Below are 65445 nucleotides of genomic sequence, written 5' to 3'. Positions count from 1 at the left end.
AATAGCAAACTAGTCATCCCAAACTATATGTTTCAGACAACAAACACCTATGAAAGGCTAAGAAATCCAGCTCAGAAAGGTCAAAAGTAGCAATCCACCCACCCCAAATCATAGGTTTCAGACACTACACACCTATGAAAGACTAAGAAATCCAACTCAGAAAAGCCTGAAATAGCAATCCCACACATCCCAAATCATAGGTTTTAGACACCACACACCTACGAAAGACTAAGAAATCCTGTTATGAAAAGTCTGAAATATAAAATTAAAAATCCCGAACTATTTGTTTCATAAAAAATTCAAATAATCAATACTATAAAAAATTAGCTCAGAAAATAATGAAATAGCAACATAAATATCAAAAATAATTATGATCTTAAAACAAATACATATTAAATTCTAAGAAACCTACATCAGAAAAGTCGAAAATAGCAAACTACACATCCCAAATCATAGGTTTCAGACACTACACACCTATGAAAGACTAAGAAATCCAACTCAGAAAAGCCCGAAATAGTAATTTACATATCCCAAATCATAAGTTTCAGACAGCATTCACCTACGAAATACTAAGAAACCTTAGCTCAGAAAAGTCTGAAATAGCCAACTACTCATCCCAAACCCGAAGTTTCAGACAACAAACACCTATGAGTGACTAAGAATCCTAGCTCTGAAAAGTCCAAAAGGCAAACTGCACCTCCCAAATCAGGTTTCGTGAAATATACTAATTGCATCCTTTTTTGAATCTGAGAATTACGGCTCACTGAGCCCTTCAAAAGCCTGCCTATATAAATCGGCCTAATTTCTTATTTTTAGGCGTTTCTGTTCTTTTCTGGTTTTAATCTGCAGTGTGCACGCCTTGTTTGATGCATTTAAAGTATTAACGGTATTTTTATCTTTCCATATCCTTTTACGATAGCTGATATTTATCACACACCCAGAAAAACAAACCATGGAAAATAACCCACACGGAAAATATCCCTGAGAAACGACATGGAAAAATATCCCCTCCCTCCACCGAAAGAACTGGTAAAAATGCTATTCAATTTACGCATAATAAAGCAATGTATCTTTTTCTTAAACTCACCCCCTTACTTTCACGCGAAGAAACAGTTTGTTTTCACCTTACAATGATGGCGATAGAATTGAGGCATGGCCCCCTCCCCTTTCGCCAATGTCCTAAATATATTGTTAGATCTTAATTTGAAAATAACGAGATTTCACCGGTTCTCCAAAATAGCACATTGCATCTGCGCCTAATTATTACAATTGCCTCAAAGTGTTTTAATTTTGACGGAGAAACAGTTCCTTTTGACTTTGGCTGCTGCGTTCATAAACACAGAGGGGAAAGGATGACAGCTAATTATAGGCCTCGTACCGGAGAGCCTTGTGTCAAAACCAGGTTCGGTTAATAACAACAGTGACGGAAGTCAATGATCGCTTTTAGCTAGGATATAGACACTTAAAATTGCATAAATTTAACGAAAGAAAATTATTTCTTTTTGCTAGAATTAAAGTCGTAAACAGAGGGGGAAGGAAGGATGGGGTTTACGTAACGAAAAAAGAGCGTATTTTACACTTTTTATCGAGTATAAACATCATATAGGGACGTTTGTATAGGGGGGTTTACCCGAATAGAGTAGAGGGTGACCACGGAAAACAATTTTATTTTGAAAATAAAAAATGAAAACAGAACTTACATTGCTAATTGTGGCTGCCAAGGCTTCAAGTTCATCAATAATTTCATATGTTCTATCCATTGTGTCACAATACTTTCTGATAATTGAATGGGGGCACATGGAGGGCCTTTGGGGCACAGGGAGGGCCTTTGGGGGTCCGGAGGGACATTTGGGGACCGGTGGGCCTTTGGGGCACAGGGGAGGCCTTTGGGGGTCCGGAGGGACATTTGGGGACCGGTGGAGGGCCTTTGGGACCCCGTTGGTCCTTTGGGAGCTCGATGGGTCTTTGGGGGGGGGGGGCCACTGGGAGGGCCTTGGGGGGCCTGGGGGACATTTGGGGACTGGTGGAGGGCCTTTTGGACCCCGTTGGTCCTTTGGGAGCTCGATGGGCCTTTGGGGGGCCCGGGGATGGCCTTTGGGGATCTGGGTGGGCCTTTGGGGGCGCCGGTGGCCCTTTGGGAGCTTGGGGGGCCTTTGAGGGTCCGGGGGGGCAATTGGGGGCCTGGGGGACATTTGGGGACCGGTGGAGGGCCTTTGGGAGCTTGGGGGGCTTTTGAGGACCGGGGGCTTCCTTCGGGGTTGGGGTAGGAGGATTGGAACCCTTTGGGGTTGGGTTAGAGGACCTCACAACACTGTTCAAATGAAACTTGTGTATTATAACGACCACACTCAAATTCTCTTCTAAAATCTCTTCAAAAATCTTCTTTTAAAATGTCTCTATCTGTTTCGCCGAAATAGTTCCATAACCTGTCTAAAACGGTTTCGCCCAAATAATCACTAAACGCAAATTCAGCGTGTTCCTTTGTTATTGGCATCTCTGCGCTAACGCATTTCAAATTAATAGGAAACCTTTTCGCGCGCTAAAACAATTCATCGCTAAGATGTTTATTGCCTAATTGTTTACATGGCCTTTGGTTATTAATATCCTTTGGAGTTCGACCAGTAGAACTGTTCCCGAGGCAAAGACATTAATGATTTGAATCTATTCCTGGAGAAATGTTTCTAGGCGAAAATTTTTAAAGTCTGACAGATGATGTCATTGATTGATTGATCTGTCAAGAAAGGGGAAATTAATTTGTTGTTTCTAAGGGGAATTATTGATTCACGATAGGTGAATTGAGGTCGACAGCACAGGTGTCCTGACTCAAGACAGCACCACGTGGTTTATGGTTTTCTCAGTGAGAAAGTTCCTGTTTTTCAAATTCTCACTGAGAAAACCATAAAACAGACATGAATTGCTGTTGACATCCATAAATGTGACAAAGTTCATGTTTTTCAAATTCTCACTGACAAAAACCATAAATCATCCATATCCATCCATGAAAACAACAATAAGTGTGACAAAATTCATGTTTTTTCAAGTGAGAAAATTCCTGTTTTTCAAATTTTCTCTGACAAAACCATAAACCACGTGGTACTGTTCGGACTCAATAAGGCATCTCTACTATTATGGCAGGTGCTGTGTTAGCAGCAGACTCGATTTTCTTCCTTATATTTGGATCTGGTTCTGAACAATCATGGAATTACAAGGCTGAAGGAGAGAACGATAAAGAAGAAGCTAGGATGAATATTGAAAATAGTCCATCTATAGTAGCACAAGAAAATACTGGACTTCCTTAATTTACCTTTACTTCGTTAAATCTATTTTAGTTATGACCTTTCTTTGAAATATGTTATATAATTTTGTATACAAAATTGAAGCATAATTTTATATTAAAATATGTACTAATATAAAAGTTTAATAAAATCATAAACTTTATGTAATAAACTAAATCAGACTGAAGTAGCAGATTGATTATTGAAATGATTTTGAAGTTATTTTTGAATCTAACGGTGTGATTTTCATTAACATCACATAGCTATTTGAGGATGTATACTCCCCCCTCTTATTTTCAAAAATGTTAAAAGTAGACAAATAGGAAGATAAGTCTGCAAACCAAAATTAAAATATAGGAAGCTACATTGATGACGATTGTCAAATATGGTTATGAAGCATGGATGCTCCGAAGAACGGAAGAAGATTCATCATTTGTTTTCTAGAGAAATTGCCTACTGATTATTTTGGGTACCCGAATGAGTGACCGTATTCCAAATAGTAGGCTGGACGAAAAATGTGGTTCATTTGCGCTTTCTAGGGATATAATAAGAGAAAGGTTGAGATGGCCAGGGCTAACTCTGTGGATAAGGGATGACAGATTGTCAAATATTGTCTTTTTCGGCAAACCATCAATGGCTAACTAAAATAAATAGCGACGAAGACCACACTGCCTTCCTCAGCAAAACAAACGAAAAAAACAACATATACGGCCTTTGGATATAGGGTTGAAATATTCATTTAAAGTTGCGTTCCACTGTCTTGTATAAGAATTTCTCTGTTGTTCTACTTATTGTTTATGCTAACGAAAATACTTTGATAAAAGAGATCAGTTAGTCTTTTTGGTTTTCAAAATTGTTCAAAATGAACTATCATCTCAGCAATAAATGAAACGTTTCACCCTCTCGTATGGTTTTTGGTTCTTCTTTTCCATGGGGATTTTCATAGTTTCTACAAGAATTGGTTTCAATCTTTAACCAAAAAGTCCAGTTAAAAATGAGCTTATAAAATAGGATTAATGAAGTTTTTTTAATTTAAAAAATTATCCTCCTTTTTACATTATTTTTTTCTCATTTCCTTTTTTATGAAAGAAGTTTGTAAGATTTTAAAAGACACGTTACCTTGTTTGACAATTTCTGTTTTCGTATATATTTTCTCCTTTTCACTTATTTTTGGATGTTGTTCAGGATTGTCATTAACTAACAACAGCCAGAATACAGCCCAAATGATACCAAAACAGCCTTCAACATAAAACACGGCCTCCCAACCAATATTCTCAATAATTAAACCGGTTAGCAGAAGACCTGACACCGTACCGAGCTCAGCACTTGACAAAAGGATAATTTCAAAGCCCACAATAAAAAATATACTAAGATCAACTTCCAGAGATGACTTTCAGGATATCACTCGTAATCTTGAAAATTGTATATTTTTCCTCATAAGGAGAATCATTGCGACTCAGGTGTTAAGAGGTTGTGAAAATTGTGGATTCCTACTCTCATCCATTACTTTATTGAAGTTACAAGTCTGTTAATTAGTAGTTAATGTTGAATAGTTAAGAGTAAGCTGTTAGTGTTAATACAAAATTCTGAAAATTGTTTTGGTTAAGAATATTATATGCCCTTAAGATTCACAGCTGACCTTAGCCATTACATTTAGTCAAGCTACAGCAGTAGCCAGGAGATAGTGAGACTTGTCTCCTATACCCTAAAACCTGGATAAACACGCGCAGGGGCGTTGCTTCCGCATTTCTACGGGGGAGGGGGGGGGGAAAGAAGAGTCTATATCCAGAGAGTCAAGGAACACGGGCTATATAATAACTTTTCTTACATTAACGAAATATTACATTAACTGTCGCCAAGGACTGTTAACTCTTTGATTTCAAAAATAAAGAAAAATTCTTCCCTTAGTGTTGATTTTAGTTCAGCAAAGCATGTGCAACTTGCAGGTCCTTTAATCGAGCAACATTTAGCTCTACGGTTTCAGATGACCCTGGTCCGTGGTGTAGTCCCTGTGCAATTTTGTGTCGGACACGTAACTTCCATTCTTCAAAAGGGCAAAAAAGACGCTTCTCTGTTCCGTTTTTACCCCCCCCCCCATTACTGTCTCGTGCACTACTTTCAAGCTCTTCGAGTCATTTTTTTTATACGAAACATTGAAAAAAAAAGTTCGGCCCCTCCTAGGCAGTTCAGTTAGCAGCAAGGCTTAGGTTGAGAGTACACTCTTTTTATACGTGTGAATGTGCTAAAGGATATCGAAAAAAGAGATGGTTTCTTGGTCTTGTGTGCACTCGATGTTGCAAGAACTTTTGACTCGTGTGTATTGTCGAAGGACTTACTTGAGGCCCTTTTGAAAGGTACTGATGCTGCAGTAATTAATTGTTTCAGATATATGTATAGAAATCTGAAAGCTGTTATTAAAGATGGTATTCTGCTATTATTGATCCTGAAAGGTATACGCCAAAAAGCTTTGACCTCTCCAGTTTTGTTTAATAATTGTGTTACTTGTGCTCAGGAGAGGTTGTACTGTGCGTTTATCTTCAAAGCAGTTGATCTCTCGTTAGTTACGTTTGCAAAATGACTTACTGAACCATTCGTGCATTTTCAAACAAGAATATTCTTCGACTTTTGAGCTTCTCCAAGAGCATTATGAGCTCAATGGTTTAAATTCTAATTCTCATAAAACAGTTGCTCTACCATTTAACTATAAAGGAAATAAAAATTCTATAAGTCTATCCATCTCTGAAGTTCTTTTTGCCAGCAGCCTTATATACCTAGGTATGCCTATTGGAGTAAATTCGAAAGAAAACTGCAAACCTGGCTCTGGAAAATTATGTTAATAAAATAGGGGCTGTCTATGCATCCCTGGCTTCTAACTGTGGTAAGAGAAAGCAAGGTTCATCACCTTTACTTCAGATAACAAAGTATTTAATGGAACTGACAACATGGACAAGTGACTCTTTTTTGCAGAGAAACTGTCAATTGGTAAATCCAGCTGGAGTTACTGAGAAGCGTATTCATGATTTCTCTACTGAATACCATAAGTCTCCCTATCTTTCGTCATTTCTGTTTGTCCCTTGTTCGTAGTTGTAAAAATGTGTTTTTATCTCTGTTGCCTCTTTTTGGTTTTACTTGATTTTTACTCTGTCTTTTTCTGGGCTCTCCCCAGTTTTTTTTGGACAGGTTATAAATAAAATGATGATGATGATTTTTAATTCTCTTAATTCTTTTTTTTGTGTGTTTTTTTTTTTTTTTTTTTTTGGGGGGGGAAGGTTGAGTTTTCAAGACAAATAACAAAAAGGCTAAAGAAAATAATTTGAAATATAAAATTAAAGGCTTCTCTGGAACGGGTGCCCCATAATGAAAGTGTACAAAAATACAGGATTTGACTAAAAAGTACGAGTAATTACGTCCCGTGGACTTGCTCTGGCACTGGTATTTATTGTACACCTTGTAATTTCACCCCGCAAGGGGTTCACCCCTTGCGATTTAGAGCGCGTCCACTAGGTGTACATCCAAGGTAGTATTCAGGAGAGAGGTTAGGAGGTTTGACTCCCCCCACTAAACGTTTGTCCGACCCGTACAAAATTAATCAAATGCATAAGTACACATTTCTAATGTTTTTTTGTGCACCCCCCCTCTTTCGAACAAAAATCTTGGATAGGGGAGAGAGGGGTGAAACCATACGGGGGCGACTCCGTACGTTTGAGCTCTTGTCTAAAGTTTTTGAGGTAATCCATTCAAAAACTTCCCACTAGATAACCTTCATGTAACGCACATTTGGCGCAAGTTTTAAATTTTGGATAAAAGATACAACCAAGAAAAGAGATAAGGAACTTTTTATATGCTTGCTGGAAATCATGACACATGTAGTAAGGGGATAATAGATTGAAAACCTACAAGAAAACCCACAGTAAGGGTGTATAAGATTGAAAACCTACATGCACTTTCACAAGCCTGAGGCATGGATATGCGTGTATATTTTCAAGTAATTGGGTTACCAGGGGTTAAATCCGTGTCATTCATCTTTAAATTGATTAGTAGGTTTTTTTTTTTTTTAACTTTGCTAATAGGTTTTTAAACCTATTAATACGAACCTTACATGCTTTCAATTTTTGGAACTAGGAGTGTGTGTGTGTGTGATGATATCAGACTGATTTCGTTTCATGGGTTCATTAATAGAAGGACTAATGTTTTTTGAAAAGGGTAATTACTTCTTTAGTTTACGAGATTTGTGAATTTTTTTTGCGAAAAGATATTTGCGTAAAGGTATTGCGATGGTTAAGAATGCCTCACGGGTAATTAAAGAATAGAATGACATTGTGACTTGACCTAGCTTTACCTCGCCGATGTGGTCTGTATAATACATAAGTAACGTTTGAAAAGTATTGTCAATTTAAAAAGAAATGGCTGAAAAGTGTTTTGAGGGGGATGGGTTGCATGGAGGGTTGAGTTGCTTGAGGGTTCAGTTAAAGGGGATACAGTTGCACGGGGGTTTCGGTTATACAGGGGTTCAGTTACAAGGAGGATTCAGTTGCACAGGGGGTTGAGTTAAATGGGAATTGAGTTCCACGAGAGTAGTGCTTTGTCGTGGTTTAGCCGTGAGGTCCCTTACCACAACCCCAAAGGGCTCCGATCCCCCCACCCCAACCCCGAAGGAACCCCCGGTCCTCAAAGGTTCTCTAGGCTCCCAAAAGGGCCGTGGTTTACCTTGTAACTTTTACATTCTCTTGATTTTCAAAGTTCCGTTTGAAGGACTCTGTTGTTTTACGAGGGTTCAGTTAAAGAGGATACAGTTGCACGGGGGTTTCTGTTATACAGGGGTTCAGTTACAAGGGGGATTCAGTTGCACGGGGGTTGAGTTAAATGGGAATTGAGTTCCACCAGAGTAGTGCATTGTTGTGGTTTAGCCGTGAGGTCCCTTACCACAACCCCACAGGGCTCCGATCCCCCCACCCCAGCCCCGAAGGAACCCCCCGGTCCTCAAAGGTTCTCTAGGCTCCCAAAGGGGCCGTGGTTTACCTTGTAACTTTTACATTCTCTTGATTTTCAAAGTTTCGTTTGAAGGACTCTGTTGTTTTACGAGGGTTCAGTTAAAGGGGATTCAGTTGCACGGGGGTTTCAGTTATACAGGGGTTCAGTTACAAGGGGGATTCAGTTGCACGGGGGTTGAGTTAAATGGGAATTGAGTTCCACGAGAGTATTGCTTTGTCGTGGTTTAGCCGTGAGGTCCCTTACCACAACCCCAAAGGGCTCCGATACCCCCCCCCCAACCCCAAAGGAACCCCCCGGTCCTCAAAGGTTCTCTAGGCTCCCAAAGGGGGCCGTGGTTTACCTTGTAACTTTTACAGTCTCTTGATTTTCAAAGTTCCGTTTGAAGGACTCTGTTGTTTTACGAGGGGTCAGTTAAAGGGGATACAGTTGCACGGGGGTTTCAGTTATACACGGGTTCAGTTACAAGGGGGATTCAGTTGCAGAGGGGTTGATTTAAATGGGAATTGAGTTCCACGAGAGTAGTGCTTTGTCGTGGTTTAGCCGTGAGGTCCCTTACCACAACCCCAAAGGGCTCCGATCCCCCCACCCCAACCCCGAAGGAACTCCCCGGTCCTCAAAGGTTCTCTAGGCTCCCAAAAGGACCATGGTTTACTTTTTCACTTTTACCTTCTCTTGATTTGTAAAGTTCTGTTTGAAGGACTCTGTTGTTTTACGAGGGTTAAGTTAAAGGGGTTACAGTTGCACGGGGGTTTCAGTTATACCCGGGTTCAGTTACAAGGGGGATTCAGTTGCACGGGGGTTGAGTTAAATGGGAATTGAGTTCCACGAGAGTAGTGCTTTGTCGTGGTTTAGCCGTGAGGTCCCTTACCACAACCCAAAAGGGCTCCAATCCCCCCCTCCCCCACCGCAAGGAACTCCCCCGGCCTCAAAGGGTCGATGTGCAACCCAAGGAGGCGGGTGTTTACTTTTTAATTTTAAAATCTATTTTTTTTAAAATTTACGTTTTTATGAATCAGTTTTTTTTATACAGTGTGATTTTTTCTTTAAATGGTGTTCGTTCAAAAAAGCGAGAATTTCTGTTCAATAAATAATTCTTATATTTTTTCCGTTCAATTGAAGGCGAGGATTTCTATTAAATAAATAATTGTTATACCTTTTAAAATGACTTCACGGGGGTTTGAGGGGGCTCTGTTGTTTAGAAGGACTAATGTTTTTGAAAAGGGTAATTACTTCTTTAGTTTACGAGATTTGCGAATTTTTTGCGAAAAGATATTTGCGTAAAGGTATTGCGATGGTTAAGAATGCCTCACGGGTAATTAAAGAATGGGATGCTTGCATCAACAATACAAAGAATATGCTATTATACTTAATAGATTTGACGCTTACAAGAGACATTGCTAGAAGGTATTCAATAGCTTAATTGAAAAGTAACGATAGAATGACATTGTGACTTGACATAGCTTTACCTCGCCAATGTGGTCTGTATAATACATAAGTAACGTTTGAAAAGTTTTGTCAATTTAAAAAGAAATGGCTGAATCGTGTTTTGAGGGGGTTGGTTTGCATGGAGGAGTGAGGGGCATGAGGGTTCAGTTAAAGGGGATCCCGTTGCACGGGGGGTTTTGGTTATACAGGGATTCAGTTACACGGGGGATTCAGTTGCACGGGGGTTGAGTTAAATGGGAATTGAGTTCCACGAGAGTAGTTCTTTGTCGTGGTTTAGCCGTGAGGTCCCTTACCACAACCCCAAAGGGCTCCGATCCCCCCACCCCACACCCCCCCGACCCCCCCCGGCCACAAAGCTTCCGGGTGGTTTGTGTTTACGTGGTGTTCATTAAAAACGAAATTTTTGTTTTAAATAATTAGTTCTTGTATCTTTTAAAATAACTTTACGGGGTTTGAGAGACTCTGTTGCCTGATTCCATGTGGTTTTTCTTCTTTTCAGTAAAGACACTCGATATCCTAAAATTGTTTAATTAAAACTTTTTTAAAACTTCGAAATTTTTCAACTTTATTTATTTTTTTCTTTTTGTACATAACTTAAAATGTCAAAATATGCTTACAGTTCTAACAATTGCGCTCTCTGAATGGTCAGAGACACGATGTGACTTTCCCACTGGTATTTTATGACCGGTTATTGACACTACCTAATCTATTGCATGTATTAAATCAGTATTTTTTACGCAGTGGAACGATAAACACATAAGTCATATCTTTTAAAAAAAAAGTGAAGATGGAGCATTTTAATAAAGTGTGTTTACATAACAAGGTTATTGTAGCATTGAATGCTGACAGAGAGAAGTATTTCAACTTTGAAACAAGTACAGGGGCTAGCACTATTTGAAATGTATGCATGCATTGTCATGACAGTAAGGAATTAAATTTCTTTGGAATACCGAAAAAATTCAACTCTTATGTTGGTGGTTATGCGAGATTGAGATCTCCAGAGATGATTGCACTCAAAGAGAATGCCAACATCAAAATAATCATTGATGATAGAGGACAACTCCTTGCTACTGTTGCAGGTAACACATTACCTACTGATACATCCAATCATCAGCTTTCGGGTATTAGCATTCAACGGAAGATCAAAAAAAGAAAGGCCTACTCTTCTACTAATATCATAAACCATATCTTGTCTACGTGCCGAAACTGTTACCTGTGTAAAAATAATGTGATAATAGACAGTTAAATTGCCAGAAAAATAAAAAGGGCATTGTCAGAAAATATCACGATGGAATATAAAGATGAATCGATGAAAAACAAAGCACCAGCAAACGTTACTGCCATCGATCAAACAGTCATTGAACCAAATAATACCAAAGACGAAAAGCATATTGAGCCTGTTGATGAGACACCAGTAAAAACTGTGTATGACTCAAAATGGAATAATGATTATTCTAATTATTACGAACTAAGAAAAGACAATAGCTACAATATCAAGAGAGAACATGGTGAACTATTTTATGGAACATATTCAAAATGTACAAAGTTAATCATTGATATTAATAATGTATCATAATATATTTTTTGTATTAATATTCTACTTAGTATTATTTCATTAAAAATATAATATACATTACATTGTTATGTGTTCATTATTTTTAGATTAAGCTAGCATATCAAACGTTTAGAATGTCAAATAAAACGTCGGAGATGTAAGAAAAGGAATTTGTATGCATCTTGTGCCAGACACACGAGAACAAGTTCTTTCTTTAATTTACCTCTTGGATAAATAAAAAAAAGACATTTCAGTCAAGAAGTTATGACTAAACTCCAATTGAGCAACAAACTCTTTCCTGAATCTACATCAATGATACATAATGCAGAAATTTCATTTAAGAAATTATAAAAAATTGTAAGTAATTAGCAAATTCTTTCAAAAATATGTTAATACGTTTAATCAATAAATATCTTTAAGCTTAACCCGTCTTTATTCCTTAGAATAGTTTTATTCAATTCATTAAATTATGAAGAAATTGTAAGTAAGTAACAATAGCTTTCTTGAATTCGCTTCCTGGACACAATACCGATATTTAATTCAAGAAATCATAATAAAATCGCAAGTAAGTAATAAAGTCTTTATTGTTTTCACCTATTGGATACACAATACTGAAATTTCATTCAAGAAATTATGAAGGAATTGTAATTAGGTAACACACTCATGTTACCTCATGGATACACAATGCAGAAATTTCATTTAAGAAATTATCAAAAATTTTAAGTAAGTAGCAAATTCTTTCTTGAATTCGCCTCCTGGGTAAATAAAAAAGACAATTCATTAAAGAAATTATGAAAAAATTGTAAGTAAGTTGCAAATTCTTTCTTGAATTCAACTGCTGGATAAACAAAAAAGACATTTCGTTCGAGAAACTATGACAAAATTCAACGTAAGTAACAAACTCTTTATTGTTTTCATGACTTAGATATATGATGTAGAAATTTAATTCAAGAAATTATGAAAAAATTCTCAGTAAGTAACAATTTCTTTCTTTAAGACACCTCAGGGATACAAAATACCTAAATTTCATTATAGAAATTATGAAAAAAAAAACAATTTCTTTCTTGAATTCAACTCTTGGATACCCAATACAGAAATTTAATCAGAGAAATTATGAAAATATTTGTAAGTAAGTAACAAAATCCTTTTGTCTTCACTTCTTGGTTATACAGTACAGATAATTAATTCAATAAAATATGAAAAAACCACAAGTATGTAACTTTTTTTTCTCTTGATCAAAAGCAATTTTCACTTAGCTACACGATGTAGAAATTTAATTCAAGAAATTAGGAAAAAATTCTCAGTAAGTAACAATTTCTTTCTTGAAGTCAACTCATGGATACACAATACGGAAATTTCATTCAAGAATTTAATGACTTAGTTAAACGATGTAGAAATTTGATTCAATAAATTATGAAAAAAGTCTCAGTAAGTAACAATTTCTTTCTTGAACTCATCTCTTGGATACACAATGTGGAAATTTAATTCAATATATTATGAAAATGTTTTAAAACAAATAGAAGACTCTATTGACTTCACCTCCTGGATTTACAGTATAGATACTTCATTCAAGATACTGTGAAAAAATTGCAAGTAAGCAACTTTTTTTTCTCTTTATAACAAACAGTTTTCTCTTAGCTACATGATATAGAAATTTAATTCAAGAAATTATTAAAAAATTCTCAGTAAGTAACATTTTCTTTCCTGAAGTCAACTCTTGGATACGCAATACGGAAATTGCATTCAAGAAATTATGAAAAAATTGTAACTAAGTAGTAAATTCTTTCTTGAATTTAGCTGTTGGACAAACAAAAAAGACATTTCGTTCAAGAAATTATAAAAAAATTCTAAGTAAGTAACAAACTCTTAATTTTTTTTACGAGTTAGATATACGACATAGAAATTAAATTCAAGAGATTATGGAAAAATTTTCAGTCTAAGTAGCAAATTCTTTCTTGAATTCACCTGTTGGATAAACAAAAAAAACATTTCGTTCAAGAAATTATGACATAATTCTAAGTAAGTAACAAACTTTATTGTTTTCACGAGTTAGATATACCACGTAGAAATTAAATTCAAGAAATTATTAAAAAATTCTCAGTATAAGTAACAAATTCTTTCTTGAATTCACCTGTTGTATAAACAAAAAAAAACAAAAAAGATATTTCGTTCTAGAAATTATGAAAAAATTCTAAGTAAGTAACAAACTTTATTGTTTTCACGAGTTAGATATACGATGTAGAAATTAAATTCATGAAATTATGAAAAAATTCTCAGTAAGTAACCATTTCTTTCTTGAAGTCAACTCTTGGATACAAAATACGGGAAATTTCATTCGAGAAATTATTAAAATTTTTTATTTAATTCACGAAATCTTTATTAGATTCACCTCTTTGGATATACGTTACATATACTTAATTGAAAAAACTAATAAAAAAAATTAAGTAAGTAGCTTTTTTTTTTATGTTTAAACATCAAATATAGAGTTTCTAAGCGGTTTATAAATTTAATTAAATAAATTATTAAAAAATTCTCAGTAAGTAACAATCTCTTTCTTAAAGTCAACTCTTGGATACACACAATACGGAAATTTCATTCAAGAAATTATAAAAAATATGTGTAAGTAAGTAACATGCTCTTTATTGATTTCACCTCTTGAATATTCAGTACAGATACTTCATTCAAGAAACGTGATTAAACACGTTTTGAAACTACATGCTATTTATATGCCTTTCCTTGGCACCTTTCCAAACGAGCGGGGATTCCCCACTGGTTCCTACACATTGCAAAAAAGTGAGCAGTACGAAAACTCCACGTTTTTCAACCAGACTGGTTTTTTAGGGACCAATCATGAGAGATATGCAAATTCGACATAGCTTTATTTCATTTTTTTAAGGTTCAGTCAGACGAGGTTACGTGCGCGCACGTAACCTCGTCTAAATGAACCTTAAAAAAAATGAAATAAAGCTATGTCGACTTTGCATATCTCTCATGATTGGTCCCTAAAAAACCAGTCTGGTTGAAAAACGTGGAGTTTTCGTACTGCTCACTTTTTTGCAATGTGTAGGAACCAGTGGGGAATCCCCGCTCGTTTGGAAAGGTGCCAAGGAAAGGCATATAAATAGCATGTAGTTTCAAAACGTGTTTAATCACGTTTCTTGAATGAAGTATCTGTACTGAATATTCAAGAGGTGAAATCAATAAAGAGCTTGTTACTTACTTACAAATATTTTTTATAATTTCTTGAATGAAATTTCCGTATTGTGTGTATCAAAGAGTTGACATCAAGAAAGAAATTGTTACTTACTGAGAATTTTTTCATAATTTCTTGAATTAAATTTCAACATCGTGTAGCTAAGTGAAAATTGTTTGTGATAAAGAGAAAAAAAAGCTACTTACTTGCGATTTTTTCATAATTTATTGAATGAAGTATCTGTACTGTATATCTAAGAGGTGAAATTAATAAAGAGTTTGTTACTTACTTACAAATATTTTCATAATTTCTTGAATGAAATTTCCCGTATTTTGTATCCAAGAGTTGACTTCAAGAAAGAAATGGTTACTTACTGAGAATTTTTTCATAATTTCATGAATTTAATTTCTACATCCTATATCTAACTCGTGAAAACAATAAAGTTTGTTACTTACTTAGAATTTTGTCATAATTTCTTGAACGAAATGTCTTTTTTGTTTTTTTTGTTTATACAAAAGGTGAATTAAATAAAGAATTTGATACTTATAATTAGAATTTTTTAATAATTTCATTAATTTAATTTCTACATCGTATATCTAACTCGGGAAAACAATAAAGTTTGTTACTTACTTAGAATTTTGTCATAATTTCTTGAACGAAATGTTTTTTTGTTTATCCAACAGGTGAATTCAAGAAAGAATTTGCTACTTAGACTGAGAATTTTTTCCTAATTTCTTGAATTTAATTTCTACGTCGTATATCTAACTCGTGAAAACAATAAAGAGTTTGTTACTTACTTAGAATTTTGTCATAATTTCTTGAACGAAATGTCTTTTTGTTTGTCCAACAGCTAAATTCAAGAAAGAATTTACTACTTAGTTACAATTTTTTCATAATTTCTTGAATGAAATTTCCGTATTGCGTATCCAAGAGTTGACTTCAAGAAAGAAATTGTTACTTACTGAGAATTTTTCAATTATTTCTTTAATTAAATTTCTATATCATTTAGGTAAGTGAAAATTGTTTTTGATAAAGACAAAAAAAAGTTACTTACTTGCAATTTTTTCATAATTTCTTGAATGAAGTATCTGTACTGTATATCCAAGAGCTGAAGTCAATTAGGAGTTTGTTACTTACTTAAACATATTTTCATGATTTCTCGAATGAAATTTACGTATTGTGTATCCAAGAGATGAGTTCAAGAAAGAAATTGTTACTTACTGAGAATTTTTTCATAATTTCTTGAATCAAATTTCTACATCGTGTATCTAAGTCATGAAATTCTTGAGTGAAATTTCCGTATTGTGTATCCATGAGTTGACTTCAAGAAAGAAATAGTTACTTACTGAGAATTTTTTCCTAATTTCTTGAATTAAATTTCTACATCGTGTAGCTAAGTGAAAATTGCTTTTGATCAAGAGAAAAAAAGTTACTTACTTGCGATTTTTTCATAATTTCTTGAATGAAGTATCTGTACTGTATATCCAAGAGGTGAAAACAAAAAGAGTTTGTTACTTACTTACAAATATTTTCATAATCTCTTGAATGAAATTTCCGTATTGTGTATCCAAGATTAGACTTCAAGAAAGAATTTTTTTTTTTCATAATTTCCTAAATGAAATTTCCGTATTGTGTATCCAAGAGTTGACTTCAAGAAAGAAATTGTTACTTTCTGAGAATTTTTTCATAATTTCTTGAATTAAATTTCTACATCATATATCTAAGTCATGAAAACAATAAAGAGTTTGTTACTTACTTGGAATTTTGTCATAGTTTCTCGAATGAAATGTCTTTTTTGTTTATCCAGCAGTTGAATTCAAGAAAGAATTTGCAACTTACTTACAATTTTTTTCATAATTTCTTTAATGAATGGTCTTTTTTACTTACCCAGGAGGCGAATTCAAGGAAGAATTTGCTACTTACTTAAAATTTTTGATAATTTCTTAATTGAAATTTCTGCATTTTGTATCCATGAGGTAACATGAGTGTGTTAACTATTTACAATTCATTCATAATTTCTAGAATGAAATATCATTATTGTGCATCCAATAGGTGAAAACAATAAAGACTTTATTACTTACCTGCGATTTTATTATGATTTCTTGAATTAAATATCTGTATTGTGTCCAGGAAGCGAATTCAAGAAAGCTATTGATACTTACTTACAATTTCTTCATAATTTAATGAAATGAATAAAACTATTCTAAAGAATAAAGACGGATTAAGCTTAAAGATATTTATTGCTTAATCCTATTAGCATATTTTTGAAAGAATTTGCTACTTACTTACAATTTTTGATAATTTCTTAAATGAAATTTCTGCATTGAGTATCCATGAGGTAACTTCAAGAAAGTGTTTGTTGCTTACTTAGAGTTTCGTCATAATTTCTTGAATGAAATGTCTTTTTTTTATTTATCCAGGAGGCGAAATCAAGAAAGAATTTGTTCCCATGTGTCTGACAATAGATGTATGCAAATTCCTTTTCTTACATCTCCGACGTTTTATTAGACATTCTAAACGTTTGATATGCTAGCTTACTCTAAAAATAATGAACACATAACAATGTAATGGATAATATATTTTTAATGAAATAATGCTATGTAGAATATTAATAAAAGAAATTTATTACGATACATTATTAATATCAATGATTAACTTTGGACATTTTGAATCTGTTCCATAAAATAGTTCACCATGTTCTCTCTTGATATTATAGCTATTGTCTTCTTTTAGTTCGTAATCAGTAGAATAATCATTATTCAATTTAGAGTCATACACAATTTTTACTGGTGCCTCATCAACAGGCTCAATATGCTTTTCGTCTTTGGTATTATTTGGTTCAATGACTGTTTGATCAATGGCAGTAACGTTTGCTGGTGCTTTGTTTTTTATCGATTCATCTTTATATTCCATAGTAATATTTTCTGAAAATGTCCTTTTTATTTTTCTGGCAATTCCACTGTCTATTATCACATTATTTTTACACAGGTAACAGTTTCGGCACGTAGACAAGATATGGTTTACGATATTAGTAGAAGAGTAGGCCTTTCTTTATTAATCTTCCGTTGAATGCTAATACCCGACTGGTGATGATTGGATGTATCAGTAGGTAATGTGTTACCTGCAACAGTAGCAAGGAGTTGTCCTCTATCATCAATGATTATTTTTATGTTGGCATTCTCTTTGAGTGCAATCATCTCTGGAGATCTCAATCTCATATAACCACCAACATAAGAGTTGAATTTTTTTGGTATTCCAAAGAAATTTAATTCCTTACTGTCATGACAATACATGCATACATTTCCAATAGTGCTAGTGCCTGTACTTGTTTCAAAGTTTAAATACTTCTCTTTGTCAGCATTCAATGCTACAATAACCTTGTTATGTAAACACACTTTATTAAAATGCTCCATCTTCACTTTTTTTTAAAGATATGACTTATGTGTTTATCGTTCCACTGCGTAAAAAATACTGATTTAATACATGCAATAGATTAGGTAGTGTCAATAACCGGTCATAGAATACCGGAGGGAAAGTCACATCGTGTCTCTGACCAATCACAGATCGCAATTGTTAGAACTGTAAGCATATTTTGACATTTTAAGTTATGTACAAAAAGAAAAAAATAAATAAAGTTTAAAAATTTCGAAGTTTTAAAAAATTTTTAATTAAACACTTTTAGGATATCGAGTGTCTTTACTGAAAAGAAGAAAAACCACATGGAATCAGGCAACAGAGTCTCTCAAACCCCGTAAAGTTATTTTAAAAGATACAACAACTAATTATTTAAAAAAAAATTTTGTTTTTTAATTAACACCACTTAAAGAAAAACCACCCGTAATCCTTGAGGACGGGGGGGTTCCTTCGGGGTTGGGGTGGGGGATCGAAGCCCTTTGGGGTTGTGTTAAGGGACCTCATGGCTAAGCCATGACAAAGCACTACTCTCGTGGAACTCAATTCCCATTTAACTCAACCCCCGTGCAACTGAATCCCCCTTGTAACTGAACCCCTGTATAACCGAAACCCCCCGTGCAACTGTATCCCCTTTAACTGAACCCTCGTGCAACTCACCCCTCCAAGCAACCCCTCCCGCTCAAAACACTTTTCAGCCATTTCTTTTTAAATTGACAATACTTTTCAAACGTTACTTATGTATTATACAGACCACATCGGCGAGGTAAAGCTAGGTCAAGTCACAATGTCATTCTATCGTTACTTTTCAATTAAGCTATTGAATACCTTCTAGCAATGTCTCTTGTAAGCGTCAAATCTATTAAGTATAATAGCATATTCTTTGTATTGTTGATGCAAGCATCCCATTCTTTAATTACCCGTGAGGCATTCTTAACCATCGCAATACCTTTACGCAAATATCTTTTCGCAAAAAATTCGCAAATCTCGTAAACTAAAGAAGTAATTACCCTTTACAAAAACATTAGTCCTTCTAAACAACAGAGCCCCTCAAACCCCCGTGAAGTCATTTTAAAAGGTATAACAATTATTTATTTAACAGAAATCCTTGCCTTCAATTGAATGGAAAAAATATAAGAATTATTTATTTAACAGAAATTCTCGCTTTTTTGAACGAACACCATGTAAAGAAAAAATCACACTGGCTTAAAACAACAGAGTCCTTCAAACGGAACTTTGAAAATCAAGAGAAGGCATAAGTTACAAGGTAAACCCTGGCTCCTTGGGGGGCCTAGAGAATCCTTGAGGACCGGGGGGTTCCTTCGGGGTTGGGGTGGGGGGATCAGAGCCCTTTTGGGATGTTGTTAGGGACCTCACGGGTAAACCACGACCCAGCAACCCTCTCGTGGACCGCACTCCCCCTTTAACTCAACCCCCGTGCCACTGAATCCCACTTGTAACTGACCCCCTGTATAACCGAAACCCCCGTGCAACTGTATCCCCTTTAACTGAACCCTCGTAAAACAACAGAGTCCTTCAAACGGAACTTTGAAAATCAAGAGAATGTAAAAGTTACAAGGTAAACCACGGTCCCTTTGGGAGCCTAGAGAACCTTTGAGGACCGGGGGGTTCCTTCGGGGTTGGGGTGGGGGGATCGGAGCCCTTTGGGGTTGTGGTAAGGGACCTCACGGCTCAACCACGACAAAGCACTACTCTCGTGGAACTCAATTCCCATTTAACTCAACCCCCGTGCAACTGAATCCCCCTTGTAACTGAACCCTTGTATAACCGAAACCCCCGTGCAACTGTATCCCCTTTAACTGAACCCTCGTAAAACAACAGAGTCCTTCAAACAGAACTTTGAAAATCAAGAGAATGTAAAAGTTACAAGGTAAACCACGGCCCTTTTGGGGGCCTAGAGACCCGTTGAGGACTGGGGGGTGCCTGCGGTGTTGGGGTGGGGGGATCAGAGCCCTTTGGGGTTGTGGTAAGGGACCTCACGGCTAAACCACGACAAAGCACTACTCTCGTGGAACTCAATTCCCATTTAACACAACCCCTCTGCAACTGAATCCCCCTTGTAACTGAACCCCTGTATAACTGAAACCCCCGTGCAACTGTATCCCCTTTAACTGAACCCTCGTAAAACAACAGAGTCCTTCAAACGGAACTTTGAAAATGAAGATAATGTAAAAGTTACAAGGTAATCCACGGCCCCTTGGGGAGCCTAGAGAACCTTGGAGGACCGGGGGGGTTCCTTCGGGGTTGGGGTGGGGGGATCGGAGCCCTTTGGGGTTGGTATAAGGGACCTCACCGCTAAACCACGACAATGCACTACTCTCGTGGAACTCAATTCCCATTTAACTCAACCCCCGTGCAACTGAATCCCCCTTGTAACTGAACCCCTGTATAACCGAAACCCCCGTGCAACTGTACCCCCTTTAACTGAACCCTCGTAAAACAACAGAGTCCTTCAAACGGAACTTTGAAAATCAAGAGAATGTAAAAGTTACAAGGTAAACCACGGCCCCTTTGGGAGCCTAGAGAACCTTTGAGGACCGGGGGTTCCTTCGGGGTTGGGGTGGGGGGATCGGAGCCCTTTGGGGTTGTGGTAAGGGACCTCACGGCTAAACCACGACAAAGCACTACTCTCGTGGAACTCAATTCCCATTTAACTCAACCCCCCGTGCAACTGAATCCTCCTTGTAACTGAATCCCTGTATAACCGAAACTCCCCGTGCAACTGTATCCCCTTTAACTGAACCCTCGTGCAACTCAACCCTCCGTGCAACCCATCCCCTCAAAACACTTTTCAGCCATTTCTTTTTAAATTGACAATACTTTTCAAACGTTACTTATGTATTATACAGACCACATCGGCGAGGTAAAGCTAGGTCAAGTCACAATGTCATTCTATTCTTTAATTACCCGTGAGGCATTCTTAACCTTCGCAATACCTTTACGCAAATATCTTTTCGCAAAAAAAATTCATAAATCTCGTAAACTAAAGAAGTAATTACCCTTTTCAAAAGACATTAGTCATTATATTAATTAATTCGTTAAACTAAACCAGTCTTATAGCATAACACACAAAATCGCTCCTATTTACAAACATTTAACTCATTTATCGTTCGTATTAATTGTTTTAAAAAACTATTAGCCAAGTTAAAAAAAAAAAAAAACCTACTAAAAAACTTACAGATGAATGACAACGGATTTAACCCCTGGTAACCCAATTACTTGAAAATATACACGCATATCCATGCCTCAGGCTTGTGAAAGTGCATGTAGGTTTTCAATCTTATACACCCTTACTGTGGGTTTTCTTGTAGGTTTTCAATCTATTATCCCCTTACTACTGACACATGTAGTCTTTGTCAAATATTTTTTATGTTATTGTAGCTTTTGGACCTTAAGATAGCAGAATCAGACAAGGTATACCCCTGCTATCTGCATGGCAATTTTCATCAGTAAATATCAGGCTGTTATCAGGGGCGGATCCAGGACTTTTTTTAAGGGGAGGGGGGTCGCAAAATAGGTTGATCCAATAAAAAAAATTAGGGGGGGGGGGGCGCAATTGGGCACAATAGGGCGCAAGAGTGCGCCCCCCTAGTGCGGGCGCAATAGGGGGGCGCAATTGAAACAAAATAGATATTTTGTTCCAACTTTAAGATCCTGTGTTCAAAATTGGACAACACTTTCCATGATTACACCATCAAACTTGCTTATGGCCCAAACTCCTGAAAGCATCAGACCAGATCCAAAAGCAAAACTGAAATTGGGCCCATGCAAAAACTGTAGAAAAGGCAAAACTAGAATTCTGACAGAAACGCAAGAAAAAAGGCACTAGAAGCAGAGACTGAGCTAAGGCTTGCTAAGAAAAAAGAAAAAATCGCTATAAAAAAGTCAAAGCTTTCATTCAATGCTGACGAAACTAGAGACGGCATTTCAGACATAGATTTGCCACTCAACGACGAGTTGGAGGATAAGTCTTTACATCGTGGAAGTATTACTGAGTTTGAGATTGATGAAGAATTATTTTGTAGAAAATTTGTGCTTGTAAGATTTATGGTGGGAAAGAAGCAAAACTCTGCTACAAACAAAAACTAAGATACAAACTCCCAGCAATCAGTTCTGCTGAGCAATGCCGAAGCGTTGGTCGGATATTTTATAACAATATCGACAGTTTTGAACTTGGTTATCAAACAACAAAATATTTAAGGCCTTTAGACTCAATTGCTTATAAAAAGTAACGCATTATCAAAGTAGTTTGTTCAAAATAAAAAATTAAAACTAAAATTAAAGAAATCAAATACAAATTATTTTTATTGAAAGTAACTCTATTTTTATTCCTTATGGCATTTCAGTGATTTGTCCTATTAAATTTTTCGTTGACAACTTTTTTTATATAAAATATTTCCATTCTTCTGTGAAGTGAAACTTTTCAAATTCAAGTTCAGCATTAATAGTTGTTATCTGTTGTTACATATGTTCTAGTCAAACTTTATTTTTTAGAGTTTTGGTCAGAGGCAGTGAGCTAGCGCAGCTTAAGTGAAGACCAATACACCTTACGGTCATATTTGTAGTTTGTTACTAAGAAGTAGTGGATCAGGGGCTCTTTTAAATATGGAGAAGGCTGCCACCCCCACAACATCAGTTTAACACTTCAAGTTTCAATATTCATAATTTACTGTTTTGAACCTTCCTCAACAAAAACCGGGCTTGGAAACCACATTTTGAAATACCTGTTAAAGAAGGGGGGGGGGGAGGAAAGTGACGGATCCAATGGTTTTGAAACATCATTTTAAAAATTTTTGTTCGAAAAATTAAAATTTAAAAGTGGAAATGATGACCTGAAACTTTTTTGCGGTTAAACATTAATAAAATATTTTATGAAGTCTCAGACTTAATCTTAAGTTTGAACAATCGTTATTTCTTAGAATAGTCTGTAAGAATAATCTTAAAGATCGCTTCTGCACAATAAAGGCAGTCTTTATTCAAAGGAACGATTTTGACGTTGAATAAATATATGCACTATTTTGACATAAAACACAAGTGATGTAAGAAGAACATGCATTATTTGACTGTATGACAGTGTTTAAAGCCTCTAAGTTGCAAAAAGAAAACATACTTTAAAAATTAATTAAAAAAATATCACTACTCAAGATTAACATTTAAGGGTGAATCTAAGGGTTTTATCAGTTAAAATAAAATTTACTCCGTTGGAAATAATTATTAAAGTTAAATATACCCTGAGCTATTGTATTGCAGTTTAAGTAGCACTTATCAGAAAATTGTCTTAAATAAACAGTCTTGAGTTTCAAATATCTATCTTTGATATTTCCCTATATTTTTTTTAATTCTCACAAACTAAAGGTTTGAAATTTGAACCAACAATTCAAAAAACAGGATGCTCTCTCAAGAGCCAAAATTCTTATGACAATCCTGCACCGAACTGACAAATTTGAACCAGCCATAAGCTGCCATAATATCTTATTTTGTTTTCAGGTAAAAATGAAGATGGTCCTTTCGTTTGGAGTCAGCCAATTCAAGCATTAATCAGCACCAGCTTTCTCTGGGGCTACATTACAACCAATATTCCTGGCGGTAGACTGGCAGAAGTTGTTGGTACAAAGTACCTTCTTACCGGTGCTATCCTCTTAACATCAGTGCTGACCGTACTTGTGCCACCTGCAGCCTACCTTGGATGGCAATATGTTGTGTTTATTCAAATTATGATGGGGATTGCCCTGGTAGGTGTCATATTCTTAGGATGTATTTTTAACCCTAGCAGACGAAAATGCAGAGGGGGGGGGGGTAAGACATCTTGCTGAATTATTAAATATAAATGGAAATTCAGGGATTTATTTTTAAAAAGAATAAAATAAAATTAAAAAATGATATTCTAATTATTAAAACAGATTGCAATTGATTAAATCAATGCTTATGATGTAACTGTATATGAAAGATAGCTGTGTAAAAATATTTAAGAGTGAGTCCAATAAGCACAAAAATATCTTCAGGTGAAGTTAAAATGTTTATATTTTCATTTAGCTTGAATTCACTATTTTAGATTTAGTGAGGATGTAAGATCACGTTTCAGTATGTCTTGAGAATTTAAAGACTGTAAATTCAGTTGTTTGTAAATTTTCAGAGACATTCAAGAATATTACTCCATTAGTAGAGAATAGCAAAAGAAACTATTTAGCTTATGTTTTTTTGTGAACACTACAAAAAAATTCTGATTAATGTATAAGATAAATATTCCCTGTACCTTTCCTGCCCCCCTTCAAAACAAAAAACGAAACAAAAATCGTTTTCAAAACTTTTATCTTGATCCCCGAGCCGAGAGACATTATTGGGCATTCCTAGGAAAGTATATAAATTTTATTTACACCTTATCAAGGCCGTACCCAGAGGGAGAGCTTGGGGGATTTGAACCCCCCCCCCCCCCCAATGTGTGTCGGACTCATAAAAACGTAACAAAAAATGATATAAAAAAAATTTTTATGAGTTTTTGAGGTTTTTTTGTGTGTAAAACCCCCTTCGAAAATTTTTTTTTCAGTAAAACCCCCTCCGAAAAAAAATCATGGGTACGGCCTTGCACCTTATTATTTTACCCACTATAGTTAGAAATACTTACTTTCCTTCAGGCTTCAGACAATACAAAACAGAAATTCTCGTTGACTCTTTCTCAAATCCTGCTGACTCTAAATGTGCTGAATCAATTGTTTTCTGATTAATGATTTGCTAGGTTTTATGGACACTTACTAATTATATAAGACAAGGTAATGGGCCAAGTTTTGGAGCTTACGTGTATGCTAATTTATTGGAGCAATTTATATCTGAATTGTTTTTTTGATTCGAAGGGGTATAAGAATCCTTCCGTTCAATGCATATTAAATTCCAGTGGCACGCGTAGACAAAAACCTAAATAAAAGAAATCACTCTTCATATTAAATTATACTAAAAAGTGTCTAGTTGAATTATGATTGGATGCTGTATAGGCATTTCGTGTAAACGCGACCAGGGATAATTTTAGGGAGCGACTTTTGGCTCTACCTCTGTCATTATCAATAATTGATCGGATTTTTTTTTTAGTAAGAATTAGATAGGAAAAAATTGACTTGCCTTTGTCTTGAAAAATTTAGTCATATATTGCCGATCAATTATTCGTTGTAAAATATTTTAACAAGAAATTACCAGTATTTATAAATATTTTTATCATTCTCACCATGATCAGTGTTGGCAATTCGGAATTAAGAAATTTGTCTTGATAATTTTATCAGAAGTGAATCCTTTTGCACTTTGAAATGCGCGTTAGGGGAATTAGAACCTGATAGCGCCCCAATATAGGCCAAGTTATATCTTTCATAATCATGAATTCTGAATAAAGAAATACACTTAACGAGCTTAGAAATAAAATGTCTGCTTAGATAGACGCACATCATCGTGTGCTTGCAAATAGTCTCTTCATTTTCTTCCCTAAAAGTACTTATTTGTTTTTACAGGGTCCATCATTCCCGTCTATGCACCCGATGATAGCAAAATGGATTCTACCGAATAAGCGCAGCACCATTTCAGCCCTGGTTTATGGAGGTAATTATATGTTTACATGCTATATAAAATTTTTTTTCACTTAATAGAATTAGAACTTAGAGCTATTTTGAGTCTTCCAAATATATTATTTGTTAATTTTTCCATATGAATGGCCAAAGGAATAAGTATATCTATATGTTTTTACTCTTGTTTTTTTTTTGTCCCAGAAACACCAACAATCTTAACTCAAAATAAAGAATATATACTCACTCCTTAGCTTGTTCATCAAAAGCCTCTTTCATTTATAATGTCTTAAATGAATGTAATTTCTTACATTTATTTCGGCTTTTTGCTGCTCGGCTATATTTTTGCGGTTATGCCTATAATTATACATTTTAGAAAGTAAAAGGAACCTCAAGGATCTATCCTTGGTAGCAAAGACAGGTGAAGTGCTAAACCTTCCCATTTTCTTGTGATTCTACCGGATTATATCAAGACAGGCCGTGAAAATCCTTAAGTTTAAGGGGTAATCAAAACTAAAAACCGGAAATAATTTGATTTTTTTTTACCTTTATGTAAGTTAAAATTAACTTAATTCATCTTTTATTTTCCGAATATATTATAACCTGATGCTTTATAACAGGTTTTGGTGTGACGACGAACAATAAAGATTTAACTGCTACAAAAACAGTAGTTTTTGCAGCATCACAAAGTAAAAAAACGTTACTTCTTAAAAAACAATCATCTCTAAATGGCTTTTTGACACACTTTGGACCAAAAGCGTTGTTTTGTGACATAAATGTTAGAAAACGCCACCAGTAGAGCATTATCTTTACTAATTTTAGTCGGGCCTAGAACTTTTAATTAGAGTTCAAATTAGCCTATCTAAGATCATTGGCTGAATTTGATGATTCTCGAAAAATGATAAATAAACAAACTTTCGATATTTTCAAAAAAAATCCCTAAATTCGACATTTTTGCAGATAGGTGCTTCAAAGCTTCAAAATAAGATCTCCTTTCTAAGGCTCTTTACTTTGGATGGGTGGTTTTGAATCTATTTTGAACTTGTTAATTATCTTTACATATTCAAAATCATGAGGAAAAACCAATTCTTTTATTTCCTGGGGCTTATAATTTCAATTATAGCATAATTACTATTTGCCCCCACTGGTTTATATGCATATTAACCCTTGGAAAAATTGGATTGCAAAAAAAAAAAAAAAAAAAAATGCTTAAAAATTAATACTTTGCGCTTTTTTAAATTTTATTAGGATTTTGGTGGGTAATTCTAGATGTCACGGGGTGGGAGGCAGACTTTCTTGTCTGTATTTTAAGAGACAAACTTTAGGCTTCGTCGAGTACTTGTTTACACTTGGCTTTGAAATTATTCTTTTTTAGGTGCTGAGCTTGGTACGGTGTCAGGTCTTCTGCTAACCGGTTTAATTATTGAGAATATTGGTTGGGAGGCCGTGTTTTATGTTGAAGGCTGTTTCGGTGTCGTTTGGGCCGCCTTCTGGCTGTTGTTAGTTCATGACAATCCTGAAGAACATCCAAGAATAAGTGAAAAAGAAAAATATATATAAAAACAGAAATTACAAAAGATGCACATGTGTCACACAAGGTAAAGCGTCTTTTAAAATCTTACGAACTTTTTTCGGTACTTCTGCGTTATAAACACTCTTTTATATTCTACTAATTTGGTTAATGCTAATTAAATAAAATAAAATAGGACGAATATATAATAGTTTAGAAACAAATTTGGGCTATATTTTTGTACATTACGGGGGTGGTGGTGGTGGGGGGCAAAGCAGAACATATGTTAAATACGTAACCTAACCTAGGTACCTCCCCCCCCCCAAACCCAAAAAACAACACTTTAAATATCGAATACGCAATTAAAACCACGCTATGCATCTACAACAGTGTGTTGAATCATGTTGAATAACGCAGAAGTACCCTTTTTTCATAAGAAAAGAAAATTAAAAAAATAATGTAAAAGGGAGGATCATTTTTTTTTAATATAAATACTTCATTAATCCTAGTTTATTAACTCATTTTTAACTGGACTTTTGGGTTAAAGATTTAAACTTATGGAAATTATGCAAATGACCCATGGAAAAGAAGAACCCAAAACCAGATGAGGGGGTGAAACCTCTCATTTATTACTGAGATGATAGCTCATTTTGAACAATTATGCTTTATTTTGATAATCAAAAAGGACTAACTAAGTTCTTTTTATCAAAGTATTGTTCAACAAAGGTCAAACTATTATTTAAAGACTTGGGTTTGAGCTGAAGGTAGGTTTTTGCCACATTAAGGATACCACAGGGTTTGAAATTAAAAAGAAATAGAAATTGAATTAAAAACAGAACAGAGAACAATTTTTTTTTTTTTACAGAACACAGAACAGGGTCGGTTTTTTTTTTACAGTATATAAATTATTGTAGAGCATATTTTTTTTAACTTCTTTTTTAAAAAAGTTTTAGTTAAAAAGTTTAAAAAGTAAAATACATCTAAACAACGTGTTTAAGCACACGTATGCTCTTACAGGGTTATGCTTAAAGCACAGACCTATGAAACAATAGCGTAAAGAACAGGGGGCCGAGGAGGATGCAGCCCCCTTCCAATATGAAATAACTATGTTTGTTTAAGTTATCATGTCACTCTTACTATCATTTGATTTTTTTAACAGAGGTAGATATAACTTTTATGTTAATTGCAACCTGCATAAATATAAGACCTATGTTGACAATGTATGGGATAGCTAATTGTATTGGAATACCTATGTTACATGACTAATTGATTTTGATTAAAATATGTTTTCAAATCTCTTTTCTTTATGGCTCTTTTTTGTTCAAAATCGCGTATTTCCTCTCATTTCACGTACTGTTTGGGTAAGTAGAAACACTCTGAAATTATTTGCTAATATTCGGCTGAAAAAAATATTTAAATCCACTTTCAAATGTTTTCGATAAAATTATTGGCAATATGGCCTTTAATTGCCAAAATTTTGAGAAAATTATCTTTTTAGGCTTTGCCTATACCGTGGAAGTCTATTCTGACGTCCATGCCATTCTACTCAATTTTGATAGCCAACACTGGTCACGATTGGGGATTCCTCATCCTTCTAGTGGACCTGCCAGTATATCTGAAGACTATCTTTGGCTTTGACATCAGAAGTGTAAGTTTTTTTCTATTTTCGTCTGTGCTGCTCCACATAATACAAAAATGAGTGACAGGTGCTTAATTCACTTTATATTGTTTTTGTGATGTAATGCCTTTACTAGGTCTACTAAAGAGCTTAATACCCCAGAGTAAGTTTAAAGGACAGAAACTTTTTCTAAACTTAATTGTGTTTTTAGTTGTTATAGTTGTTGAACTGTTAGTTATAAAATTTTTTATAATTGGTGCCAAATTAAATGCTCCGTTTCTACTGCAAGTCCATCTGCCTTTCATTGGGGAGAGGCCACTCTTAAAGAATAAAGAAATTTTCAAACAATTCCCAAATTTGAAGATAAAAAGAATATTTCGGTTTTCTTATAAAACCCAGTTTTTATACGAGTTTAATTCAATACTAAACTAAACTATGCCTGGTTTGTCTTATTAAATTCACAGTTCTAAACTATGAATGAGTGCATTACTAATTTGTTTTACTTTGGTTGAAAGTAACCCAACTACTTCATTTAGAATGACTTGTACTAAAGCAGAAACATAATTATAAATATTTTATTGGTTAAACAAACAAAAAACCCATTTATTTAGATTACAAATTGTTCTTCTCTTCATAAAAACTGTTGATAGTAGTTTATTTTAGATTTTGTAGCCAGTTTAATAAATCTGATATTTTTTTGACTTTTTAAACTTCTGAGAAAATAGTAATTTTCTATTTTTTCTTACGTTGGCTTTAGTATTTTCCCTCACTTAAAAGAATAGTTTGAAATTCGAGACCTGACTTAACATTATTTGTGTCATATATTGGATGTGCCAAAAAGTAAATAAAAGATTTAAGAACATAAGGAAAGCAATTAAATGATGAAAATATTTCTATTTTTTGTTATGCTTCAGCTGGGAATTGACGAAGAGTTTTTACTGTGCCCCACAGAAAAGCTTCGAATTCTAAGTTTTTTGAATCAATCTATTTGCAATTAAATTTGTTTAAATTTTCCACATCCAACTTCTACATTTTCAGACTCCAATTTCTAGTTTCACACCCGATTTATCTTTTTATTTTCTATTCAAATGTTAATTCCAAAGTGCCAACTCAGAGTGTCCCATCAGTGTCATTAAAACCTCAAAATAGTTCGTTTTTTCTATATCTCATCATCACCGCAATCATGAATTTTTCTGAGTGCATTCTCACAATAATTGTGTACATATATATCTGTAAATTTCTATCGAAAATGACGCTATAATCTCTTTTGAAAATTACTGTGCTGCATTTTGCAATGTGATAAAACAATCTAGATAGATCAAAACTTTTGGAAAATTCGTTTCACCTCCCAGAACCTATAGCAATTTTCAAAAATCGTCTGCTGCATGGAATTACAGACTCTTGAAGGTTGAAGGCTTTGAGCGCAAGAAGGATGAGTTTCAAAACACCATTTATTTGTTCACAAATTAGTTAATTCCGAGCTTTTATAAAACTTGGGGATTGCTGTAAAATGAGTCAAAGGCTCTTAATAGCTTTGTGTTACATGCTACGCATCGCGAAAGAAAAATTACAATGACAATAATACATAGTACACCAAATGACAATAGTACACCAGGTTTCTCGGATTCTCGGATAATGTGAATCTGATGGTGTGATTCTCATTAAGATTCCTTAATTCTTAGAGGATGTTTCTCCCTTTTTTTGAATATCTAGGCGAACTTTCTCATGCTCGTATCTTTTGATTTGTACAACCAAACTTAATGGATCTTATATATTTTATGTATGTATTGATATCATAAGTTTTTGAGTTCAGTTGCTATTGGGCGGAGTCGCTCTTTACTTACAGGTCGTTAGCACAAACCCTCTGAAAAAAAAGATAAAATTTAAGATGAATTCTACTTGGGGCTGATTGTCCCTTCTCATAAAATGAATTTAATGAAGACATTATATTAAATGATTTAGTAGAACACAATACTTACATCAAACAGTTCGTGGTAACGAACTGTAAGTAAGGAGCGACCCGGATCAATGGTAACCGAAACTCTAGAAAACGGGTTTTTGATACCAATAGATATATCAAAAGAATCAAATTTCAATGCTGATTTCAAATATATAACTTTCATCAAGTTTAGTGCTATCCATCAAAAGTTACGCGCCTGAGAAAATTTGGCTGATTTTCGATAAAAGGGGGAAAGACCCCCTAAAAACTATAGAACCTTAATGAAAATCACACCATCATATTCAGCGCATCAGAGAACCCTACTGTAGAGGTTTCAAGCTCCTATCTACAAAAATGTGGAATTTTCCCTTTTTTGCCAGAAGAAAGATCACGTGTTTATTTGTTTTTTTTTTTTTTTTTTTTTACCAGGGGTAATCGTATCGACCCAGTGGTCCTTGAATATTGTGGGTGGGTTCATGGGAACGGGAATTAAAAGTTATAGTGCCCTTTTTAATTGACCAAAAAAATTGAAGGGCAACTAGGCCCCCTCCCACGCTCATTTGTTTCCCAAAGTCACCCGATCAAAATTTAGAGATAGCCATTTTGTTCAGCATGGTCGAAAATATGGTAAAAATGTCTTTTAGGATGACTTGATCCCCCAAAGTCCCCAGGGGGAGGGCTGAAAGTTATGAACTTTACTCAATGTTAACATATAGTATTGGTTATTGGGAAGTATACTGACTTTTTCAGAGGAGATTTTTCTGGTAGGTAGGGGAAGGAGAGGGTCGGGGGCTATATGGAAGGATCTTTCCATGAAGGAAGTTTTCATGGGGGAAGGGAAATTGCCATGAAGGGGGCGCCGGACTTGCCAGCATTATTTATTGGTTATTGGGAAGTATACAACCATTTTCAGGAAGGATTTTTTCTGGTTGGGGGCGCGCCCCTCGAGGCGGCGATGACACTAAAGAAGATTTTTGTGGAGGATGTTTCTTTGGGGTAAGGGACATTTCTATGAAGGGGGCGCCGGATTTCCAAGCATTATTTAAGAAACGATCAGAAGTTAAATAAAAAAACAAGTTTTTTCAACTGAAATGTAAGAAGGAATATTAGAACTTAAAACGAACAGAAATTATAACGTATGTGAGGGGGTTGTCCCCCAAGTAAAAAACACGCTCTTTAAGCTACACTTTTTTTTTTAGTTCTTTCAAAATAGCTATCTATTCTAATTAAAAAGACATTGTTATTAAGGGGTTTGTTAATCAAATTTTTTTTTAACTTTTAACGTAAAGTGCGTGGTATTGACTAAGGGGAGAACCCCTTCATATACGTAATAACATATACGTAATAAAAAAAAACAATAAAAAAAAACAAGCGATACGGCTCAATAGTAATCGAAACTTTTAAAAACGAAATTTCGATGTCAATAAATGTATCAAAAGAATGTATTTATAATGCTGATCCTAAATATATAAATTTTATCAAGTTTAGTATTACTCATCAAAGGCTACGAGCCTGAGAAAATTTACTCGATTTTTTAAAGAGGGGGGAAACATCCCCTACAAGTGAAAGAATTGTAATGAAAATCACACCGTCAGATTCAGCATATCAGAAAACCCTATTACATAGGTTTCAAGCTCATATATGCAAAAATCTGCAACTTTGTATTTTTGGCCAGAAGAAAAATATATGAATATAGTAGTTAGTTACGTAAGTTAATTTGTAAAGACATCCATTTAGCAAAAGAAAAGTAAAATTTTTATGCAAATAAAAGCTGCATCAACTAAAAAACGATCAGAAATTAAATAAAAAAACAAGTTTTTTAAACTGAAAGTAAGGAGCGACATTAAAACTTAAAACGAACAGAAATTATTCCGTATATGAAAGGGGCTGTCCCCTCCTCAACGCCTTCCTATTTACGCTAAAGTTTGACTCAGTCTCACAACTTTATTTTTTGAAAAAATAAAAAACTTTAACGTAAAGAGCGAGGCGTTGAGGAGGGGACAGCCCCTTTCATATACGGAATAATTTCTGTTCGTTTTAAGTTTTAATGTCGCTCCTTACTTTCAGTTTAAAAAACTTGTTTTTTTTATTTATTATTCTAAAAACTCACACTTGACTCTGCAATAATGGATATACCTTTTGAATTGATTTACAACTTACATCACCCTCCTAACAAAAAAGAACTTAAACAAACATTATTAAAAATCAAATTGTATGGCTAGAGTATATATGATTCTTTTCTCTGCTTGTTTTGGTTATGGTCAGATTGAGAATTTTCCCAGGCCTTCTGACGGAGAAAAAGCTTCAGGTTTGATAGATTGTAAAGTTAGGGGAGACGGATAACCTTTAAATATCCAGACCCATCATTAAGGCATAACCACAACACGGCTTTTGGTAAGCCAATACAGTAAGTATAGGCCCCGCCTTCCCAAAAAATATTGTTCGTGGTAATAACGCTAAACCCTAGCCATTTGATTCGTTCATTGCTTAAAGAATTTCCTATTTTAGAACGCTATTATCCTGGCTCTACCATATTTCTTATCATGGATCTCAACTTTGATACTCTGCCCATTCGCTGATCTATGCAAAAAAAGGAAATGGCTGTCCACCGTTGCAGTACGAAAGATATGGACACTTATTGGTAATTCTGCTGATATTACTTAGTCTAAATTTCGAAGTTATTTATTTCTTATCAAACTTTGGTTGAATATTCATTTTGTTTAGGGTTTTGTTTGAAGGATTGTGAGTGTAATGACTTAGTTTTATATATTGGCTTGTTTCGAGTCTGAAGATTAGAAGGAGGTTGCATGAGGAAGGGAAATTCCTAATCTCAGTAACTAGTCTGTCTATTCTCAGTAAGTCTAGACTGTCCTGCTGCCGCCCCCCCCCCTTCTTTGAAATAAAGAACACCAAGCTAGGAGAACTGTTTTCACAGAGAAAGGAAGAAAGCTTAAGGAATATGTTTTTCTTTTTACATAATACTGTTTATTTTTCCTAAGTATTAAAAGTTTTTTTATTTTCAATGCAATTTTTTTTAATCTTAAATTTTCAGGTTCAGGTTCATACACTTTTATTAACAAAAAAACAACTCATTGTGACAAAACGTCGCACTAAAGCAAAAAGATGCTTGAAAAAACTACCGGTCGTATATCATGCATGCCAATTCAACACACCAAATGAAATGAAAAAAGGGGATAACAATAATAATAACTGAAATTAATGATAAATATATAATGGCACAAAATATAAAAAAATATTTTGAACTTAAATAAAATATTTAAATAATACTTAAATAATACTTTTTATTTTTCCTAAGTATTAAAAGTTTTTTTATTTTCAATGCAATTTTTTTTTTTAATCTTAAATTTTCAGGTTGGATATCATGCATGCCAATTCCACACACCAAATGAAATTAAAAAAGGGGATAACAATAATAATAACTGAAATTAATGATAAATATATAATGGCACAAAATATAAAAAATAAAAATAAAATATATAAAAAAAAAAAAAAGCCTTCTCTCGAACCTATAACACTGCCAAATTCCTCAAAAGAAATGATTTTTAATACGGGTTTTAAGTTGCGGCACACTTTCAGCTTGACGAACAGAATCTGGGAACGAATTCCAAGCTGACGGGCCCATGTGTCTGGTCACTTGACTCGCTCTCGTTGTGTTCCGTGGCTCAGATGCAAGACTATCCGCACTCCTAGGCGAATAATCGTGATAAAACGAATTAGGGTTAAAAATATTCATAAAAAAATCCGGTGCAAGACCATTCAGACACTGAAATACAAATACTCCAATTTGATAATCCCTTATTTCACCAACCTTTAAAATTTTAAACTTTCTAAAAAGTGATTCAGTGCTATCAATACCACGATCATGCCTTCCAATCAACCTTATAGCCTAATTCTGCAGAACTTGAACTCTTCTAAAATTGCAACTAAAATTATTCGCCCAAATCAAACAACCATAATTTATATAAGGCGCTATTAATGAAAAATACAATAAAAGCAGAATTTTCCAAGGTAAAAATTTTGAAAACGGTTCAGAACTCCAAGGCCTCGCGCCAGCTTGCATGCTATGATGTCGAAGTGTTTTCTCCAACTCAAGTTTCGATCCAGGATGAATCCCAGATATCGGATCTCTTCGACTTGTGAGAGCGAAAATGATAGCTATCATTTTTTTTTTTTTGTGGTTTCTAGTAATTTACAAGGCATTCACCAATTGTAGTGAGGCTAGAAATGAATTTAAGGAATCAAGAAATTAGATTTACACTTATGTCAAAACAAACGTAAAAAAAGTATAATTTTTTTTATCTTTTAGGTCATTTAGGACCAGCACTATGCCTCTTTGTTATGGCAGGTGCTGGATGCAATATTCAGTTAATTATTACAATGCTGATGTTATCACAAGTTGTTGAAGCTGGAAATTACGGTGGCTGGCTCATTAACCATATTGATATAGCGCCCAGTTTCTCAGGTAGTTTGGTCCTCTGTTATTTATTTTTTTTTGTTACACCTGCGCTTATGTTTCTTGATCGGAATTTTACAAGTAGGCTACTGTCAAGCCTTAAACGTTATTTATTTAAAGTGCCGTGTACATAAGAAAATCTTTTGGACCTTCTACCCATTTCGAGCTAATACCTAAAGCGAAAAACTACTGTTTTCTGTGAGGGTTTCTTTCAGTTGTTTAAAAATTATGAAACTTTTAGGGCAGTATCATCGTTTCCGTCAGTGTCAACACCCTGCGAAAATAAATACGAGAAATAAGTTAGATAAATTTCACAATGCTGTTTGTCTGTTAATATATATAAAACTATAAAAAACAATTTAAAATTCTTTCTTTCACAACCATTTCTTTCTTTCTTTCTAGTACCCTTTTCAACGCTCTTTGACTGTGAAATAACTTCATTTAATTGCTCTTTCCTCTTGGAATTAATGTTCATTTACAAAGAAAAAAAAGTTGAGAAAATCCTTTTATTGGTATTAGTTCTGTACGGCTAGCTTATTTACATGTCTAAAAGCTCCTAGAAATAATTTTAATGTTCATACGAAACTGAATTACTTTTAAATATCTAATTGATTCATAAAATGAATAGATTTAGTCACCTCTTTAACTTAGTATATTAATTACTGATTGGTTTTAGATGTTTAAAAAATTAAAAATATCATTTTTTCTAAAGTGTTTTTTATCATTTTTATTTTGCTTTTACTCTTTCTAACATGTTTTCACTTATTTATTTTTTTCTTGTTTTTTCTTTATAGATGATTTCTATTTTTATTGTTGTTATCTGGTCTTACGTTAATTCCACTTCCTGTCTTGTCAGAATTTTTAAAATTAGTAAGCATCTATTGGAAATCGAATGTTAGTTTAATTATATACATTTTGTTCCTCTGCAATATACTGTCTATTTTTTACTCTGGAATATCTACATCGCCTTTTCTTCCTTCCCTCGGTTTTTTTTTATTTTTTTGAGAAGTTTGAAAGGATTCCTTTTCGATTGAATAGTCATATAAGGTCGTAGAGAGTGTATATTTTATTTTGTTTTCAATTAGCCTGTTAGGTAGATTGTATATTAACACTAAGAATTGTTTTTGCTTATAGAAATTTTTATACCATCAAATAGAAGTTAAAAGTTTGCACATATCGGACTTTTTTCCATTTCACGTAAGGCCACTAATCTCAATTCCCAAACCAGGACCTTCTTAGGTTCATTGATTATTGACCAGATCATAAAATTTTGAAATTTTGTGTTTGGCTTTTCTCCCATACACAGCTTATTGGCCCCTAAAATTACTCAAAACTAGTGTATAGTACATTTTAATGGCAAACGACACATTTTTCTCCCACCTTATTAGTGGGTGACATCTCACCCCAAGGACATATTTTTAGCTATTTCTATTTGACCCTTTTTATCGAAATATTTTCCCACAGGGCCTCTGTTTGGAATAACAAATGGCGTTTCAATGCTGATCTCCTGGCTAGGCCCAGTCTTAGTAGGATTCATGCCGGATGAAAATGTAAGTATATTTCTATATTTGTCATTTCCAATATTTTTTAAATTTTGACATTTGATTTTTAGTCCGTAGTTAAGAGTGTACGTGTGTGCTTTCAGATATTCAAAGGAGAAGTCAAACTGCAAATTACTTCCCTGCGAAGTACAAATTACTTATAATACCATTTAGAAATAATAATGTAAAAATTTAATTTTTCATGCAATTGCCTAAAAAATTTATCTTTTCAAATTTAAAAAGCATCTTCAAAATTATCAATAGAGATTATTAAAATTTTGTTGCCGAAAGTTTTGAGTAACTTATTGTGTTTTTTTGCTGAAATTGGGTTTGCAGTGAATTTGTACAGTTTGTACTCGCTTATAAAATTGAATTGTGTTACAAAAACATATTATAAATACACAAATGTGTATTTGTGTCACAGCATCACAAATGTGCATTAACGTTACAAATTAACAAATGTCTATTTGTGCTAAAAATTAACAAATGTGTATTTGTGGTACAAATTAACAAATGTGTACTTGTGTTAAAAATTAAAAAATGTGTATTGGTTTAGTATATTGCTACAAAATTTAGAAATGTAAATTTGTGCAAAAAATCCACATAATACATACTGGACATTAAAAAAATAGAGAAATTGACACAAGTGTACATCTAAATAAATCAAGAAAGTTTGATTAAATGTTTCTAGAAAAAAATAAAATGCAGCCAAGGCTTCTTTGACTTCAATCTGTATCACTTCAGTAATTTTCTCTATTGGACAACATATGCGATTTGCCTTATGCGGGTTTTCTCGATTTTACTACTTCTGATTTCTTATCCTGATTTACCTTTTTTTTTTTTTTTTTTTTTAGCAAACTATTGAAGCTTGGTTGGCAGTGTTTATTATGGCAGGTGCTGTGTTAGCAGCAGACTCAATTTTCTTCCTTATATTTGGATCTGGTTCTGAACAATCATGGAATTACAAGAACAGAAAGGCCCTTATTGATCGTGACAGTACATAATTCGGTTATCAAAAGAACGTATCTCCGGTCAGTACACCAAATATTGGCATAGAGTCCCTAGGGAGAACACGTGGTAATGTCAGTCCCACGTGTACACCAAATATGGGCATGGAATCCCCAGGGAGAACACGTTTCCGAGAATGTCTCCGGGCGAAGTTAATTAATGTCTAGCAGATGATATCAAGGATAATTGTTTCCGGACAAAGTTAATTAACGTCTGACAGATGATGTCAAGGAAAAATGTCTCCGGGCGACGTTCATTAACGTCTGATAGATGATGGCAGGAGAATTGACTCCGGGCGAATGTTTTGATCTTAGAGATAAAAAGATTGGCGCGGAAAAGTGTTTCCCAGTAATTTCAAATGTGACAGCGCAGGGATGCCAAAAACAAAAGGAACACGCAGAAATTACGTTTAGGGGTTATTTGGGCGAAACCGTTTTAGACATTTTAGGGAATTATTTCGGCGAAACAGTTAGAGACCTTTTAAAAGATGATTTTAGAAGAGGATTTGAGCGTGAAACTCTGTGGTCGTTATAATACACAAGTTCCATTTGAACAGTGTCGTGAGGTCCCTACCCCAACCCCAAAGGGCTCAGATCCCCCTACCACGACCCCGAAGGAAGCCCCCCGGTCCTCAAAGGGCCCCCGCCGTCCCCAAGGCCCCCGGCGTCCCAAAGCCCCCTGAGCCACCATTTTTTAATACTTTTTTAAGGCTTTATTATATCTTTTCAGAACAAGTTTTTTCTTAATGTCCTTCATAAACGAATTTTACAAGTTGAAGTAGTTATCTTTATCACCACAGCTTTACTTTACGACTTTTTGCACACCTGAAGATCAAGCAATACTTTTCAAAAGACATTTCAGAACAAGTTCCTTTCTTAATGTCATTCCTAAACCCATTTTACAAGTTGAAGTAGCCATCCTTTTCCCCATAACTTTACTTTAAGACTTTTTGCACACCCCCAGCATCAAGCAATACTTTTCAAAGGCATTTCAGGACGAGTTCTTCTCTTAATGTCCTTCCTAAACCCATTTTACAAGTTGAAGTACTTATCTTTGCCCCCACGACTTTACTTTACGACTTTTTGCATACCCCAACATCAAGCAATACTTTCCAATGGCTTTATTATATTTTTTCAGAACAAGTTCTTTACGTAATATCCTTCCTAAACCAATTTTACAAGTTGAAGTACTCATCTTTTCCCCCACAACTTTACTATAAGGCTTTTTGAATACCCCAACATCAAGCAATACTTTTCAAAAGGCCTTATTATATTTTTTCAGAACAAGTTCTTTGCGTAATTTTCTTCCTAAACCCATTTTACAAGTTGAAGTACTTATCTTTTTCACCACGACTTTACTATAAGGCTTTTCGAATACCCCAACATCAAGCAATACTTTTCAAAAGGCTTTATTATATCTTTTCAGAACAAGTTTTTTTCTTAATGTCCTTCATAAACCAATTTTACAAGTTGAAGTAGCCATCCTTTTCCCCATAACTTTACTTTACGACTTTTTGCACACCCCAAGATCAAGCAATACTTTTCAAAAGACATTTCGGAGCAAGTTCCTTTCTTAATGTCCCTCCTAAACCCATTTTACAAGATGAAGCATCCATCATTTTCACCCACAACTTTACTTTACAGCTTTTTGAATGCCCCAACACCAAGCAATACCTTTCAAAAGGCATTTCAGAGCAACTTATTTTCTTTATGTGCCTTCTAAACCCATTTTTCAACTTGAAGTACACATCCTTTTCACCCACAACTTTAAATTAAAGCTTTTTGGATACCTCAACACCAAGAAATACTCTTCAAAAGACATTTCAGAACAAGTTCTTTACGTAATTTTCTTCCTAAACCCATTTTACAAGTTAAAGTACTTATCTTTTTCACCACGACTTTACTATAAGGCTTTTTGGATACCTCAACACCAAGCAATACTTTTCAAAAGGCTTTATTATATCTTTTCAGAACAAGTTTTTTTCTTAATGTCCTTCATAAACCAATTTTACAAGTTAAAGTACTTATCTTTTTCCCCACAACTTTACTTTACGACTTTTTTGCACACCCAAACATCAAGCAATACTTTCCAAAAGACATTTCAGAGCAAGTTCCTTTCTTAATGTCCCTCCTAAACCCATTTTACAAGTTGAAGTATCCATCTTTTTCACCCAAAACTATACTTTACAGCTTTTTGAATGTCACAACACCAAGAAATACTTTTCAAAGGTCTATTCGGAGCAACTTCTTTTCTTTATGTGCCTTCTAAACCCATTTTCGAACTTCAAGTTCCAATCCTTTTCACTCATAACTATACTTTATAGCTTTTTGAATGCCTCAACACCAAGCCATACTCTTAAAAAGGCATTTCAGAGCAAGTTCGTTTGTTAATGTCCCTCCTAAACCCATTTTACAAGTTGAAGCATCCATCCTTTTCACCCACAACCTTACTTTACAGCTTTTTGAATGCCCCAACACCAAGCAATACCTTTCAAAAGGCATTTCAGAGCAACTTCTTTTCTTAATGTCCCTTCTAAACCTATTTCCCAACTTGAAGTACCCATCCTTTTCACCCACAACTTTACATTACAGCTTTTTGGATACCTCAACACCAAGCAAGACTTTTCAAAAGGCATTTCAGAACAAGTTCCTTTCTTAATACCCCTTCTAAACCCATTTTCCGACTTGAAGTACCCATCCTTTTCACCCACAACTTTACATTACAGGTTTTTGGATACCTCAACACCATGAAATACTCTTCAAAAGACATTTCAGAGCAAGTTCCTTTCTTAATGTCCCTCCTAAACCCATTTTCCAACTTGAAGTACCCATCCATTTCACCCACAACTTTACTTTACAGCTTTTTGGATACCACAACACCAAGCAATACCTTTAAATAGACATTTCAGAGCAAGTTCCTTTCTTAATGTCCCTTCTAAACTTATTTTCCAACTTGAAGTACCCATCCTTTTCACCCACAACTTTACTTTACAGCTTTTTGGATAACACAACACCAAGAAATACCTTTCAAAAGTCATTTCGGGTTAAGTTCATTTCTTTATGTGCCTTCTAAACCCATTTTCCAACTTGAAGTACCCATCCTTTTCACCCACAACTTTACATTACAGCTTTTTGGATACCTCAACACCAAGAAATACTCTTAAAAAGACATTTCAGAACAAGTTCTTTACGTTATTTTCTTCCTAAGCCCATTTTACAAGTTAAAGTACTTACCTTTTTCACCACGACTTTACTATAAGGCTTTTTGGATACTTCAACACCAAGCAATACTTTTCAAAAGGCTTTATTATATCTGATCAGAACAAGTTTTTTTCTTAATGTCCTTCATAAACCAATTTTACAAGTTAAAGTAATTATCTTTTTCACCACGACTTTACTTTACGACTTTTTGCACACCCCAAGATCAAGCAATACTTTTTAAAAGACATGTCAGAGCAAGTTCCTTTCTTAATGTCCCTCCTAAACCCTTTTTACAAGTTGAAGCATCCATCCTTTTCACCCACAACTTTACTTTACAGCTTTTTGAATGCCCCAACACCAAGCAATGCTTTTCAAAAGGCATTTCAGAGCAACTTCTTTTCTTTATGTGCCTTCTAAACCCATTTTACAAGTTAAAGTACCCATCCTTTTCACCCACAACTTTACATTAAAGCTTTTTGGATACCTCAACACCAAGCAATACTTTTCAAAAAGCATTTCAGAACAAGTTCCTTTCTTAATGCCCCTTCTAAACCCATTTTCCAACTTGAAGTGCCCATTCTTTTCACCCACAACTTTACATTACAGCTTTTTGGATACCTCAACACCAAGAAATACTCTTCAAAAGACATTTCACAGCAAGTTCCTTTCTTAATGTCCCTCTTAAACCCATTTTACAAGTTGAAGCATCCATCCTTTTCACCCACAACTTTACTTTACAGCTTTTTGAATGCCCCGACACCAAGAAATACCTTTCAAAAGGCATTTCAGAGCAACTTCTTTTCTTAATGTCCCTTCTAAACCTATTTTCCAACTTGAAGTACCCATCCTTTTCACCCACAACTTTACTTTACAGCTTTATGGATACCTCAACACCAAGCAATACTTTTCAAAAGGCATTTCAGAACAAGTTCCTTTCTTAATGCCCCTTCTAAACCCATTTTCCAACTTGAAGTGCCCATCCTTTTAACCCACAACTTTACATTACAGCTTTTTGGATACCTCAACACCAAGAAATACTCTTCAAAAGACATTTCAGAGCAAGTTCCTTTCTTAATGTCCCTCCTAAACCCATTTTCCAACTTGAAGTACCCATCCATTTCACCCACAACTTTACTTTACAGCTTTTTGGATACCACAACACCAAGCAATACCTTTAAATAGACATTTCAGAGCAAGTTCCTTTCTTAATGTCCCTTCTAAACTCATTTTCCAACTTGAAGTACCCATCCTTTTCACCCACAACTTTACTTTACAGCTTTTTGGATACCACAACACCAAGAAATACCTTTCAAAAGGCATTTCAGAGCAACTTCTTTTCTTTATGTGCCTTCTAAACCCATTTTACAAGATGAAGCATCCATCCGTTTCACCCAAAACTTTACTTTACAGCTTTTTGAATGCCCCAACACCAAGCAATACCTTTCAAAAGGCATTTCAGAGCAACTTCTTTTCTTTATGTGCCTTCTAAACCCATTTTCCAACTTGAAGTACCCATTCTTTTCACCCACAACTTTACATTACAGCTTCTTGGATACCTCAACACCAAGAAATACTCTTCAAAAGACATTTCAGAACAAGTTCTTTACGTAATTTTCTTCCTAAACCCATTTTACAAGTTAAAGTACTTATCTTTTTCACCACGACTTTACTATAAGGCTTTTTGGATACCTCAACACCAAGCAATACTTTTCAAAAGGCTTTATTATATCTTTTCAGAACAAGTTTTTTTCTTAATGTCCTTCATAAACCAATTTTACAAGTTAAAGTAATTATCTTTTTCACCACGACTTTACTTTACGACATTTTGCACACCCCAAGATCAAGCAATACTTTTCAAAAGGCATTTCAGAGCAACTTCTTTTCTTTATGTGCCTTCTAAACCCATTTTCCAACTTTAAGTACCCATCCTTTTCACCCACAACTTTACATTACAGCTTTTTGAATACCTCAACACCAAGAAATACTCTTCAAAAGACATTTCAGAGCAAGTTCCTTTCTTAATGTCCCTCTTAAACCCATTTTACAAGTTGAAGCATCCATCCTTTTCACCCACAACTTTAATTTACAGCTTTTTGAATGCCCCGACACCAAGCAATACCTTTCAAAAGACATTTCAGAGCAACTTCTTTTCTTAATGTCCATTCTAAAACTATTTTCCAACTTGAAGTACCCATCCTTTTCACCCACAACTTTACATTACAGCTTTTTGGATACCTCAACACCAAGAAATACTCTTCAAAAAACATTTCAGAGCAAGTTCCTTTTTAATGTCCCTCCTAAACCCATTTTCCAACTTGAAGTACCCATCCATTTCACCCACAACTTTACTTTACAGCTTTTTGGATACCTCAACACCAAGAAATACCTTTCAAAAGGCATTTCAGAGCAAGTTCCTTTCTTAATGTCCCTTCTAAACCCATTTTTCAACTTGAAGTACCCATCCTTTTCAACCACAACTTTACTTTACAGCTTTTTGGATACCACAACACCAAGAAATACATTTCAAAAGGCATTTCGGAGCAACTTCTTTTCTTTATGTGCCTTCTAAACCCATTTTCCAACTTGAAGTACCCATCCTTTTCACCCACAACTTTACTTTACAGCTTTTTGAATGCCCCAACACCAAGCAATACCTTTCAAAAGGCATTTCAGAGCAACTTCTGTTCTTAATGTCCCTTCTAAACATATTTTCCAACTTGAAGTACCCATCCTTTTCACCCACAACTTTACATTACAGCTTTTTGGATACCTCAACACCAAGCAATACTTTTCAAAAGGCATTTCAGAACAAGTTCCTTTCTTAATGCCCCTTCTAAACCCATTTTCCAACTTGAAGTACCCATCCTTTTCACCCACAACTTTACATTACAGCCTTTTGGATACCTCAACACCAAGAAATACTCTTCAAAAGACATTTCAGAACAAATTCCTTTCTTAATATCCCTTCTAAACCCATTTTTCATCTTAAAGTAGCCATCCTTTTCGCTCACAACTATACCTTACAGCTTTTAGGATACCACAACACCAAGAAATACTTTTCAAAAGAAATTTCGGAGCAAGTTCTTTTCTTGATGTCACGTCTAAACCCATTTTCCAACTTGAAGTACCCATCCTTTTCACCTACAACTTTACTTTACAGCCTTTTGAATACCACAAAACCAAGAAATACCTTTCAAAAGTCAATTCAGGGCAACTTCTTTTCTTTATGTGCCTTCTAAACCCATTTTAGAAGTTGAAATACCAATCCTTTTCACCCATAACTTTACTTTACAGCTTTTTGGATACCTCAACACCAAGATATACTTTTCAAAAGGCATTTCAGAGCAAGTTCCTTTCTTAATGTCCCTCCTAAACCCATTTTACAAGTTGAAGCATCCATGCTTTTCAACCACAACTATACTTAATAGCTTTTTGGATACCTCAACACCATGAAAAAGTTTTCAAAAGGCATTTCAGAGCAAGTTCCTTTCTTAATGTCCCTTCTAAAGCCATTTTACAACTTGAATTACTCATCCTTTTCACCCAGAGCTATACTTTTCAGCTTTTTCGGATACCTCAACACCAAGCAATACATTTCAAAGGCATTTCAAAACAAGTTCTTTACGTAATGTCCCTTCTAAACCCATTTTCCAACTTGAAGTACCCACCAATTTCACACACAACTCTACTTTACAGCTTTTTGGATACCTCAACACCAAGCAATACTTTTCAAAAGGCATTTCAAAGCAAGTTCTTTTCTTAATGTCCCTCCTAAACCCATTTTACAAGTTGAAGCATCCATCCTTTTCACACACAACTATACTTTACAGCTTTTTGGATACCTCAACACCAAGAAATACTTTTCAAAAGACATTTCAGAGCAAATTCCTTTCTTAATATCCCTTCTAAACCCATTTTCCAACTTGAAGTACCCATCCTTTTCACCCAAAACTTTACTTTACAGCTTTTTGGATACCTCAACACCAAGCAATACTTTTCAAAAGGCATTTTAGAGCATGTTCCTTTCTTAATGTCCCTCCTAAAACCATTTTACAAGTTGAAGTGTTCCAAATATTTTCCCGGAAGAAGAAAAGTTCAACTTCGATTCTGAATTTTCTCTTTTCTCAAAGAAGTGAAGAAAAGTTCAACTTCGATTCTGAATAAAAACTTACACACACACAAACACTTACAAACACACACACAAACTTACACACACACACACACACACACTTACACACAAAAAAAACTTACACACACACAAAAACTTGCACACACACAAAAACTTACACACACACAACAACTTACACAAAAACAAACAATAAAACAAAAAGAAACATAAACACAAAAAAAAACATACACACACAAAAAAAAACATTCACACACACAAAAACATACACACACACAAAAAAACTTACACAAACACACAAACTAACACACACAAAAAAACTTACACACACACAAAAAAACTTACACACACAAAAAAAATTACAAAAAAATAAAAACTTACACACACACAAAAACTTACACAAACACACAAAATTAAACACACAAAAAAACTTACACATACACAAAAACTTACACAAACATAAAAACTAACACACACACACACACACGCACAAAAACTTACACACACACAAAAACTTACACACAAAAAAAAACTTACACACACACACAAAAACTTAGACACACAAAAAAAAATTAAACAAACACAAAATTCACACACACACATAAACTTACACACACACAAAAAAATTTACACACACACAAAAACTTACACACACAAAAACTTACACACACACACACACAAAACTTACACACACACACAAAAACTTACACACACACAAAAACTTACACACACAAAAAAAAACTTACACACACACAAAAACTTACACACAAACAAAAACTTACACACACACACAAAAACTTACACACACAAAAAAATTTACACACACACACAAAAACTTACACACACACAAAAACTTACACACACATAAAAACTTAAACACAAACAAAAAATTACACACACACAAAAACTTAAACACACAAAAACTTACACACACAAACAAAAACTTACACACACACACACAAACTTACACACACACACACAAAAAACGTACACACACACAAAAACTTACACACACACAAAAAAACTTACACACACACACAAAAAAAAACTTACACACACAAAAAAAACTTACACACACACAAAAAATAACACACACACAGAAACTTACACACACACATAAACTTACACACACACACACAAACACACACAAAAACACACACACACACAAACAAAAACTTACACACACACACAAAAATTTACACACGCACAAAAACTTGTACAAACACACACACTCAAAATCTTACACACACAAAAAAAAAACTTACACACACAAAAAAAACTTACACACACATAAAACTTACACACACACACAAAATCTTACACACACACACACACACACAAACTTACCCACACACAAAAAATTACACACACACACAAAAACATACACACACACAAATTTACAGACACACACAAAAACTTACACACACACAAAAACTTACACACACAAAAAAACTTAAACACACACAAAAACTTAAAAACACACAAAAACTCAAACACACACAAAAAAACAAACACACACAAAAACTTACACACACAAAAACAAATAAAACACAAACACAAAAAAAACGTAGACACACACAAAAACTTACACACACACAAAAAAACTTAAACAAACACACAAAATTACACACACACAAAAAAACTTACACACAAAAAAAAAACTTACACAAACACAAAAACTTACAAACAAAAAAAAAGTTACACAAAAACACACACACACACAAAAACTTACACACACACAAAAACTTACACGTACACAAAAAAAACTTACACACACACAAAAACTTACACACACAAAAAAACTTACACACACACAAAAAAACTTACACACACAAAAAAAACTTACACGCACACAAAACTTACACACACACAAAAACTCTTACACACACACACACACACACAAAAACTTACACACACACAAAAACTTACAAACACGCAAAAACTTACACACACACACACAAAAACACACACACACACACAAAAACTTACACACACACACAAAAACTTACACACACACCAAAACTTATACACACACACAAAAACTTACACATACACACACAAAAACTTACACACACAAGAAAACTTACACACACACACACACACAAAAACTTACACACACACAAAAGATTACACACACACAAAACGTACACACACACACAAACTTAAACAAACACAAAAACATACACACACACAAGATCTTACACACACACAAAAACTTACACACACACAAAAACATACACACACACACACAAAAAATTACCCACACACACAAAAACTTACACCAAAGCACACACACATAAAAAAACAAAAACACAAACACACAAAAAATAAAAAAACTTACACACACACACACGAAAACTTTCACACACACAAAAACTTACACACACAAAAACTTACACACACACAAAAACTTACACACACACACAAAAACATACACACACACACACACAAAAACTTACACACGCACACAAACTAACACACACAGAAAACTCACACACACACAAAAAATTACACAAAAACAAAAACTTACACACACACAAAAACTTACACACACAAAAAAACTTAAACACACACAAAAACTTACACACACAAACAAAAACTTACACACACACAAAAACTTACACACACACATAAAAACTTACACACACACACACAAAAAACTTACACACACACACACGAAAACTTACACACACAAAAACTTACACACACACAAAAACTAACACACACACTAAAACTAACACATACACAAAAACTTACACACACACACAAAAACTTACACACACACAAAAACTTACACACACACACACAAAAAACTTACACACACACACAAAAACTTACACACACAAAAACTTAGACACACACACAAACACAAAAAAACTTACACACACACACACACAGATACGATACACACATAGAGACGACACACACATAGAGACAGCACACACACAGAGACGACACACACACAGAGATGACTTCTAATGTAAGAGCAAGCATAGAGTACGATTACTATAGCCGCAAGCATATTTAATGATGTCATAGATGACAGCTCACCTGCTAAGACTCACACTAATTGTGAGAGATAGGCGAAAAGTTAGGTTATTTTATATTCACTTAGGCTAGGCTAGGTAAGAAACAGGCAAAGCTAGGTGTATGGTTAAACATAAAAACTTACACACACACACACATACACACACAAAAAAACTGACACACAAAAACAAACTAACACAAACACAAAAACTTAAAAACACACAAAAACTTACACACACACAAAAACTAAAACACACATACAAAAACATACACACACACAAAAACTTACACACACGCACACAAAAAAACTTACACACAAACAAAAGTTACACACACACACAAAAACTTATACACACACACACACAAAAACTTATACACACACACAAAAACATACACACACACACACATACACACACAGAGACGACTTCAAATGTAAGAGCAAGCATAGAGTACGATCGCTATAGCCGCAATCATATTTCATGTTGTCATAGATGGCAGCACACCTGCTCAGACAATCGTAGTGAGAGATAAGCAAAAAGTTAGGTTATTTTAGGTTCACTTAGGTTAGGTTAGGTGAGAGACAGGCAAAGTTAGGTGTATGGTTAGATTAAGTTAGGTTAGGCTAGATTAAGTTAGGTTAGGTTAGGTTAAGCTAGGTTAGGTTAGCCTACGTACACGCGCGTACGTAGGCTAACCTAACCTAACTTAACCTAACCTAACCTAACTTAATATAGGCTAACCTAACTTAATCTAACCATACACCTAACTTTGCCTGTCTCTCACCTAACCTAACCTAAGTGAACCTAAAATAACCTAACTTTTTGCCTGTCACTCACTATGAGTGTGTGTCTGAGCAGATGTGCTGCCATCTATAACAACATGAAATATACTTGCGGCTATAACGATCGTACTCTATGCTTGCTCTTACATTGGAAGTCGTCTCTGTGTGTATGTGTGTGTGTGTGTAAGTTTTTGTGTGTGTGTGTAAGTTTTTGTGTGTGTGTGTGTGTAAGTTTGTGTGTGTGTGTGTAAGTTTTTGTGTGTTTTTAAGTTTTTTTGTGTGTGTGAGTGTTAGTTTTTGTGTGTGTGTAAGTGTTTGTGTGTGTGTGTAAGTTTTTGTGTGTGTGTATGTTTGTGTGTGTGTGTAAGTTTTTATGTGTGTGTAAGTTTTTGTGTGTGTAAGTGTGTGTGTGTGTGTGTAAGTTTGTGTGTGTGTGTGTGTGTAAGTTTTTATGTCTAACCATACACCTAACTTTGCCTGTCTCTCACCTAACCTAACCTAAGTGAACCTAAAATAACCTAACTTTTTGCCTATCTCTCATTATGAGTGTGTGTCTGAGCAGGTGTGCTGCCATCTATGACAACATGAAATATGCTTGCGGCTATCGCGATCGTACTCTATGCTTGCTCTTACATTGGAAGTCGTCTCTGTGTGTGTTTCGTCTCTGTGTTTGTGTCGTCTGTGTGTGTGTGCTGTCTCTATGTGTGTGTCGTCTCTATGTGCGTTTCGTATATGTGTGTGTGTGTAATTTTTTTTTGTGTGTGTGTGTGTGTATGTTTTTGTGTGTGTGTGTAAGTTTTGTGTGTGTTTGTGTGTGTGTGTGTTAGTTTTTGTTTGTGTGTAAGTTTTTTTGTGTGCGTGTGTGTAAGTTTTTATGTGTGTGTAAGTTTTTGTATTTGTGTTTAAGTTTTTGTGTGTGTGTATGTTTTTGTGTGTGTGTAAGTTTTTGTGTGTGTCAGTTTTTGTGTGTGTGTGTAAGTTTTTGTGTGTGTGTGTGTGTAAGTTTTTATGTGTGTGTGTGTGTGTAAGTTCTTGTGTGTGTGTAAGTTTTTTTCTGTGTGTGTAAGTTTTGTGTGTGTGTAAGTTTTTGTGTGTGTGTCTAAGTTTTTGTGTGTGTAAGTTTTGTGTGTTTGTGTAAGTTTGTCTGTGTGTGTGTAAGATTTTTTTTATGTGTGTAATTTTTGTTTGTTTGTAAGTTTTTGTTTGTGTGTAAGTTTTTGTGTGTGTGTGTGTGTATTAGTTTTTTTTTGTGTTTTAGTTTTTGTGTGTGTGTAAGTTTTTGTGTGTGTGTGTAAGTTTTTTTGTGTGTGTGTGTAAGTTTTTCTGTGTGTCTAAGTTTTTTTTTGTGTTTCTAATTTTTTTTTTGTTTTTATAATTTTTTGTGTGTGTGTAAGTAGTTGTGTGTGCGTAAGTTTTTGTGTGTGTGTAAGTTTTTGTGAGTGTGTGTAAGTTTTTGTGTGTGTGTGTGTAAGTTTTTGTGTGTGTGTAATTTTTTGTGTGTGTGTGTGTGTAAGATTTTGTGTGTGTGTGTAAGTTTCTTTTTTGTGTGTTATTTTTTTTGTGTGTGTGTATGTTTTTGTGTGTGTGTAAGTTTTTGTTTGTGTGTAAGTTTTTTTTGTGTGTGTGTTAGTTTTTGTTTGTGTGTAAGTTTTTGTGTGTGTGTAAGTTTTTGTGTGTGTGTCTAATTTTTTGTGTTTGTGTGTGTGTGTAAGTTTATGTGTGTGTTTAAGTTTTTTTGTGTGTGTAATTTTTTTTTTGTGTGTAAGTTTTTTGTGTGTGTGTGTGTAACTTTGTGTGTGTGTGTGTAAGTTTTTGTGTGTGTGTACGTTTTTTGTGTGTGTGTTTGTGTAAGTTTGTGTGTAATTTTTTGTTTGTTTATAAGTTTTTGTGTGAGTGTAAGTTTTTGTGTGTGTGTAAGTTTTTGTGTGTGTTTAAGTTTTTATGTGTGTTTTTTTTTGTGTTTGTGTTTTATTTTTTTTGTGTGTGTGTAAATTTTTGTGTGTGTTTTAGTTTTTTTGTGTGTGTGTATTTTTTTGTGTGTTTTTAATTTTTTTTTTGTGTGTAAGTTTTTGTGTGTGTGTTATTTTTTTCTTGTGTGTAAGTTTTTTTGTGTGTAAGTGTTTGTGTGTGTGTGTAAGTTTGTGTGTGTGTGTGTGTGTAAGTTTTTATGTCTAACCATACACCTAACTTTGCCTGTCTCTCACCTAACCTAACCTAAGTGAACCTAAAATAACCTAACTTTTTGCCTGTCTCTCATTATGAGTGTGTGTCTGAGCAGGTGTGCTGCCATCTATGACAACATGAAATATGCTTGCGGCTATCGCGATCGTACTCTATGCTTGCTCTTACATTGGAAGTCGTCTCTGTGTGTGTGTCGTCTCTGTGTTTGTGTCGTCTGTGTGTGTGTGCTGTCTCTATGTGTGTGTCGTCTCTATGTGCGTTTCGTATATGTGTGTGTGTGTAATTTTTTTTTGTGTGTGTGTGTGTGTATTTTTTTGTGTGTGTGTGTTAGTTTTTGTGTGTGTGTGTGTGTGTGTGTGTAAGTTTTTGTTTGTGTGTAAGTTTTTTTGTGTGCGTGTGTGTAAGTTTTTGTGTGTGTGTAAGATTTTGTGTGTGTGTGTAAGTTTTTGTGTGTGTGTAAGTTTTTTTGTGTGTGTAAGTTTTTGTGTGTGTAAGTTTTTGTGTGTGTGTGTAAGTTTTTGTGGGTGTGTTTGTGTAAGTTTTTATGTGTGTGTGTAAGTTTTTGTGTGTTTGTAAGTTTCTGTGTGTGTGTGTGTATTTTTGTTTGTTTGTGTGTAAGTTTTTATGTGTGTGTAAGTTTGTTTGTTTGTGTAAGTTTTTGTGTGTGTGTGATTTTTTGTTTGTTTGTGTGTGTGTATAATTGTGTGTGTATGTGTTTTATTTTTTGTGTGTGTAAGTTTTTGTGTGTGTGTAAGTTTTTTTGTGTGTGTGTGTGTTTTAGTTTTTTTGTGTGTGTTAGTTTTTTGTGTGTGTAAGTTTTTGTGTTTGTGTGTAAGTTTTTGTGTGTGTGTGTGTAAGTTTTTGTGTGTGTCTAAGTTTTTTTTTGTGTGTCTTATTTTTTGTGTGTGTGTCTAAGTTTTTTTGTGTGTGTAAGTATTTGTGTGTGCGTAAGTTTTTGTGTGTGTGTAAGTTTTTGTTAGTGTGTTTAAGTTTTTGTGTGTGTGTGTGTGTAAGTTTTTGTGTGTGTGTAAGTTTTTGTGTGTGTGTGTGTGTTAGATTTTGTGTGTGTGTGTAAGTTTTGTTTTTGTGTGTAAGTTTTTTTGTGTGTGTGTAAGTTTTTGTGTGTGTGTAAGTTTTTGTTTGTGTGTAAGTTTTTTTTGGGTGCGTGTAAGTTTTTGTGTGTGTGTAAGTTTTTGTGTGTGTGTAAGTTTTTGTGTGTGTGTGTAAGTTTTTGTGTGTGTGTGTGTTTGTAATTTTGTGTGTGTGTGAAAGTTTTTGTGTGTGTGTAATTTTTTTTTTGTGTTTAAGTTTTTTGTGTGTGTGTGTGTAACTTTGTGTGTGTGTGTGTAAGTTTTTGTGTGTGTGTACGTTTTTTGTGTGTGTGTTTGTGTAAGTGTATGTGTACGGTTTTGGATGTGGGTAAGTTTTTGTGTGTGTGTAAGTTGTTGTGTGTGTTTAAGTTTTTGTGTGTTTATAAGTTTTTGTGTGTGTGTAAGTTTTAGTTTGTGTTTAATTTTTTTTTTGTGTCTGTAAGTTTTTTTTTGTGTGTAATTATTTGTGTGTGTGTGTTATTTTTTATGTGTGTTTGAGTTTTTGTTTTTGTGTAATTTTTTGTGTGTGTTTAATTTTTTGTGTTCGTGTGTAATTTTATGTATCTGTTTAAGTTTTTATTTTTTTGTAAGTTTGTGTGTCTGTGTGTAAGTTTTGTGTGTGTGTGGGTAAGTTTTTGTGTGTGTAAGTTTTTGTGTGTGTGTAAATTTTTGTGTGTGTGTGTAAGTTTCTGTGTGTGTGTGAGTTTTTGTGTGTGTTTAAGTTTTTTTTGTGTGTGTAAGTTTTTTTGTGTGTGTGTTAGTTTTTTTTGTGTGTGTAAGTTTTTGTGTGTGTGTAAGTTTTTTTTTTTTGTGTGTGTGTGTAATTTTTTTTGTGTGTGTAAGTTTTTGTGTATGTGTAAGTTTTTGTGTGTGTGTAAGTTTTTTTGTGTGTGTGTAAGATTTTGTGTGTGTGTGTTTAAGTTTTAGTGTGTATGTAAGTTTTTGTGTGTGTGTAAGTATTTTTGTGTGTGTAAGTTTTTTTTTGTGTGTGTAAGTTTTTGTGTGTGTGTAAGTTTTTGTGTGTGAGTGTAAGTTTTTGTGTGTGTACGTTTTTTTTTTGTGTGTAAGTTTTTTTTGTGTGTGTAAGTTTTTGTGTGTGTGTTTAAGTTTTTGTGTGTGTGTAAGTTTTTGTGAGTGTGTAAGTTTTTGTGTGCGTGTTTTTTTTTATGTGTGTTTTAGTTTATTTGTGTAAGTTTTTATGGGTGTGTAAGTTTTTGTGTGTGTGTAAGTTTTTTTGTGTGTGTAAGTTTGTGTGTGTGTGTGTAAGTTTTCGTGTGTGTAAGTTTTTTTGTGTGTGTAAGTTTTTGTGTGTGTGTAAGTTTTTTTTTGTGTGTGTGTAAGTTTTTGTGTGTGTGTAAGTTTTTTGTGTGTGTGTTAGTTTTTGTTTGTGTGTAAATTTTTGTGTTTGTTTACGATTTTTTTTGTGTTTTAGTATGTTTGTGTGTGTGTTTTAGTTTTTGCTTGTTTTTAAGTTTTTTTTTGAGTATAAGTTGTTGTTCTTGCTTAATTTTTTGTTTGCGTTTTAGTTTGTGTGTGTTTTTTTGTTTGTAAGTTTTTATGTGTGTGTAATTTTTTGTGTGTTTGTAAGTTTTTGTGTGTGTGTAAGTTTTTGTGTGTTTGTAATTTTTTGTGTGTGTGTAAGTTTTTTTGTGTGTGTAATTTTTTGTGTGCGTGTAAGTTTCTGTGTGTGTGTAAGTTTTTGTGTGTGTAAGTTTTTTGTGTGTGTGTGTGTAATTTTTTGTGTGTGTGCAAGTTTCTGTGTGTGTGTAAGTTTTTTTTGTGTGTAAGTTTGTGTGTGTGTTTGTGTAAGTTTATGTGTGTGTGTGTAAATTTGTGTGTGTGTGTAAGTTTTTATTCAGAATCGAAGTTGAACTTTTCTTCACTTCTTTGAGAAAAGAGAAAATTCAGAATCGAAGTTGAACTTTTCTTCTTCCGGGAAAATATTTGGAACACTTCAACTTGTAAAATGGGTTTAGGAGGGACATTAAGAAAGGAACTTGCTCTGAAATGCCTTTTGAAAAGTATTGCTTGGTGTTGAGGTATCCAAAAAGCTGTAAAGTAAAGTTGTGGGTGAAAAGGATGGGTACTTCAAGTTGGAAAATGGGTTTAGAAGGGAAATTAAGAAAAGAAGTTGCTCTGAAATGTCTTTTGAAGAGTATTTCTTGGTGTTGAGATATCAAAAAAGCTGTAAAGTAAAGTTTTGGGTGAAAATGATGGATTCTTCAACTTGTAAAATTTGTTTAGAACGGCAATAACGAAAATACCATGCTTTGAAATGCCTTTTGAAAAGAGTTTAGAGGAGTTGAGATATCCGAAAAGCTGTACAGTAAAGTTGTGGGTGAGAAAGATGGCTACTTCAAGTTGGAAAATGGGTTTAGAAGGGACATTAAGAAAGGAACTTGCTCTGAAATGCCTTTTGAAAAGTATTTCTTGGTGTTGAGGTATCCAAAAAGCTGTAAAGTATAGTTGGGAGTGAAAAGGATGGATGCTTCAACTTGTAAAATGGGTTTAGGAGGGACATTAAGAAAAGAACGTGCTCTTAAATGTCTTTTGAAAAGTATTGCTTGGTGTTGAGGTATCCAAAAAGCTGTAATGTAAAGTTGTGGGTGAAAAGGATGGGAACTTCAAGCTGGAAAAAGGGTTTAGAAGGGGCATTAAGAAAGGAACTTGGTCTGAAACGCCTTTTGAAAAGTATTGCTTGGTGTTGAGGTATTCAAAAGGCTGTAATGTAAAGTTGTGGGTGAAAAGGATGGGTACTTCAAGTTGGAAAATAGGTTTAGAAGGGACATTAAGAACAGATGTTGCTCTGAAATGCCTTTTGAAAGGTATTGCTTGGTGTTGGGGCATTCAAAAAGCTGTAAAGTAAAGTTGTGGGTGAAAAGGATGGGTACTTCAAGTTGGAAAATGGGTTTAGAAGGCACATAAAGAAAATAAGTTGCTCTGAAATGCCTTTTGAAAGTTATTTCTTGGTGTTGAGGCATTCAAAAAGCTGTAAAGTAAAGTTGTGGGTGAAAAGGATGGGTACTTCAAGTTGGAAAATAGGTTTAGAAGGGACATTAAGAAAGGAACTTGCTCTGAAATGTCTTTTGAAGAGTATTTCTTGGTGTTGAGGTATCCAAAAAGCTGTAAAGTAAAGTTGTGTGTGAAAAGGATGGATGCTTCAAGTTGTAAAATGGGTTTAGGAGGGATATTAAGAAAAGAACTTGCTCTGAAATGCCTTTTGAAAAGTATTGCATGGTGTTGAGGTATCCAAAAAGCTGTAAAGTAAAGTTATGGGTGAGAAGGAGGGGTACTTGAAGTTGGAAAATGGGTTTAGAAGGGACATTAAGAAAGGAACTTGCTCTGAAATGCCTTTTGAAAAGTATTTCTTGGTGTTGAGGTATCCAAAAAGGTGTAAAGTATAGTTGGGAGTGAAAAGGATGGATGCTTCAACTTGTAAAATTTTAGGAGTGACATTAAGAAAGGACCTTGCTCTGAAATGTCTTTTGAAAAGTATTTCTTGGTGTTGAGGTATCCAAAAAACTGTAAAGTAAAGTTGTGGGTGAAAAGGATGGGAACTTCAAGTTCGAAAATGGGTTTATAAGGCACATAAAGAAAAGAACTTGCTCTGAAATGACTTTTGAAAGGTATTTCATGGTGTTGAGGTATCCAAAAAGCTGTAAAGTAAAGTTGTGGGTGAAAAGGATGGGTACTTCAAGTTGGAAAATGGGTTTAGAAGCGACAGCAAGAAAGGAACTTGCTCCGAAATGTCTTTTGAAATGTATTTCTTGGTGTTGTGGTATCCAAAAAGCTGTAAAGTAAAGTTGTGGGTGAAAAGGATGGCTACTTCAAGTTGGAAAATGGGTTTAGAAGGGACATTAAGAAAGGAACTTGTTCTGAAATGTCTTTTGAAGAGTATTTCTTGGTGTTGAGGTATCCAAAAAACTGTAATGTAAAGTTGTGGGTGAAAAGGATGGGTACTTTAAGTTGGAAAAAGGGTTTAGAAGGGGTATTAAGAAAGGAACTTGATCTGAAATGCCTTTTGAAAAGTATTGCTTGGTGTTGAGGTATCCAAAAGGCTGTAGTGTAAAGTTGTGGGTGAAAAGGATGGGTACTTCAAGTTGGAAAATATGTTTAGAAGGGACATTAAGAAAAGAAGTTGCTCTGAAATGCCTTTTGAAATGTATTTCTTGGTGTTGTGGCATCCAAAAAGCTGTAAAGTAAAGTTTTGGGTGAAAAGGATGGGTACTTCTAGTTGGAAAATGGGTTTATAAGGCACATAAAGAAAAGAACTTGCCCTGAATTGACTTTTGAAAGGTATTTCTTGGTGTTGAGGTATCCAAAAAGCTGTAAGGTATAGTTGTGGGTATAAAAAATGCGTGCTTTAACTTATAAAATGCGTTTAGGAAGGACATTATGAAAGCACCTTGCTCTAAAAGGTGTTTTGAAAGGTATTGTTTGGTGATCAGATATCCTAGAAGCTATTATTTATAATTGTGGGGGAAAAGGATGGATGCTTCAACTTGTAAAATGGTTTTAGGAGGGACATTAAGAAAGGAAATTTATCTGAAATGACTTTTGAAAAGTATTGCTTGGTGTTGAGGTATCCAAAAAGCTGTAAAGTAAAGTTGTGGGTGAAAAGGAGGGGTACTTGAAGTTGGAAAATGGGTTTAGAAGGGACATTAAGAAAGGAACTTGCTCTGAAATGCCTTTTGAAAAGTATTTCTTGGTGTTGAGGTATCCAAAAAGGTGTAAAGTATAGTTGGGAGTGAAAAGGATGGATGCTTCAACTTGTAAAATGGGTTTAGGAGGGACATTAAGAAAGGAACTTGCTCTGAAATGCCTTTTGAAAAGTATTTCTTGGTGTTGAGGTATCCAAAAAGCTGTAAAGTAAAGTTATGGGTGAAAAGGATGGGAACTTGAAGTTGGAAAATGGGTTTTTAAGGCACATAAAGAAAAGAAGTTGCTCTGAAATGCATTTTTAAAGGTATTTCTTGGTTTTGCGGTATCCAAAAAGCTGTAAAGTAAAGTTGTGGGTGAAAAGGATGGGTACTTCAAGTTGTAAAATGGGTTTAGAAGAGACATCAAGAAAGGAACTTGCTCTGAAATGTCTTTTGAAATTTATTTCTTGGTGTTGTGGTATCCAAAAAGCTGTAAGGTAAAGTTGTGGGTGAAAAGGATGGCTACTTCAAGATGGAAAATGGGTTTAGAAGGGACATTAAGAAAGGAACTTGTTCTGAAATGTCTTTTGAAGAGTATTTCTTGGTGTTGAGGTATCCAAAAAGCTGTAATGTAAAGTTGTGGGTGAAAAGGATGGGTACTTCAAGTTGGAAAAAGGGTTTAGAAGGGGCATTAAGAAAGGAACTTGTTCTGAAATGCCTTTTGAAAAGTATTGCTTGGTGTTGAGGTATCCAAAAGGCTGTAGTGTAAAGTTGTGGGTGAAAAGGATGGGTACTTCAAGTTGGAAAATATGTTTAGAAGGGACATTAAGAAAAGAAGTTGCTCTGAAATGCCTTTTGAAAGGTATTTCTTGGTGTTGAGGCATCCAAAAAGCTGTAAAGTAAAGTTATGAGTGAAAATGACGGGTATTTCTAGTTGGAAAATTGGTTTAGAAGGCACATAAAGAAAAGAAGTTTCTCTTAATTGACTTTTGAAAGGTACTTATTGGTGATGTGGTATCCAAAAAGCTGTAAAGTAAAGTTGTAGTTGATAATGATGGGTACTTCAAGTTGGAAAATGGGTTTAGAAGGGACATTAAGAAAGGAACTTGCTCTGAAATGTCTTTTGAAAGGTATTGCTTGGTGTTGTGGTATCCAAAAAGCTGTAAAGTATAGTTGTGGGTGAAATGGATGGGTACTTCAGGTTGGAAAATGGGTTTAGGAGGGACATTAAGAAAGGAACTTGCTCTGAAATGTCTTTTGAAAAGTATTTCTTGGTGTTGAGGTATCCAAAAAGCTGTAAAGTAAAGTTGTGGGTGAAAAGGATGGGATCTTCAAGTTGGAAAATGGGTTTAGAAGGGGCATTAAGAAAGGAACTTGTTCTGAAATGCCTTTTGAAAAGTATTGCTTTGTGTTGAGGTATCCAATAAGCTGTAATATAAAGTTGTGGGTGAAAAGGATATGCACTTCAAGTTGGAAAATGGGTTTAAGAGGGATTTTAAGAAAGAAAATTGCTCTGAAATGCCTTTTGAATGGTATTGCTTGGTGTTGGAGCATTCAAAAAGCTGTAAAGTAAAGTTGTGGGTGAAAAGGATGGATGCTTCAACTTGTAAAATGGGTTTAGGAGGGACATTAGGAAAGGAACTTGCTCTGAAATGTCTTTTGAAGAGTATTTCTTGGTGTTGAGGTATCCAAAAAGCTGTAATGTAAAGTTGTGGGTGAAAAGGATGGGTAATTCAAGTTGGAAAATGGGTTTAGAAGGCACATAAAGAAAAGAAGTTGCTTTTAAATGCCTTTTGAAAGGTATTGCTTGGTGTTGGGGCATTCAAAAAGCTGTAAAGTAAAGTTGTGGGTGAAAAGGATGGATGTTTCAACTTGTAAAATGGGTTTAGGAGGGATATTAAGAAAGGAACTTGCTCTGAAATGTCTTTTGAAAAGTATTGCTTGATCTTGGGGTTTGCAAAAAGTCGTAAAGTAAAGTCGTGGTGAAAAAGATAAGTACTTTTACTTGTAAAATTGGCTTATTAAGGACATTAAGAAAAAAACTTGTTCTGAAAAGATATAATAAAACCTTTTGAAAAGTATTGCTTGGTGTTGGGGTATCCAAAAAGCCTTATAGTAAAGTCGTGGTGAAAAAGATAAGTACTTTAACTTGTAAAATGGGTTTAGGAAGAAATTTACGTAAAGAACTTGTTCTGAAATGTCTTTTGAAGAGTATTTCTTGGTGTTGAGGTATCCAAAAAGCTGTAATGTAAAGTTGTGATTGAAAAGGATGGGTACTTCAAGTTGGAAAATGGGTTTAGAAGGCACATAAAGAAAAGAAGTTGCTCTGGAATGCCTTTTGAAAGGTATTGCTTGGTGTTGGGGTATTCAAAAAGCTGTAAAGTAAAGTTGTGGGTGAAAAGGATGGATGCTTCATCTTGTAAAATGGGTTTAGGAGGGACATTAAGAAAGGAACTTGCTCTGAAATGTCTTTTGAAAAGTATTGCTTGATCTTGGGGTGTGCAAAAAGTCGTGAAGGACATTAAGAAAAAAACTTGTTCTGAAAAGATATAATAAAGCCTTTTGAAAAGTATTGCTTGATGTTGGGGTATTCGAAAAGCCTTATAGTAAAGTCGTGGTGAAAAAGATAAGTACTTTAACTTGTAAAATGGGTTTAGGAAGAAAATTACGTAAAGAACTTGTTAGGAAAAAATACAATAAAGCCTTTTGAAAAGTATTGCTTGATGTTGGGGTATTCGAAAAGCCTTATAGTAAAGTTGTGGGGGAAAAGAGAGTACTACAACTTGTAAAATTGGTTTAGGGAGGACATTACGTATGCTCTGAAAAAATATAATAAAGCCATTGGAAAGTTTTGCTTGATGTTGGGATATGCAAAAAGTTGTAAAGTAAAGTCGTGGGGAAAAAGATAAGTACTTCCACTTTTAAAATGGGTTTAGGAAGGACATTAAGAGAAGAACTTGTCCTGAAATGCCTTTGAAAAGTATTGCTTGATGCTGGGGGTGTGCAAAAAGTCTTAAAGTAAAGTTATGGGGAAAAGGATGGCTACTTCAACTTGTAAAATGGGTTTAGGAATGACATTAAGAAAGGAACTTGTTCTGAAATGTCTTTTGAAAAGTATTGCTTGATCTTGGGGTGTGCAAAAAGTCGTAAAGTAAAGTTGTGGTGAAAAAGATAACTACTTCAACTTGTAAAATTGGTTTATGAAGGACATTAAGAAAAAACTTGTTCCGAAAAGATATAATTAAGCCTTAAAAAAGTATTAAAAAATGGGGTCTCAGGGGGCTTTGGGACACCGGGGGCCTTTGGGACAGCGGGAGCCCTTTGAGGACCGGGGGGCTTCCTTTGGGGTTGTGGTAGGGGGATCCGAGCCCTTTGGGGTTGGGGTAGGGACCTCACGACACTGTTCAGATGGAACTTGTGTATTATAACAACCACAGAGTTTCACCCTCAAATCCTCTTCTAAAACATCTTCTAAAATCATCTTTTAAAATGTCTCTAACTGTTTCGCCGAAATAATTCCCTAAAATGTCTAAAACGGTTTCGCCCAAATAACCCCTAAACGTAATTTCTAAGTGTTCCTTTTGTTTTTGGCATCCCTGTGCTGTCAAATTTGAAATTACTTGGAAATCCTTTCCCGCGCCAATCTCTTCATCTCTAAGATCAAAACATTCGCCCGGAGTCAATTCTCCTGACATCATCTATCAGACGTTAATTAACTTCGCCCGGAGACAATTCTCCTTGGCATCATCTGTCAGACGTTAATTAACTTTGCCCGGATACAATTCTCCTTGATATCATCTGTTAGACATTAATTAACTTCGCCCAGAGAAATTTCTCGCAATCATTCTCCCTGGGGATTCCATGCCCATATTTGGTGTACCCGTGGGACTGACATTACCACGTGTTCTCCCTAGGGACTCTATGCCAATATTTGGTGTACTGATCGGAGATACGTTCTTTTGATAACCGAATTATGTACTGTCACGATCAATAAGGGTCTTTCTACTTACAAGGCTGAAGGAGAGAACGATAAAGATGAAGCTAGGATGAACATTGAAAATAATCCACCTATAGTAGCACAAGAAAATACTGGACTTCCTTAATTTACCTTTACTTCGTTAAATCTATTCTAGTTATGACCTTTCTTTTAAATATGCTATATAATTTTGTATACAAAATTGAAGCGTAATTTTATATTAAAATATGTACTGATATAAAAGTTTAATAAAATCATAAACTTTTTGTAATAAACTAAATCAGACTGAAGTAGCAGATTGATTATTGAAATGATTTTGAAGTTATTTTTGAATCTAACGGTGTGATTTTCATTAACATCACATTGCTATTTGAGGATGTAAACTCCCCCCTCTTATTTTCAAAAATGTTAAAAGTAGACAAATAGGAAGATAAGTCTGCAAACCAAAATTAAAATATAGGAAGCTACATTGATGACGATTGTCAAATATGGTTATGAAGCATGGATGCTCCGAAGAACGGAAGAAGATTCATCATTTGTTTTCTAGAGAAATTGCTTAATGATTATTTTGGGTACCCGAATGAGTGGCCATATTCCTAATAGTAGGCTGCACGAAAAATGTGGTTCATTTACGCTTTCTAGGGATATAATAAGAGAAAAGTTGAGATGGCCAGGGCTTACTCTGTGGATAAGGGATGACAGATTGTCAAATATTGTCTTTTTCGGCAAACCATCAATGGCTAACGAAAATAAATAGCGAGGAAGACCACACTACCTTTCCATCATTAACAATAAGTAGAACAACAGGGTAATTTTTATACAAGACAGTGGAGCACAACTTTAGATGCATATTTCGACCCTATATCCAAGGGCCGTCCTCAGCAAAACAAACGAAAAAAAAACATATACGGCCCTTGGATATAGGGTTGAAATATTCATTTAAAGTTGCGTTCCACTGTCTTGTATAAGAATTTCTCTGTTGTTCTACTTATTGTTTATGCTAACGAAAATACTTTGATAAAAGAGATCAGTTAGTCTTTTTGGTTTTCAAAATTGTTCAAAATGAACTATCATCTCAGCAATAAATGAAACGTTTCACCCTCTCATATGGTTTTTGGTTCTTCTTTTCCATGGGGATTTTCATAGTTTCTACAAGAATTGGTTTCAATCTTTAACCAATTATATAAGAAAAACAAGTTTTTAAAACTGAAAGTAAGGAGCGACATTAAAACTTAAAACGAACAGAAATTATTCCGTATATGAAAGGGGCTGTCCCATCCTCAACGCCTCGCTCTTTACGCTAAATTTTTTTATTGTTTTAAAAAATAAAGTTGTGAGACAGAGTCAAACTGTAGCGTAGAGGGCGAGGTGTTGAGGAGGGGACAGCCCCTTTCATATACGGAATAATTTCTGTTCGTTTTAAGTTTTAATGTCGCTCCTTACTTTCAGTTTAAAAAACTTGTTTTTTTTATTTAATTTCTGATCGTTTTTTAGTTAATCCAGCTTTTATTTACAGAAAAATTTTACTTTTCTTTTGCTAAATGGATGTCGTTACAAATTACCTTACGTAACTAACTTCTATATTCGTATATTTTTCTTCTGGCAAAAAATACATAGTTGCAGATTTTTGCAGATATGAGCTTGAAACCTATGTAATAGGGTTTTCTGATACGCTAAATCTGACGGTGTGATTTTCATTAAAATTCTTTCACTTGTAGGGGATGTTTCCCCCCTCTTTAAAAAATCGAGTAAATTTTCTCAGGCTCAAAGCCTTTGATGAGTAATACTAAACTTAAAAAAAAATTATATATTTAGAATCAGCATTATAAACACATTCTTTTGATACATTTATTGACATCAAAATTCCGTTTTTAAAAGTTTCGATTACTATTGAGCCGTATCGCTCGTTTTCTTTATTGTTTTTTTTTATTGCGTATATGTTATTACGTATATGAGGGGGTTCTCCCCTTAGTCAATACCACGCTCTTTACGTTAAAAGTTAAAAAAAAATTTGATTCACAAACCCCGGAATAACAAAGGCCGTTTAATTAGAATAGATAGATCTTTTGAAATCAATAAAAAAAAACTGTAGCTTAACGATCGTAGTATTGACTTGGGGGAGAACCCCCTCACATACGTTATAATTTCTGTTCGTTTTAAGTTCTAATGTTCCTTCTTACTTTCAGTTGAAAAAACTTGTTTTTTTTTATTTAATTCTGATCGTTTTTTAAATAATGCTTGGAAATCTTCATAGAAATGTCCCTTACCCCAAAGAAACATTTTCCACGGAAATATTCTCCAGAGTAACCCCCTCCTCTAGCCCCTCCCCTCCATAAAAAAAAATCCTTCCTGAAAATGTCTGTATACTTCCCAATAACCAATAAATAATGCTGGCAAGTCCGGCGCCCCCTTCATGGCAATTTCCCTTCCCCCATGAAAACTTCCTTCATGAACAGATCCTCCAACATAACCACTGACCCCTCCATACCACCCACAACCAGAAAAAAAAACACCAGAAAACTTCTGTATAAATCCCAAAAAACAATACAAAATGTTAACAATTGGTAAATTTAATAAATTTTAGCCCTCCCTCTGGGTACTTTGGGAGATTAAGTCATCCTAAAAGACATAGTTATCATATTTTCGACAATACTGAACAAAATGGCTATCTCAAAATTTTTATCAGGTGACTTTGGGAAAAAATAAGCGTGGGAGGGGGCCTAGTTGCCCTCCATTTTTTTTTGTTCACTTAAAAATGGCACTAGAACTTTTAATTTCCGTTCCATTGAGTCCTCCCACAATATTCTAGGATCACTGGGTCTATACGATCACCCCTGGAAAAAAAAAACAAAAAAAAAACACGCATCCTTGATCTTTGTTCTGGCAAAAACTTCAAATGTCCACATTTTTGTAAATAGGAGCTTGAAACCTCTTCAGTGGGGTTCTCTGATATGCTGAATATGATGGTGAGATTTTCATTAAGGTTCTATATTTTTTAGGGGGTCTTTCCCCCTTTTTTTGAAAATCAGCCAAATTTTCTCAGGCGCGTAACTTTTGATGGGTAGCACTAAACTTGATTAAAGTTATATATTTAAAATCAGCATTGAAATCTGATTTTTTTTATTTATCTATTGGTATCAAAAACCCGTTTTCTAGAGTTTCGGTTACCATTGAGCCGGGTCACTCCTTACTTACAGTTCGTTACCACGAACTGTTTGAAAAGTCCAGTTGAAAATGAGCTTATAAAATAGGATTAATGAAGTTTTTTTAATTTAAAAATTATCCTCCTTTTTACATTATTTTTTCCTTTTTTATTTCCTTTTTTATGAAAGAAGTTTGTAAGATTTTAAAAGACACGTTACCTTGTTTGACAATTTCTGTTTTTGTATATATTTTCTCCTTTTCACTTATTTTTGGATGTTCTTCAGGATTGTCATTAACTAACAACAGCCAGAATACAGCCCAAATGATACCAAAACAGCCTTCAACATAAAACACGGCCTCCCAACCAATAGTCTCAATAATTAAACCGGTTAGCAGAAGACCTGACACCGTACCGAGCTCAGCACTTGACAAAAGGATAATTTCAAAGCCCACAATAAAAAATATACTAAGATCAACTTCCAGAGATGACTTTCAGGAAATCACTCGTAATCTTGAAAATTGTGTATTTTTCCTCATAAGGAGAATCATTGCGACTCAGGTGTTAAGAGGTTGTGAAAATTGTGGATTCCTACTCTCATCCATTACTTTATTGAAGTTACAAGTCTGTTAATTAGTAGTTAATGTTGAATAGTTAAGAGTAAGCTGTTAGTGTTAATACAAAATTCTGAAAATTGTTTTGGTTAAGAATATTATATGCCCTTAAGATTCACAGCTGACCTTAGCCATTACATTTAGTCGAGCTACAGCAGCAGCCAGGAGATAGTGAGACTTGTCTCCTAAACCCTAAAACATGGATAAACACGCGCAGGGGCGTTACTTCCGTATTTCTCTGGGGGAGGGGGGGCAAGAAGAGTCTATATCCCGAGAATCAAGGAACACGGGCTATATAATAATTTTTCTTAGCTGGGAGTCTGTCAAAAACGAGGTTGCAGCACAGGCTATCCGAAGACACGTTACACTTGCTCAAACATTGATAGTCAAGGTTGTCACTACCCCTTTTCCTTTGGGAATGGACCATGAAAACGTGCCTAAATAATACCCACTCGTATTCTTAAAACAAAAGTTTGAAGTATTAACAATTTTTATAATAAGCCAAGTGTATGGGTTGGAGAAAGTATTTTCTGCTGCAAAACGAAATAAAATTTCGAAATAAGTTGTCCAAAATTGCAATGGTTCTTATATTTGCATCCCTTTTAAAACCTATTTAAGAGAAGAGAATACTTAAAGAAAGAATTGTGTGGCAAATGGTCTAAGTTTCTTATTAAGAATTTGAGAAAATTCGTTTTACTTAATTCCCTAAGAATGAATTCTATGTAGGGCCTAGAACATCATTTTCTAGTGCAAAGCGCCGTAAAAATATATGACGTACACTTAAACCATGAATTTTCCTTTTGATCTGTCTCTCACACACACTGACTAGGAAATAATTAATCTTAAAAGATTGTTTTAAGCCGCGAGGCAACGAAAATTTTTTACTTGGCGGTAAGAAGTGTCATTTTCCCGTGCATTTTTCTTCTTTAATACATTATTTCAGATGGCTTCCAAACATCAGGATTGGGGAAGGGGAAAGCAAGGTCTGGAGGGGGAGACTGTAGCCTGCCAAAGCAAATATGGGCTCTTCTTAAACACTAATGGCTTTGATCTGACTGCGCAATTTGACGAAGAAAATTATTTTATTCTCAAAACGTCTCAAATAACTAGTAGGCTATGCATTTCTGGGAAATTTGAGGAGAT

General features: G+C 34.6%; 2 protein-coding genes across 2 annotated transcripts in view; both read left to right on the top strand.

Annotated features, from left to right (window-relative positions):
• Nucleotides 1-3407, top strand: part of LOC148949046 (putative inorganic phosphate cotransporter) — a 94008-nt gene extending 90601 nt beyond the window's left edge. The window contains exon 9 of the mRNA XM_089093603.1: nt 3136-3407. Within this exon, the coding sequence (XP_088949729.1) occupies nt 3136-3299 (164 nt within the window). The 3' untranslated portion in view covers nt 3300-3407. The remainder of the gene's footprint in view (nt 1-3135) is intronic.
• Nucleotides 3408-5664: 2257 nt separating this feature from the next.
• LOC148949045 (sialin-like) lies at nt 5665-37520 on the top strand. Its single transcript, XM_089093601.1, has 9 exons — nt 5665-5800; nt 23381-23625; nt 25384-25471; nt 26810-26910; nt 28443-28592; nt 33010-33142; nt 34829-34984; nt 36440-36525; nt 37371-37520. The coding sequence occupies exons 1-9, from the start codon at nt 5665-5667 to the stop codon at nt 37518-37520; spliced, it is 1245 nt and encodes a 414-aa protein (XP_088949727.1).
• The last annotated feature ends 27925 nt before the right edge of the window (nt 37521-65445 follow it).

Source organism: Artemia sp. Qi Xiang Cuo, chromosome 8 (assembly GCF_049724085.1).
Source record: "Artemia sp. Qi Xiang Cuo chromosome 8, ASM4972408v1, whole genome shotgun sequence".
Taxonomy (NCBI): domain Eukaryota; kingdom Metazoa; phylum Arthropoda; class Branchiopoda; order Anostraca; family Artemiidae; genus Artemia; species Artemia sp. Qi Xiang Cuo.
The sequence above is the reverse complement of the archived record's forward strand: the minus strand, read 5'-3'. Positions and strand labels throughout refer to the sequence as shown.

What these genes read in the sequence shown, in the direction of transcription:
- LOC148949045 (XM_089093601.1), top strand. Translation starts at nt 5,665, where the DNA reads ATGTATAGAAATCTGAAAGCTGTTATTAAAGATGGTATTCTGCTATTA. An exon ending in TTGAAGGCTGTTTCGGTGTC is followed by an intron (nt 26,911 to 28,442) that starts GTTTGGGCCGCC and finishes TTATCTTTTTAG; the next exon opens with GCTTTGCCTATACCGTGGAA. An exon ending in TTGGCTTTGACATCAGAAGT is followed by an intron (nt 28,593 to 33,009) that starts GTAAGTTTTTTT and finishes TTCCTATTTTAG; the next exon opens with AACGCTATTATCCTGGCTCT.